Raw genomic sequence first — 66,829 nt, 5'->3', positions numbered from 1 at the left:
CAATGGAAAGAAATGAACTATTGATACACCCAACCACATGAATCTCAGATGCATTATGGTAAGTGAAGGAAGTCAATTCAAAAGGCTATATATGTTATACTATTATTCTGTTTATATGACATGTTGGAACAGGCAAAACTATGAGACAGAAAACAGATCTAAGGTTGCCCGGAATAGGGTAGGGGAAGGAGTTGACAACCCAAGGGCACAAGAGAACCTGTATGTGAGGGTAACAATATGCATTTGTTGAAAATATGTAAAGTAAAAATGCATAGAGAAAATTTAAAATGAAACTGTACTTCTAAAAGGGTGAACTTTACTGTATGACTATACTTCAATTATTAATAAATATTGCCCAAATGATTAAATTTGATTTATTTAGTGGTGATTGGCAGAGAGAAACATCATGCACACGTGTACAATCTGTCTTTACTGAAAGCCATTTCATACACATGTGAAAAGCAGCCTTTCAATTTCTATTTTGCTGGACTAATCCATTTGGGCCCATGTGGGATAGTAAGGTTTTTGCCATCAAAACCAAAGCTGTAATAAATATCTGCTTCTTGTTTGTGCTTTTACTATACGGGACGTGACTTTAAAAAGTCTGAGGGTACTTCTCTCTCTGAGTGATGAAAGCATACAGGGAAGCTTCTAAACCTGAGTAAGGGGCCTGCAGTCTACTCTCCGACACAGCAGAGCTCTGCGTCACTGCCTAGCCCACCCACCTAGGAGGACATCAAGCCTCTTTCCCAGCGACTGCCAGCCCTACGCTACACAGGCTCAGAAGTTTTGGTAATAGTCAAACAACTAAATTGATGTGTATGAAGTTTTAATAACACCTGTAAAATCTTTAGTGGTATTATAAAAATGTACATTAATGCGACCACAGCAAGGAAACGTGAATGCATAACATGGAAAGAAATGATCTAAAAAATAGCATTTATCATTGCCTTTGGAGGCAGGAACATGAGTGATTATTTCCTCCTTTCTGTATTTCTGCATTTTTTCTATATATTGAGTGTTAGTCAATCGGCTGTGTCTGACTCTTTGCGACCCCTATGGACTGCAATTTGCCTCCTCTGTCCATGGAATTCTCCAGGCAAGAATACTGGAGTGAGTTGCCATTCCCTTCTCTAGGGGATCTTCCCTAGCCAGGGATCGATCCCAGGTGTCCTGCATTGTAGGCAGATTATTTACTGTCTGAGTCACCAGGGAAGCCTGTATATTAAGAGGATCGGGTTAATTTGATGAAGTTTCTTTCCATCTAGAGTAGTCCATCCACCCTGTCCTTACCCTTCTACTATTAAAATTATGTTGTTGAAGAAACCAGGCCAGTTATCTTGTAGAATATCCCGTATTCCAGATTTCTCTGTGCTTTGGGGATGGCATTTAACTTTTCCTCTGTCCTCTGTTTTCTATGAACTTGAAGTTAGGTCTAAAGGCTTGAACGATTCAGGTGCAACTTTTCTCTTGGATAAGAACATTTTAAAGCTGATACTAAGTCACTCACATCACATGTCCCCAGAAGGCACATAAGGCACTTTTCGTATGAAAGCCTGATGAGCCACTTTACAGTGAAGGCTTCAAGCTGTTACCTCCTGAAGCCACAGGTCAATATTGGCACCACGAAGAATGGATCAACCTGATGTTATGAGCCTTCTGGGGACATGCGATGTCCAGGACGTAGCACCACCCCTGAAATGTTCTTATCCAAGAGAAAAGTTGAACCTGAATCGAATCAAGCCTTTAGACCTAAACTTGTGTTCACAGAAAACGCAGAGCATAAAGGAAAAGTTAAACGTCATCCCAAAAGCACGGAGAAATCTGGACTATGGGATATCCTATAAGGCTGAGTGAACTCCGGGAGTTGGTGATGGACAGGGAGGCCTGGCGTGCTGCGATTCACGGGGTCGCAAAGAGTCGGACACGACTGAGCGACTGAACTGAACTGAACTGAACAAGGTAACTGGCCTGTTTTCTCCAACAGCATAATATTAACAGTAGAAGGGTGAGGACAGGGTGGACTACTCCAGATGGAGAGATAATAAGAGGCATCATCAAGTACCGTGTGTGGACCTTGACTGAATCCAGATTCAAACGGCCCAACTGTAAAAAACATTTTGGAACCCTTGGAAAATTTGAAAATGGACTAGATGTTACATGACACCAAAGAATTATTATTTTTTTAAGGCATGATAACGGCACTGGGGTTTTGAAGAAAACATCCATGTATTAAGGACTTCCCTGGTGGCTCAGTGGCAAAGAATCTGCTTGCCAATGTAGGAGACTCAGGTTTGATCCCTGGATTGGAAAGATCCCCTGGAGAAGAAAATGGCAACCCACTTCAGTATTCTTGTTGGGAAATCCCATGGACAGAGGAATCTGGAGGGCTACAGTCCATGGGGTTGCAGAGTCGGATATGACTTAGCGACTAAACAACAATCCATACATTAAAAATACAGACTGAAATTTATAGAATTGAAAAGATGTGAGGTCTGGAGTTTAAAACAATAATAGGAAGAATAGATTACGCAAGTGTGGGAAAAATTTGATAATTGCTAGTTCTGAAGGATGAGAATATGGGGGTTCATTTTATGTTCCTTCTACATTGTTTTATAATGCTTTTGTAATAAAAATTAAACATTTATAAAATACACGGTTATATTGTAAAGATCATGAATGGTGAGTGGATATCTTGGGATAACATTTCCAGGGACAACATCATACATGAGGCAAACATTGCTTCTCCTCAAGCAGCTCGGATAGAAGTGCTCAAACAGTCCCAGTAGTGAAAATTAGTACAATGATACCAAAGGAGCAATTTGGATCAAAAAGTTTTATAAAATGAGGATGACAAAGAAATAGTTCTATTCTAGTCTACGATAATTTTATATAATGACACTTTCAATATAAAAGTGTAAAATTAGCAATTTAAATGTTTTTGATAGTAAAAAACAGTGTTAGAAATGAAAAAATAAAAGCTTTCATTTCTTTCAGTACCAAGTAAATACATCCCTAGGCATAATTTTTTTTCAAGATTCTTTTAAGGAATATTCTTAATTTTCATATCTTTTATATTGCATTTTTGGTTCATGTAAAAAAAATACATGTGGCATATGCCTTGGACTTAAAGTGTAATATTAAAATAAATGCCTATGAATCAAACACTCAATTAAGAACCAAAACAATACCAATATCTTTGCATCTATCTGTGTCTTCCTTCCCTACCTATATGCCTGAGTCTCCTCCAGAGTTTACCATTATCCTGAATCGTGAGTTTATTACTTTTTTGCTTAAAAAATTTTAATCCAATGTTCATATATTCTTAAATTATTATTTAGTTGTATTTCTTTTTGAGCTTTCTAACTCTTAGAAGTTCCTTGGGGTTCTAGTCTATTTGGTCTAAGACATGATGCCTTAAACTTTATTTTCACCAGGGTAAGGGAGGAGCTTGGACCCTTCTTGAGACAGGGAGCCATAAAGCCACTGGAGCTAATTTCATAATTTGCCTCAATCTTTCCAACCTGTTCGGTAGCATGGCTTGTGAGTTGTCAGCACCCTGGACAGATCAGAGTCATCTCAAGTGCTCTGCTGCCTTCCCTTCTCCTGAAAGAAAAAAAAAAATTTTTTTTTCCTCCTTGTTTCACCCCTCGGGTTTTTGCAACATTATCCTAAATCATCAGTGTTCTGAATGAGGGACCCATTGACTCTTCTGGTTCTGGATTTTGCCCAAGTTGGGAGCCAAAGGATTTGTACTGAGTCTAGGCTTGGAGATAAGATGTCTAAGGCTTCCACCTCTCCTCCACCTGATATTTTTCTCATATGTAAAAACATGCAAGAAAGTATTTCCCTTTTAATGTTGACAATATGATTTTCTAGTGTCTGAAAACGTACTTTCCGTCCATGTAATGTTTACATCACATTTCAGGCAAAAATTGACCTCTTCAACATCCTGTGAAATCACAGTGAGCAAAATTAACCCCCTTCAAAAATATTACTATTTGCTAACCTCACACCCATTAAAAATGGCTATCATAAAACCACAAGTGTTGGGGAGAAGAGAAAAACCTTGTACACTGTTTGTGGGAGTATAAACTGGTGCAGCCAATGTGGAAACATCCTCACCGACATTTATCTGTGATCTTTTCTGTGATAGCCTTTCTGACAGGTGTGAGGTGATATCTCTCTGTGGTTTTGATCTGCATTTCCCTGCTGATTTATCATGCTGAGCCTCTTTTCATGTGTATATTGGTCATCTGTATGTCTTCTTCAGAAAAAAATGTCTATTCACATCTTCTGCGGATTTTAAAATCTTTTTCTGCCTATTTAAAAATCTGTTTATTTGGTTTTGAAATTGAGCTGTATGAGCTGTTTAATATATTTTGGATATTAACTCTTTGTCAGTCATTTCATTTATAAATATTGTCTTCCATTCAGTCACTCGTCTTTTCCTTTTGTGGATGGGTTCCTTTGCTATGCAAAAGCTTTTAGGTTTAATTAGGTCCCATTTGTTTATTTTTGATTTGTTTCCTTTGCTTTGGGAGACATATCTTATTTGTATGTTTCTAACTGTCCAAGGATGAACATGCGTTATTTTTAACGGGCGGGTAGGGGTAAAACACAACCAACCAACCAACCAAAAACTAAGGAAAACCCAACAATCTAGAAAGGGAACTTGGTCACTACCTCCTCTTCTGACAGCGGTCTCTAAATTATCCTGCCTTCAGGCATCTCCGCCCCCATGTCTCTTATCCTCACCCCTTGCGGGCTCTTCCAGCCCACGCAGCTCCTTCTCTGTCCTCCCCTCGGTCAGGACTTCCTTTTCCAGATGGTCATCTATGGGACACATTTCATACCTATGAGATGGAGAGGATGAGTGGTCCACGCTGTCGGGGGAGACTGTCCAGAACTGGGTCCCCAGGCCCCTTGCCCTCTCTGCAGCGGGAGCGCAGCAGACGGAGGCGCGGTCCCGTGTCCCGCAGCGCCCGGTGAACCTGTTGGACCAGGGGACCCGCGATCGTCTGCGCGGAGGAAGAGCGCGGAGACTCCCGCCGTTCAGCGGTCCCCGGGTCTCTCCCGCACCCGGAGCCCCGCAGCCCGCGGGGAAACGCAGAGGCGGCTGAGGACTCGGCGCGCCGCTCCCTCCCTCCTGGCTGGCGCCCTAGATCGGGCTTCTGCGGTCCTCGGGCTCCACCCCGTGGCCACGGGGCCAGCTGCACCCGGGCTGCACGGCTCCGGCCCCCAAGGCTACTGCGAATCTGGATGTCCACACGCGCCAGGGCCACCTCCCACCCCGGCCACCCTGTATCGGTGCCACAGGTGAAGAGGAAGGTTAAAATGAAGATGATGCCTGGTGCAGGTGCCCATTTCTGCCCCCTTAACCTTCATCTTCATCAGCCTACGACGTGTTGCCCTGTCAGGACTTTCTGAACACTTTAGCCTGGAGTGTTTGATGCAGGTGGGTCAGGGGCTCCTCACAGCCTGAGGCTCCTTAATTGGGGAGGGGGTCAGGCTAACAGACACAGAGGTGCTGTGTTCCCTCTTGGGGACTGATGGTGAGGGGCCCACAGAGTGGGGGGTGTCACCCTTTGCCCGCCACCAGTACTTGAACCTCACATCTTTGGGGGAAGATGCTTTGTATCCTTTTCTTGGCAAAAGTATTGGGAAACCAAAGGATGGACTGGCGTCTGCGTGCCCACACTTGACCTCTGCTTCCTTCTCTCTCAGGAGGTCTTGTGCTGCACTGGGAGGCAGCAGAGCTAGCGGTGACTCTGGTCAAGGTCATCTGAAGCCACCCTTGTCCCGAGTCCCACTGCTTAGAGAACACTGGGTCCCACAATCTCTTTCGAAAAAGAGAGAAACTGGCCCATTATCATTATACCCACCCTGGTGGTGGTTTAGTTGCTAAGTCCTGTCTGACTCTTGAGGCCCCATTGACTGTAGCCCGCCAGGCTCCTCTGTCCATGGGATGTCCCAGGCAAGGATATTGGAGTGGGTTGCCATTTCCTTCTCCAGGGGATCTTCCCAAGCCAGGGGTCAAACCTAGGTTTCCTGCACCGTGGACAGATGCTTTACCAACTGAGCCACCAGGGAATCTCCGATACCCACTCTACAGAAGGAGAACTAGAGAAGGGCAGCAATGGCAGAGCCAGAGCCAGAACTGAGACCTCCTGGTGCGAAGTCCAGCGTTCTCACCTGCCCTCTATGCCGTGAAGGTGGTGGACGGGGAGTGTTCTGGCTTCTGATGACCTGGCTTGGAGAAGAGAGGCTGCCCTGGGCCTCTCTTGCTAGTATTGCTGGTGGAGGTGGGGAGGACTCCCCGTCTCCCACTTCTCTAGCTCCCTCCAGGGTCCTAGGCCAGAGGACTTCCCACAGCAGCCAAGACTTCTCTGCTAAACGGGCACTGGCCTAGCTTCCTTCTCATCCCCAATCTCATCCTTCCCAGGAGGCACAATGACACCCCTTGACACCCCCCACACACACCATGCATACACCTTTGAGAAACACAGCACAGAGAGTCTTCCCAGGCCCAGGACAGGAATACAAATGCAGACCCTTATGTGTGTGTACTAAGTCGCTTCAGTCGTGTCCGACTCTTTGTGACCCTATGGGCTGTAGTGCACCAGGGATCCTCTGTCCATGGGATTCTCCAGGCAAGAATACTGAAGTGTGTTGCCATGCCCTGCTCCAGGGGATCTTCCCGGCCCAGGGATCGAACCCTCATCTCCTGCATTGGCTGGTGCGTTCTTTACCACTAGCACCACGTGGGAAGCCCCTCGTGTATTAAATACTATAAACCAAGCTAACAAATAAAATATGTTCTATTGTCCAAACTTGACAAAAGGTAACTTCATTATGACCTGAAAGGTCTGGAAATTTAGAATTTCCAGACTCCTCCAAGTTCCTCACCAGTGAGGGGAGACCTGGCGCTAGGCCAGTGGCAGACCCCCATTTCTGTCATGGGTTGGAACTGCTCATGCTGGCAGGCAGTTGACCCTGGACACGGTGCGCCTGGGAAAGATCCCTGCACTGTGGTCTAGAAACCAGCTGGTCGGGAATTCCGGCCACCGTATAGATCCCTTTCCCCTTGGGAGGGGCGCTGTCAGAGGAAAGCCAGGACCAGACCTTTCAAAGCTGAGGACGCTGGCAGGGGCACCTCCTGTCTGGACTGAAGGGTGGCCCTCTTCCTACTCTGCCTTCTACTTGCCTTTCTCTTTGAAAGTTCAAAGTTAGGGGACAAGACTAATTCAGAGTTTCCTGCCCCAGTGTGTGATGGATCTAAGGGCTACAGAAGCAGGAAAGGTGTTAATAGAATCTTAGTGGAAACTTAGGGGCAAATTCTCTTATGAGGGCTCTGCATGGGGGGGTTGTCTTAAAACAGCCCCTGGGGCAGTTGTCTGACAGTGAGGAGGCACCAGCAGGCAAGGTTTGGTCATGCTCCCAGACCTGCAGGGCAGTTTCTGGGTGTGGTTGGGGACACTTGGGTTTCCCAGGAAAGGGGGTTTCCTGGCCCAGTGAGTGTTTTCTGAAGAATAAAGTGGGGACTTCCCTGGTGGTCCAGCGGCTAAGACTGTGCTCCTAATGCAGGGGGCTCAGGTTTGATCCTTGTTCAGGGAACTAGATCCCATATGCCACAACTAAGAGTTGGCATGCAATAACTAAGACCTGGCGCAGCCAAATAAATAAATATTAAAAAAGAAAAAACAGTGAAGGTGGACAGGTATTGAGGGCACTGCTGATAAATGGTGTCTGTGTTGTGAGCTGGGCGCCAGCCACCGAAAATTGTAGGGTTCTGATACTCTGAGCCAACAGTGGGTGCAGCCAGCTACTCAGGATGTGCCTGCTACTGCTGCTAAGTCGCTTCAGTCATGTCTGACTCTGTGCAACCCCACAGATGGCAGCCCACCAGGCTCCACCATCCCTGGGATTCTTCAGGCAAGAACACTGGAGTGGGTTGCCATTTCCTTCTCCAATGCATGAAAGTGAAAAGTGAAAGTGAAGTCGCTCAGTAAGTGTCCGACTCTTCGTGACCCCATGGACTGCAGCCTACCAGGCTCCTCCCTCCATGGGATTTTCCAGGCAAAGGTGCTGGAGTGGGTTGCCATTGCCTCCTCCGCAGGATGTGACTGAATCGGTCCTTTCAAGACACCCAGACGCCCTCTAGAGGATGCTTGAAGAATCTCACTGCCTCCGTCCTGGATATAGGGCCAGCTGTATCTGAGGCCAGCTCTTTGAATTCTCTCTCCTTCTAGCTCCTGTCCAGACCCTTCCAATTTCTTCTTCCACCTACGGCCTCCACCATAGTCCAAACCCACCTGAGAGGCCTCTCCTATTAGGTACCAGCAAGGCCCAGCATCCCCAGCATCCTGGCATCATGGGGCATAGTGCCAACAGTCTAGATTTATCCATAGGAAAGCACCCCTCCAAATACATTAGGTCCCCAAAGCATCTTCCAGCAACCTGAAGATCTTGTACTACATGATGACATATGTTCATGAGACATGGATAGTCTCATTAACTCCAATTTTCACTGCCAAGATTCTCTCAGCCCCCAGGAGCACCCTGCCCAGAGCCCCATGCCCAGCTGACCCTGTTGTAGTGGGGATCTTGAGAGCTCTCAGTACATAGGCTCTTAGTGAGCAGGTGAGGGGAGGATGGCAAGAAGCAGGGTGGATCAGTCCCTGAACTTTTAGGTCAGTTGGCCAGGTGAAGAGGCTGAACAAGGAAGAGGTAAACAAGAGTCAGCTCAGGCCAGCCTGTGAGGGTCCCTGTAGAGTCGTCCTGCCCTCCCTGATCACCTAACGGGCACAGAGTCAGCCCCAGGGGGGAGAGCACTAAGCCCCATCTCCTCCTCTGCCCATGCTGGAACCAGAGGGCCTCTGAAGGGGAAAGTCAGTTGATCAGCGAGTCCTTTCGAGGAAGCGGGTATCATTAAACTAATGACCAGCCACATGGGGCCCCGTGAACTTTCCCTGAAAAGGATCCCAGGAAATGTGACCCAGGATCTCTAAGGTGCTTGTGGAGAACGGGACTAGAATGAGAGCACCGAGGACAGGAGAGCTGTGTACCCTTTTGGGAACAGACTGAAACCTGCGGACGTGGAGTCAGGCACCAGGACCTCTGCATCCTGAGTGGGCGTCGGTCCGACCCTGAGGGCATCCCCACCGCCGCCCGATGTGGTGCTCCTCCTCCCAGCCGTGGGCAGGGTGGAAAAGCCCCTCTCATGGCCACGTGGGCTGCATGATGTCGGGGAGCAAGGAGGGGCTGCCTCCAGCTTGAGGGGATCAGATCTGCACTCTGTTCTCCAGACGGGAATATGAAGTGCCCCCTAAGAGCTACAGATCAGCACACAATGACTCCACCCAAACACCTGCACCAGGAGATGCTCAAACCCAGGCCCTGCGTCCCTAGGCTGACCCCAGTTGGCCTCAGGATGCCTGTCTGGGAGAGCTCAGTGCTGCCAGCAGAATTCACTGCTTGTTCTCGCCAACACCTGACCCAGGCCCCTGACCTCCCTTTCTTAGAGCATTTACTAAACAGGGCTTGTCATCGTGATTCCTTCCTCTGCCCCTCCTCCTCCAACAAGAGTGTTTTTCACAAGAACCTGAAGGCCACTTCTTGAAGTCACTCATCAGGAAGGATAGAGGCCATGTCTCCTGGTCTCTCTCAGAGGACAGAATCCTGAGATAATTGCCGCTCGTGGGCACCCTGGCCTCATCACACTGACACTCCTAACGCTGTAGTTTTCTCTTCTCCGAAGCTGCTTGAGACCCTGCTGCCCTTCCCCACTCCTTCATGCTCCCCTTAACTGCCAAGGGTCCTCTGCACAGATCAGAACGGAGCTCAGCTCTTTCCCCTCCTGTCGGTAGTCAGTGAGGAAAATCTGTTTTCACCACTTTATATATTTTTAAATATAAATTTATTTAATTTAATTGGAGGTTGATTACTTTACAATATTGTATTGGTTTTGCCATATATCAACACGAATCTGCCACGGGTATACACGTGTTCCCCATCCTGAACCCCCCTCCCCCATTGTACCATCCCTCTGGGTCATCCCAGTGCACCAGCCCCAAGCATCCAGTATCATGCTTCAAACCTGGACTGGCAATTCGTTTCATATATGATATTATACATGTTTCCACTTTAAAGTTCAACTATGTTTACTTTTGACACAGGCTCCTGGCCTAACCCTGGTTCAGCACTCCCTCCCCTCTGCGGTTCACTACAAACACACACACATACACACACACACACACCAAACCACCCTTTATTCAGAAGATATAGGGAATGGGGCATGGGGGCAAGTTTTAAGTGTTTCTGGCCTTTTTTTGCCCCTTGCTACCTGGGTATCCCCAATAGCAACTCAGTCATTACGGTTTTGTTTTTTTTTTAAAGATTAAACCACTGATTTGCAACTTTGATTAACAAATTTCATCTATATCTATAAAAACCAAGATAACTGATAACTTGATTTCAACTCAAGTTTTGACAGCCGTTGAAGTTTTGCATTAAAAAAAAACTGCAAAATGTCAACTAAAAAAACAGACAAAATGCTGGGACATGAGTTTGTACTTAAATGCTACCACCTTCAACAAATAGAGAACGGTGCCTATCAATTCACATCAGTCCTCTGGTTCGAAACACACTTTCCACTAGACACGTCTTATTCACTCTTCTGGGCGGACGAGCGGGTGGCTTCTTCAGTCAAAAGACAACTTTAATCTCTCTAGGTGGAGCGATTTGAGGTTGGAGGGTCCAGGCAGGTGAGCTGAAGACTGACAGCTCTTGCCTGCCTCCCTCACCCTCTGCCACCATCCTTGGGCCGTGGTTTTCCTCTGCTGTTCAAGCTCTGGTCTTTGCTCATCCGGGGAAACAGGCCCCTGGCTTTACAAACTGGTGTGTCCCATCTTGCCTCTTTCCCAAGCTGAGTCAAAATATGGGCCGTTGAGCCCATATCCTCCCCTCTGCCTGGGACTGCCGCATCCTCTGAACAAGGCCTGGGGTCTGGGCTGGGCTGCCCTGAGGCCCACAAGGAGCAGACTTCCTGTGCCTCCATCCTCAGACTGGATGGAGAGGGCTTAAGAAGGAGGCCTGGCCTGCCTTCCTCAGAGCAGACTAGAGCATCATCCAGGCCTGTCTTCCTGGTGCCCAGGAGGTGGCCACTGCTGTCTGTACCCACAGTTGTTTCCTCCCCTTCTGCAGCCTGCAGTCAGAAATCCAGGCACCCCTCTGCCCGGCCTGAGCACCCCCATCAGCAGCCACGCACCAGACCCTGACTGGGTGGGGAGGGCTTCTGAGAGACAAGGGTCCTCCAGTAGGAATGCCACAGCAGGAGCAAAGCCAACTTGAGCATTCCCTCCCTCCGTTGAGCTGGCACCGGGGAGGAGAGAGGATACTGGTCTCCATGGCAAAAGCCACAGATGACCTGGTTCCTGTGGGCAGAGGAGTTGCGCCTAGTCTCCTGTCTCCATTAGAAAAATACCTTTGGAATTCAGTCTATTTGAAACTCTAGTTCTTAAAACACGTGGGAGTTGAACACAGGCTGGTTGGTCAGGCTGTGTGTGATTCTGGGTAGAAAGGTCGGGGAGGAAGAGAGCACACCTTGTTTTAAAAAGATCCTGAATGTGTGCAGGCTTCGGCTTTTTCTGGAATGGGTTGAGGTTATTTCTGGTGCATGGTGTCAGGACAAATTTCTTCCTTTTAGCACCTTCTGTAAATAAACTGTGGAAATGTGGACCACACTCCAGGGGTGGCGGTGGGCGGGGTGGGGAGGGGGTGGGGGCGAGGGAAGAAGAAAGGGATAGCGCTGGAAGGGCTGTTTTAGCTCAGGGGACTCCCTCTGTTCCTGCTGTTCCCCTGAAAAAGCATGACCTCCTCTTGGGACACCGCTTACACCAGAGCAGAGCCTGTGGGGGCAGTGGGGTGGGCTGAGGGGCTAGGAGACCACTAATGAAATCAGAAGGCTGCACATATGTTCTCCTCTAATACACAAAGGAAGCCAAATGAGGGAAAGGAGTCTCTGAACAGAAAGGTGAAGCACTTGGTCAAGGTCAGAACAACTCTGGAGTAACAGCGCTGGGGTTTGAACTTGGGAGGTGGTTGGGGGTGGGGTGGAGAAATGCAGCTTGCCCTGTCCTCCCAACCCTTCCAGTACCTCCCCTCGCTGCATCCTTTCCTTGAAAAGTCACTGAGGGAGTGAGAGGGTGGGCACAGACCTGACTAAGGATGCTGGGGGTTGGGGACAGGGACCACACAGGTTTCTGCCTGGTTGAAGAGTCTGGGTTTTCCCTGAGGCACTCAGAAGCAATGGATGTATTTGAAATTTATTTCTCTTTTAAAATATTGGCCTGAAAGCCAACATTAAAATGGAAGTGACTTGAGGTTCTGAAAGTGAAAGAAAGTGAAGTCGCTCAGTCACATCCGACTCTTTGTGACCCCATGGACTATAGCCTACCAGGCTCCTCAGTCCATTGGATTTTCCAGGCAAGAATACTTGGAGGATACTGCAATAGTCCAGGTGAAAGTTGATGAGGGCCCAGTCTAAGCCGGGTATCACTGGGGAAGGGGCCAGAGCCGAGAGCCACTGAGGCACAATCGAGGTGAGGCTTAGGGAGAGAGATGACACTGGGCCTTTAGCCCAGTGAGTGGGGAGCTATGGACTTCCACTGAGCTTGAGCCTGCCTGCCTACTGCCTGCTCGGTTGAGTCTGACTCTTTGTGACCCCATGGACTATAGCTCCAGGCTCCTCCGTCCATGAAATTCTCCAGGCAAGAATACTGGAGTGGGTTGCCATTTCCTTCTCCAGTGGATCTTCCCACCGCAGGGATTGAACCCGAGTCTCTTGTGCCTCCTGCATTAGCAGGCAGGTTTTTTACCAGCTGAGCCTCGAGGAAAGCCTGAGCTTGAGCACACGTGTTTTTAAAGGAATGGTCACAGGCCAAAGTTTGAGACAGTCTTTATTGGAGCTTGGAATGTCATAGCAATTCACCTTTAACAGAGGCAGACTGGTAAGATGAGCAGCAACAGCAGCAGGACGTCCAGCCTACATGAGGAATCCTGCTCGCCCGCAAGCAGGACACAGACACAGACACACACACACACACACACATCTACACAGACACGCACACATGCTCGCTCACTCCTGGTGGGTCAGAGGCCAGGTACCCTTCCTGCCCTGCCTGCTCTGGGGGGATCCGCTGAGCTGAGACTGAAGGAAGCCACTTGAGGACCAGGGATGAAAGAGCTGGCGGCTGCAGGCGTTTGTGGTTTGGGAGAAGGGGATCCGGGAGGACAGGGGAGACTGCCAGGGCCAAGCAAAGGGAGCCCCCCTGGGCCAGGGCATGGAGAGAAGATGCTGGAGATGGGGCATGGGAGGCACGGGGGTGGGAGAAAAGGCCATCCCCTCTCCTTCACTCACTCCAACCGCACAGCCTCACAGCAAGGGCCAGAGTCCTGGGCCGAGGAAGCCTGGGGAGCATCAGGGGGCCCCCCTGTGTCCTAGGAAGGCACTGAAATGGGGAAGATCTTGAGGGCCTGGAGACTCCCCCAGGAACCCCAGGAGGGAAGGAAGGCGGATGGCAGAGCAAGGAGGGTCTTACATGCCGGTTGTCTGGGGGCAACAAGACTGGGGAAGCACGAACCCTGCTTCCCACCCCAAGCAAGGGGTGGGTGGTGGGCTGAGAGGAAGCCCCTCTGGCCGGCAGAGGGGAGAGGGCCAGAGCCAGGGCTGCCCCTTCGGTCTCCAGGGCAGCGAGTGGGAGAGCCTGGCCTCGTCCATGTGTCCGTGGGGGCAGGAGGGAGGGACCGAGGCCTCCTGCCCCCGGGGCCGGGGCTACCAGAGCACGGCCCCGTCCAGGTTCCCGTAGCCCGGCTCGGCCCGCAGCCGCCAGTACGTGTTGTTAGTCACCCACCACTCCTTCCCGCTGCTGTCCGTCTGCCGCCTGGGGGAAAGGGGCCGGGGAAGGGGAGGGGTGAGCGCCCAGCACTGAGGACGCTGCCTCACACCACAGGCCCCACTCGAAGCAGCAAGGGACTAGTGGGGAGGGGGAGAGAAAGCAGGGGGTGGTGGTCGAAGCAGCAAGGGACTAGTGGGGAGGGGGAGAGAAAGCAGGGGGTGGTGGTCGAGGGGGCATGGAGGCACCTGAAGAAGCGCGCCTGGTGGACAATGTTGTTCTCCTCCATCACTTTGCGCCTGTCTCGCTGAAGCTGCTCGATCCTTCTCTTCTGGGCCTCTGCCGCCTGTATGTTCCCCTCCTCCAGGTATCTGGGCAGCCAGACTGCCATCAGTGGAACCGCCCCACCCTCAGGGGCCCCCCAGATCAATCCAAGGCTTCTGTCCCTGCCCAGTTCTGCCCTCAGACAGGTCCCATCTCCCTGAGGCAACACCAAGAAGGAAGGATACAGTCCCGGGTCTGTGCACAAACCCCCATGGGGAGGGAGAAGCCTGGCGCTTCCAGAGTGGCTCCCGCCTGGCACTGACCTCTGGTCTGGCCGGAGCCGCGTGTCCGTGGAAGGCAGGGACCGTTTCAGCTCTGCGGTCAGCTCATTCAGCTCCAAGGCAAACTGAGTGAAGCCGAAGTTTCGCTCATAGTTTGGGGGCATTGAGTCTAGGGGGAAGGCAGGGGGCTGGGGCAGGTGGACTGTGCGCAGCTGCCCTCACCCCTGCCCAGCCCGCCCCGAGCACCTCACTTACTGGGCTTCCAGATGCACTGACCGCCCGGCTGGGGTCCGCGGTACAGCCCCTCATGCCACTTTCCGAAGAGTCGGTGGAGGACACGGCCACTCCGGCTGAACACGGCCCCCTGTACCTCGTGGACGTTGGAGCTCCAGTACTTGGCCTGGGGTGGGGTGTGGCAGGGGGCTTAGAAAGAGGTCCCCTCCTCTCCTAGTGGAGGGGCTGCTGGGGCGGAGAGTGGGGGCAGGCGGTCACCCACCTTGCAGAAGGTGAGCTTGCAATGGCAGGAGCTGTCCTGCGTGTTTCGGATGAGCACCTCCCCGTAGTGCTCGATCCAGCGCTGGCCACTGAGGATGTTGTGAATGCAGGACGTCACCTTATTCCACTCAAAGTGGTCCCCAAACCTGAGAGAGAGGGAGCAGGGCGGGTGAGGGGCAGCTGGCTGGCCCTGGGGAACAAGTGCTACCCTGACCCGGGGAATGTCTCTCGCATCGGAGCAGGTCACGTGGGCCTGGGGAAGGAGCCCTGGCATCCTGGTTCCAGCTCGTGGCCCTTCCATGAAGGATGACATATTTATTAAGTAGAGCAGCCTTCCCAGAGAGTACTCAAGTAACACATCTCCATTTGCTGAAAAAGCTCCTAAGTGCCTAACTCATGGGAGTGAAAACATAGACAGGGTCCCTGCTCTTGGATGCCAGGGACCTTGGTAGGCTGATCATATACAACAACCTGTTTACTTCTGCTGGCTATTACTTATTACTCTTATTCTATAGATGAGCAGACTCAAGTATTTTTGCTGCTGCCTAACTGTTAAGTGGCAGAACTAAGACTCCCACCCAGGCCTCTTGACCCTGAAGCCCAGGGTCTCCTGCGCCCCTCATGCTGGCCTCTGGTTGCAGTTCCCCACCTGTAACATGAGCTAGATGCGGATGCTTCAAATACAGTTAGTGACTTGTCCTAAAACGACTTTAGGTCTCTCTGTGTGTGTGTGTTTGTTACAATGCACTAGCTTCAAGTCTCAGATGCATTTCTTACTGTGAGTCATAGTCAAAAATTGTGAAAGCTCTTGGTCAGATGGCCTTGATGAGCCCTTCCAGCTCTAAGACTTTCCCTTTTCTTTACTAACAACTGCTGTAAACATGGGTTTAAAGCGTACAGACACTGCCCCACCCCAAGCAGCTTCAGGACACCTCCCCATCCCAGCCCGGAGGACGGCCTGTGGGCTGGGCCTGGCTGCCCAGCACTTAGGAACACTCACCTGGGCAGGCTCACGTTGACTGTCCCAACAGGCACAATCTCCAGGGATTTGCCCCAGAACTTGTTCTTCCACTTCATGTCTGGAGTTGGGTTGGGGGAGGGAGAGCGACAGCAGAGGTAAGACCAGAGGGTGTTCCAGCCCCTCCCCATCTGCCCTTCACTCCCAGCTCCAACTTTCACCTTGCCAGAAGATGAAGTTCTCAGATTCTGCATGGCACGCTGAGATGGGGGGGTGATGGGAGACCTTGAGGAGGAAAGAAGTTCTCTGGAGGCTGCTCCTGAGGACTGTGGGGTCTTGCTCCTGACCCCAGGCCCCCAACACCCCTCACTTTCACCCCCAGTTCCCCTATGAACCAGAAGACCAGCTAGTTCCAGGTCTCTTGTCCCTGTCATACTTGGCCACCACCCAAATTCCACCATCCTCTCCTTTCCCACAAGCCCCAACTTTCTCTCTTCTCATTCACTCCCCTCCAGGGCTCTCCTTGCCTCTCCCCATCCCCTGGCACCCACCACCGCCTGAGTGTTCTCTACATAGTGCAATTCTAAGAATGTCGCTCTACTGCTTAAAACCTTCCCATGACTTCCTGTGACCTTCAGGATTTAAAAACCAACCAATCAACCAATCAACTGTTCCTTATCTTCACCCACAGGGCTTCTCAAGGTTTGGTCCTGCCTTGTCTTCCAGCCTTGTCTCTAACTCTTTCCAAATGTGCTCCATCCATCCCTTTACACTGCCTGGAACAGCCTGGTCTCCCACCTCCTTGCACACTTGGCCAACTCCAATCCATCCTTCAAGACTGAGCTCAAGAATAACCTTATATGAGGTTCCTCGACCCAGAACACAATGCAGGTGTTTCAAGGAGTGGGGACCTCCTTTCCTGACTGCCCATCTGCGGGGTGTTCTCACCCCTGCCCTGGCCCCTTGAAGCCTGGATCCTCCCTGGCCTCATCCACAGGGCTCCCCCGCCAGCCCTCTTCTTCCTGGCCTGCACCTGCTCACTGATGAAGCGGAAGCCTCGGTCAGGGCGCTCACACTCATAGGTCTCCCCCAGGACAGGGTTGAAGGGCTTGCAGCCCGCCCGGTGGTATGTGGAGGAGTAGGCAGACACTGCGAAGGCTGCAATGTACACCTAAAGGGGGCGGAGCACCAGGGGATCAAAGGAGATGTTACCCACGGCCACCCGACCTGGGCAAGAATGGGGGCTGGGAGACGGGGTCATGGGAGGTGGCAGCAGCCGGGGCGGGGTTGGGGCTGGGGCCGGCGTACCATGCGCTCGCAGGGGTCGGCAGTGCGGCTGGCCCGGTCCAGGAGGCTGCTGTACTCCAGCTCCTCGCAGAGCCGCTGCAGGGTGTTGAGCGGCTCGTTGAGCTGCACTGGCATCGACACCTTGGACAGGTCCTTGCCGATGTTGTTCCGCAGGATGTTCCACAAGCTCACGTCAGTGCCGGGCCCGCTGGCGGCTGGCAGGCATCGGCGGCGGGGCGGCCCCACGGCTCCTCCTGGAACACAACCCGCCTGTCCCTCTCCGCACACCGCATCAAGGCCCCTCCTAAGCTCCTGCAGCGCCCCAAGGTGTGTTCACTCCCAGGCTCCAGGCTCAACTCACTACAAGGAGCCGGGGCAGGTGGCTGGGGGCTAACTCTTGAGGCACTCCCGGGGATTTAGGTGGGCACAGGGCTAAGAATCAGAGGACGCTTCCCATTGTTGGAAACGGAAACCCTGCACCCAGAACCTCTTCCTGAGTCCCATCCTTGGCTTCTCTTCCCTTTCATAAACACAGAAACCGAGGTCAGGATGCAGACTGTCCAGCCCATTGTATAGACAAGGAAACAGGTGTTTGGGAGTAAAATGACTCTACAAAGCCAGGCTGCTATAATAAAAGGTGGCAAAGTGGGCTCTTCTGCCTCACGGAGGCCCACATGAGCCTCCTCAGAAGCCCAGCGTGGAGGCCGGCCCCAAGCTGAGCCAGCCCCACCCCCCAGAGCCACCGCTGGAACCCAGCTCACAGCTGAGCCTTCTTCACTTCCAGTCACCCCGGAGTCAACGTCCAAAGCCATCAGCCCACCAGTCCTACAAGGGACAACTTCCCAAGGGGCCTGGGCCCAGACATTCTCCGTTTCTGGGCACCCCTCCCTCCTGCTCGCCAGGTGGGCACCTTTCTGACAGCGCTCGGCTCCCCGGAGATCCAGCACCTCCTCGGACAGGCTGGTGGTGACTTCACTGGTGCACGATTCCTCCTCCTCCGAGCCCTGGGCCGGGACAGATGACAGGCCGGGCAGACTAGGCCTCCCTGGGCAGCTGGGCAGTACCCAGGGCCTGGCGAGAATCTGCCCAGCTAGCCCTTTGGTGGGAAGGGGAAGAGAACATATTTGGGGGGTCTGAACCCTAAGACACTGCCCCAGGAGGCCTGATGTCACGGTGTGCCCTGTCACCTTGGGAGGGAGAGGGCCCCCAGCTCAGGGACCTGGTGGTCATGAAGGGAGGGAAGTAAGGGATTCCTGGGATCCAGGGTTGGGAAGGCAAGGGTCAAGGGAGCGCAGAGGCTGAAATGGGGTCACAGAAAGATGACTGGTGGTGGAGCTGAGGCAGCATTTTCAGGAGAACCCATGAAGATAGAGCACATCAAATTGGAAGAAGGGTCCTCAGCAGAGATTTCTAAGCAGGGCCACACAAACCCAGCAGGTCTGGCCATGTTCCCAGAGAGAGCGGCCGAGCTGATTAGAAAGGACTTGGGGATGTACTGATTCCAGCCTCCCGGAACCCCAGCCCTCTATTCCCAGGGTCCCTCCCCTCTCACGGGCAACGTCCCCCCTCCCTCACCTCATTCTCAGAAGAGCTGGCAGAGAGGAGAACCTCACAGGCATCAAAGAACTCTGTGTGGGAGTCAGCAAGGGATAGGACGCTGCTCTGGGACAGCTGGGGGGTCAGCTCTCGCCCCTTCATGTACAGAGCTTCTTGCTGTTGGGAGCAAGACTGGTTGGTGTCGGCCTGAGGCCCAGCCAGGAGAGTCGGGCCAGGCTCCCCTGGCCTGACAGTTCCCTCGAGAGGAAGTGTGACTGGGGACTTTTACTGTCTGAGCTGTGCAGAGCAGGAGGAGATGTGGAGGGGAGTGAGCATCGTGTGGTGTGAAGCCTGGGGAAAGATCCTGGCCTGGGAGTGAGGAGACACAGGCTCCACAGTAACTGCCTGTGCTTCCCGCACTGGCTCTGAGCCCAGCTCCACGCCCTTGGCGTGTGTAGGTCCCATTATCACCCGCCCTCGGTGGCTTAGGAGCCTCCGGGTCACGGCCAGCATGCAGTGCAGCCAAATGCAAACTCATATAGTGCAGGAGCCTGGGCCCATCATTAGATCCATTAAGGCTCAGTCTCCTTATCTGTGAGCTTGAGGGCAAGAATCGGCTTCCTCACGAGGTCCTGACTTAAAAGCGCTCTACACACTATTAAGAAATGATCCGGATATGGCTGCTGCCTGTGTTCTGTGAAAGGGGCTGGAGTTTCAGGTCTGAAAGTGAACCCTGCCTTTGCTCCTGCTGAGAAAGGAGGGCCCCACTGCCCACCCAGCTCCCACCTCCTCGGGGTTGAGGGAGCTGAAGGAGTCTGCAGTGGTGTCGGAGGAGACGGACAACGAGTGGAGGCGCCTCGGGCCAGCTGAGGTCTCAGAGACCTGCGGGGAGAGAGTGAGGGAGCAGGTACAGGGCGGGGATAGGGGGAGCCCCCCACACACATTGAAGGCCTGTCAGGCAGGGCCTGCCTCAACCAACCCCCTTCCCGGTCCAGCCCTGCGACCACCCCCACACCTGCCTGGAGCCTGCCATCTTCAGGCCGCTCCTCCCACTAACCGCCCCGTCCCCAGGCTCACCCCCAGCCTGGATGGCTCCGAACCCGGGTGCAGGTCCCTCAGTCGGTCCCGTTCAGCAGTGAGGGCAGCCAGGACGCTGCTGAGCGAGCTGTGCACTGTGGGGGCAGGGCCGGCCATCAGACTCCCTTCCTCTCTCTCGCCCTCCCGCAACCTGCTCCCAGCCACCCCTCCAGCTCACACTTACCCTTCTGGGCCAGGGCCCAGAAGCTGCGCTGCAGGTGGGCATAGTCTGGGGGCGGCAGTCCTCGGGGGCCCGAGGGGTCTCGGGACTCCAGGTAGCGAGACAGGTTGGGAACTGAGCCATGGAGACGACCCACCTGTGGGTGAAGGGGAAGGGTGGAAGGGCCCAGCTTCCTTCAGCGCCTCCCACCCAGCGTCTCAGGGACCACCTCACCCGCCCGATGGTGTCGTCCTTGGCAAAGCTCTGCGTGCACCACATGCGGCTGGTCCGCTTCCCCTTCTTGGGTCTCTCCGTTGTCACCGAGGCCTGGCAAGTCGAGGTGGGTGAGTTTCGGTCTCAGGGTGGAGAAGACCGCCAAAGCCAAGAGAGAGGCGGACAGCCGTGGAGGAGGAAGACTCACAGCCTGGCAGCTGCCTGGGCACAGGGGGAAGGGGTCGCTCCAAAGGGGCAGAGAGACAGCCGGAGGTGGTCTGGACACGGTGGGAGGGGCAACTGGGAGACGGTGGCTCTCCAGCAAGTGGCAGTGTGTAAGGGGGCAGGGGACCTGTCTGGGGAGGTGATGGAGATTAATATGGCAAGAGGGGAGAGGCCCGGGCGGGCCCCTGTCTCCATCTGGACCTCACCTGGTGCGTGGGGATGACAGGGGCCGAGGGAATCCGGTGCAGGGACTCCAGGCTCTGGAGGAGTCTGTGCAGTTCCTGGAGCTTGCCCTGACACTCCGAGAGCTCTGCGGGAAGGATGGATGAGGAAGGCCCTCTCCCAACACTGGCTGGGCTCCCCTCTCTCCTCCAAAGACTTCACTAGCAGCCTGGGGAATCCTGACACTGCCTCCCTCTCCCGCTCATGAGCCCACAGCCGCTCCCGGCTCCCACCCTTTGGTTTGGCCTCCAGACTGGCACCCCAGTCTGCACTCTGTCCCCAGACCACACTTCACCTCTGCTGCCTGCACACAGGCCAGGCAGCCCTCACCCTTGCTCTCCTGCCTCGGTCTGCATTTCCCTCTCCCGGGCCAGCATCACAGCGCCCAGCTCTAGGAACCTGATGCCAAAACGCACCCCTTCCCTGGCACTCCTCCCCAGGCCCCTCCCTGTGGTGGCGCCCAGGACCTTTGTCAGGAGTCCCAGCCCTGTGCCCAGCTTTATGGCTTAGAGCACAGGCCCTGCCTTCTCTGTGAGCCTGAGGCTCTCGGGGTGGGGCCTGAGGAGACCTGATCAGCTAGAGGTAGAGGCTGTCGCCCCCACTAGACAGGGGCTCCCAGAGCAGGAAAAGAGGCCGCATTTTCTCCTCCCTGTGACTGCTGATGCCACCGAGACACAAGAGCACGGGCCCTCCCCATGGAGGCTCAGGGCCAGGGATCCCTCACCGTGAGAGCAGCGGTCCAGCCCATCACTGTCCCTCAGCCAGGAAGACACCTTCTCCCGAGGTCCAACCCCTGGCAGAGCCGAGGCACTACCCACTGCGGGAGGCTGGGCACCAGCAACCTGCGGGACGAGTCAAAGGTCAGGAAGGCACCTCCTCTGAATCCTCACGTGACTGGGTCCTGCCCTGGGGCCCATCTTACCTTCCGGTGGGAGGTGCTGGGCAGCACGCTTCGGGGCACATCCAGGTGCTGGGCTGAGCGGTGGGCACGCAGCTGGGCCACCCAGCTCTGGAACAGGTCCTGGGACTTGATCTGCAGAGGTGATGGAGAACGAAAAGGACGTGTGAAGGGAAGGATCGCTTTCTAGGGGCAAGAAGTTGGGGCTCTGGACCCCAGGCAGGCAGGATCTCTCCCTACAGCACACAGATGGTGCAAAGGCCCCTCTCTGTGCCTGTTCACATAAGAACCAGCAGGGCCAGTTTGCCGTTGGCTCTTGTACATGGTGGGACCTCCCCTCTGGTCAAACTCAGATGGCCCCTCAGCCTCTGCCCCTCTCTCCTGTGTGACCCAGTGCCTCTGCCAGGCTGGGGGGACAAGCCCCCCCCCCCCGCCTCCCACGGATGTCACCTTGAGGTGGTAGATGTTGTCTTCAGTGTCAAGGTCAATGCGCTGGGCCTTTTTGTTGATGGACATGACCGACAGTCGGACATCAATGGAGCCATGGAGCTTCCCCTTGGTGATCTGGGATGGAGAGACCAAAGAGGGAAAGGGACATGAGTTGAGGCCACCGGGGCCACCACCCCTTTGAGGTCATGCTAGGTTCAAAGGTCAGGCAGCAGGTTCACCCTCAGGCTCAAGTGACAGTGTCAGCAGGACATGTCAGTCATCCTCCCATGCACTGGACAGCCTGCTATGTCACGTCACAACCAGAGCTCCAGGGAGTCACAGAGCGAGGAACACTTCCCACCCTCGGGAGTCTGCAGGCAGGGCTGAGGATGATGAACCTCCTGCAGACAGCCTGGGTGTCTAGGCCTTTAGTTTCTTGTACTTGCCTGAGCATGGTACGAGGATAAGGATGATAAAGCCCCTCGGTCTTGGGCACTAATCTGAGCCTGGCACTGTCCCAAGAGGCCTCACCAAACAAAGACTCTACAAGTGGGTGATCACTCTCTCTCCACCTTAGGGGTGAGGAATTGAGACCCAGGGAAGTAACCTGCCCAAGACCCCACATCCAGAAAACGGCATACCTGGGATTTGGGCCTTGCTCTGGGGGATTCCAGAAGCCCCCTGCCTGCCCAGGGCCCCCTTCTCTCACACCCACAGCCGAGGCCCCAACTCACATCTTGCCGAGTTGTCGCGTAGTGAAGAATCCCATCCTCAAGCACGAAGTATCTCTGTGAGGGTGCCCAGAGGGAACAGGACCGGGGTGTGGGGTGCGGAGAGGAAAGGGTGTAGAGCAGAGCAACCATGCGGAAGTCTCTCCTCACACACAGATAGCCTGTGCTGCCCAGGAGCCCCACATCCCTTCCGGCCCCGGCATCTGGCCCCTCCCTCTGCCCTGCCACCCTACCTTGTGCCAGCCCTTCAGAGGCCACTTCCTCTTCTTGAGCAGGTGGCCTTCCTGCCTCTCGGGCATGATACCCTCTGCCCCCAGCCGGCCCCGAGGCTCCTCCACCACCTCCCACAGCTCGGTGGCCTGCAGTCCAGGACAAAGGGCGAGGGGGTGGGGAGCGGTGAGGCCACCACATCTGTCTGTCTCCTGAGGGCCAGCCCCCCTGCCCTCCGCTCCCGCCCGCTTCCCACCCTCAGACCTGCTGGGCACTGCTGGGCTTTGCAGACTGAGTGCTCTCGGCCAGGGAGGGAGGGTCCCACTCTTGGAAGTCCATGGGGAAGGGAGTGGCCACTCCCTGCTGTGGACGGAGAGCACAAGGGGAGGGACGTCACCTTGTCCTGAGGGGGCCCTTCAAGCAGAGAGAGAACCTGTGAGCACAGACTTGGCTATCACCTTCCCCACCTCCGCCCCCTCCCGCTCCCTCTGAGCCTTGAGAGCCCCAGCACATCTTCTGCTCACCTGCCAAGCCCATCCCGAGCCCATCCCCACCCAGGGCAGGTCTCCCTGCCCACACCCTCCGGCTGCGGCCACTGCCCAGAGAGGCAGAAAGTGCAGCAGGCAGGCCAGTGCCAAGAGAAAACCTCGAAAAGTCCACTCCGCCCCACCTTAGGCACACATATTCTCTGGCTCTAGGACACACTGGGTGCTTTCTCTGGAGGATTCCCTGGGGGGGGGTAATCAGAGGTGAGCCGGGCAGTGAAGGAAGAGGCTCCAAAATAGGGCAGAGGGATTCAGGGACTGGGCAGGCGAGATCTCACCCCAGCTCCTCTTCCTCGGGATCCCAACCCCACTACCACCACCACAGAAGTGCAGACGCCCCTGCCATCAACCTTTTACAGAGCACCCCCCCAACCCTTGACCCCAGCTCCATAGAGGCCACCAGCTGCCTGACCAACGGGCCTCCGTATCTTCTAGTTCACGGGCTCCCATTGTCCTGCCTGGAGAGACCCCTGACACAGCCCCCATTTTCCCCTGGGCCCCCCCATCAATCATCCTCTTAGGATGCCCACTTCGGACCCTCGGCCCACCACCACCCCCTCCCCCCACCCCCACCCAACCTCCTTTTTTCCATCCCAGTCCTTGGGGCTCCTCCTGAGAAACACCATCCACATGGAGAGTGCTGGGGACAGACTGATGGAGACACATGCTGAGGTCCACACTGGTCCCTCAGCCGTGCCCACAGGCGCCCTGGGCACCAGTCCTGGCCATCCTGACTCCACGAGGGGATCAATAATGCATGAGACTCTGTGTGTGAGAGATGGGGGAGGGGACTGGAGGGGGCAAGGTTAGCCTGAGGCCGGGTAAACAGCTCACATCTTCTGATGGAGCTAGCAAGCACCTGAGGAGCTGAGGTCAGGAGGGACAGGGATATGGGGGGTGCGGGTGGCGGGAAGGTCAGGGCAGAGGGGTCCATGCTACACTATGAGAGGCTGATCTGGGGGAAACTCCTGCATTTAGCCATTGGAAGTTCCCAAACTCTTCCAGTATTGGGACATCCCTGTACCCTCTTCCTGGCCCCTCACTGCTTGTGTGTGGAGAAGCAGACTCTGTTGCGGAGGGCGCAGGTCGAGGTGAGCCAGGTGGGTGCCCTCTTTCCAGCTCCATTCCCGCCCTCATCTCCGGAGCAGTGACCCACCAGCTTCAGGTGGGAGGAAGCCCTCTCAGGGAATGTCAGCTGATGCCAGAGCAGCCCCCTTACCCCAGGGTCCATGGACGCCAGTGCTTCTTGGCCCGAGCACCGCTCCGCCTCTGAATCACCGTCTCCAAGCCACCGGCTCCCTGCTCTCAGAGCTGAGCAGTGGTGGCAGCTGCAGCAGGAACCAGGAAGGAAGGAGACGTCGGAGCCTCCCCTCTAGCCGGATCTCCTCACCTCCCCCTCCTCGGCCCCTCCTCCTGCCGAGCTCCAGGCGGCCGCTCAGCTCTGCCCCCCTGCTCCCCGGAGGACTCAGGGCTGAGCTGACTCCCCAGTGTCCAGGCTTGGGAGTGAGGACAGAGTCCCCTTTGGGCACAGTTCCAGATAGATCACAGAGTACTGAGGAGTTGCTGGCCTCAAGCCAGCGGTGGTAAAGAATTTACTCATACCAGCATGGCCTTGACCCGTTAGTACCCAAGGCCGTTTCCTTGTTAACCCCCGCTTCTCGTTTTACAACTGAAAATAGGTGGCTAGATTTGGAGCCAGCAGAGCTATCAGGTTGACAGGAGGGGAGGGATGGCCCGAGGGGACACAGTCGATGGTGCCAAGGGCACAGTCAGCAGGGCAGTCAAGGTTAAGAGGGCCACAGTGAGGCTGTCACTGGGGTGATGCGCTGCCAGGTCAGGACTCAAGGGGGCTGGAAGCACCTAGGTGGTAGGACACTCCCACCCACCCCCGGCCTACCAAGTCTGGATCAGGAGCAGGTCCAGGGCAGTAACCAGCTGGCTGGTAAAGGGCTAGCCCAGCCTCCCTCTCTGAGCGCCTTTACCCTTCTGCTAGAATAGTGTCCAGCTGCTCAATTTTAATTAAAAACTTGCTCTTGCTGAAAAGTCTGGAATTTATTCAAATGGATGTGAACTGGACTGACAGCTTTAAGTGCAGTACAGCCCCTTTCTAGAAAGTAGGTTTTGAATGGTGTGGCCTCATGCACCGCCAGTGGGTGAAGGGTGCAGTCTGAGGTTCTTTGATTCCCAGTATGATGTGGGCCACTTTCCCATCCAGCTGTTGCCGCCTCAGTCTCGGCTTACCCTTCAGGGTCTTACATTGCTCAGAAGACGCGTGCTCTGTGTTCCATTCAGAACCTCAGCACAGTTCCTGCCACCCCAGGAGGGCGCTGTTGGCACCTGGCAGGGCTCTGGAGCCAGGGAGAGCACTGGGCAGCGCTGGCCAGACTAGCTCTGGCACCCAGGCACCTCAAGGGCCTTTTACTTCACCTTATGTTGATTGAGCATCCCTGGGCGAAGGGCAGAGCTGGGCACCGTGGGAAGCTGATCCCGGACCAGGGAAGGAAAAGCTGCCGCAGATAGCCACTGCCAGAGCAGCGTCTGCCCAGGACTGAGGAAGCTGCGGCACTGCTCCAAGTCCCAGAAACGGTCCATGGCCAACTCTGTGCATCACCCGTGTCCACATGGAACGTGCTCCCATCAAGGACAAGGGCGGGCTCCAAGTTAAACATCCTCCATGAGAAACTTTAGTTCCCTGAGACCTGGATGAGGCCTCTACTAAGAGCCTTCAGACCCTGACATTAAAACAGAATCCTGGTTTCCCCCTCACTCAGCTCTTTTTGTTTTGAACTACCTGAGACATGTCAGCTACTTGGTAAAGCGGGCGGCTGCCTTCAAAAGGACATGCATGTAAGCGGTGTCATTTGTGAGAGCAGGTACAGGGAAGTGGCAGGCTTGGACATGGGAAGAGGAAGGGAAGTGAGTCAGAGATGACCCTGGGAATATGTCTACAGGGAGGATAAGCTTATAAACAGCAAAACACAGTTAAGAAATATGTATTTCACTTTATCATAAAGCAGTACTCCGAACTTTCCCATGACATGACACACCCCAAGGGTACAGCATTAACTCTCAAAGCACTTTTGGGACCCTAATGAGAAAGCTCTAGTGTAGAAAACCAGGGGAGCATCTTCACAGCTGAAAAGAGCCTGCTTCAGTCCCTGTGCTGCCTCTTACTAACAGCATGACCTTTCACAGGCCATTTAACTTCTTTTCCCCACAGTCTTCCTGTCTGTGAAATGGGGATAATTATGTGAGAAATCAAGGAACTAGCACATGTAAAGTGGTTAGCAGTGAGCCTGGCACAGCAGGCTCTCAACAGATGCCATTCTCAGCACAATTAACTACTCAGCTGAGCTATTCTGGCACATAGGAGCCACAAGGGGCTAGGCTGGGAGGCGTGTGCAGCACGGCACAGTGAAAACAGAAGACAGGGCTTCTCCGCCTTGGACCTGGAAAATGGAAAGAGATGGCTCCTATCAGGTCCCAAGTTAGGAAAACTAGGAACAAAGACAGTGATTACAAGCCTCTGTTCTGAAATGAAATTCCCCTACATCTCTGGGTGGCCATGTACTGGAAGAGATCATTGTCAGTAAAAGCCAGGTAACACCACCACTCCCTACCCTAAATTCCCCATGTCTCCGACAGCCAACAGGGCAGAATGTATTTATGGGCAGGCTGGGTACAGGAGGCTGGCTATGAGTCCTGAACAGGGTTGGGAAGATCCGGCTGCACGCTGGCTGGCACAACGGGGTCCCCCTCGTGCTGTTGTCTGGCGTACTGATCCAGCAGGGCAGTCAGCTGGAGGGGGTGGTGCTGAAGCAGGGAGTGGGTCCGGGCTGTGAGGAGGGTGAGCCCTCCTACCAGCTCCCCCTGTGCCAGGGCCAGGCTAGGGAGCTTGGAGTAGTTGATGAAGCCCTGCCTGCTGAGGATGGTGTCGTCAATGCAGCCACCTAGAAGAACACAGATCAGAGAGGCTCCCACACATGATTTTCCTCTTCAAAGACAATGGTTTCACCCTAGGAATTTGCTCTCCACCGCCCTTTTCTACCTCCCAGTCTTCCCCCAGGTCCAGTCCCCACCTGTGTCCCACCCCACTCCCAATGTTTCAGATCAGTCCCCTCCTCTCCTTCCTAACTCTTCCATGGAAAACCCTTCCATGTATTATGTAACCTCCACCACATCAGTGTTTCCTCCTAAATTTCCTTGAAGAACCATGGTGTGTGTATTGATGGAGGCGGGGGCAGTGGTGGAATTTGTATTATCTGTATTATATACACAGATTCCTGCCCCACCAACAGATAACTGTGAAATCAGCATTCTCTAAAAGAAGCGCCTCCAGGGTTTCTCAGCATCAGAGGAATCCTGTCCCTCAGCACCCTTCCCTTGGCTTGTTTAAGAATCTTCATCTGTGTGGGTTTCAACACCCACTACCCCCTTACTGGACTTCCCTGGTGGCTCAGTGGTAAAGAATCCACCTGCTAATGCAGGAGACCCGGGTTCAACCCCTGGGTCTGGAAGATCCCCTGGAGGCGGAAATGGCAACCCACTGCAGTGTTCTTGCCTGGGAATTCCCATAGACAGGGTAGCCGGGTGGGCTATACTCTATAAGGTCATGAAATAGTCAGACACGACTTAGTGACTAAACCAACAACAAAACACCCCCTGACTAGACTCAAGGTGTCTGAACTGCCCCTCCCCAGAGTGACACAGGCAGGCCCCATTGTGAGGAAGGGGTCCCCTCCAAGCATGGCCACAGTTTTACCCACACGAGCCTTGAAGGTGACACCAGGCTGCTGGAGCACCCACTCCACTTCAGCGCCACCCCCAACTGGCTGCTCACCCAGCAGCGGCAGGAAAGGCACACTCTTCAAGATTCGCACCATCTCCTTGACCTTGGGTTCTTCACTGACCAGCAGCAAGTTGTGCCCCACGAAAAGGGGCAGCAAGTTTTGGTATTTGGAATCCTCCAGGAAGGGCTTTAGGATCTGGGCCGGCAGGAGAGAAGGGCTTACTGAGGTTGAATAGGAGGAAGAGTCACCCACCTTGGTCACAGGCCATACCAGGCTGTGGGCTTAAGCTAATGAAGGCCTCCTCAACCCCTAACACAGTTCAGGCCCCGGACTAGAGAGCTGCCATGGAAGGGAGCTGGGAATGCCATTCTGGGGACAGATGCTGCAGTCTGACACGGGGGTGGAGTGGGTGGGGAACAAGGTGAGGAATGAAGGTCCGCTCCCTACCTGGTTGGGGAAGACCTTCATCAGGATCTTGTGCTTCCGCAGCCGGTGCCGCATGAGAAGCTTGTCCTCCGCGCTCATAGCCACGTTCTGGCAGACAGCTATCATTCGGTTGTCTCGGAAAACTGCTGCTATCTCCCGACGGAGGAGCCGGATGAGGCCTGTCTCCTGAGGTCAAGAAGGGAGGACCAAGGGGCCATAAGCTGCCCCTTCTAGCATTCCTTACTCCCTCGGGGATGGGTGCCAGAGCTCCCAGTGATGCCCAAGTGAAGATTAGGGCACAGGAAGGAGAACCGGGCCCCTGACTCTCAGAAACATGTTCTCTCACTCCACCCTTTCATTTCCATTTGATAACTACAGGCTTCAGAGCAGTATTTTTAGTATTTTAAAATTTTATACTATCATCTTTTTATGGCGCCATGCAGCTTGTGGGATCTTAGTGCCCCGACCAAGGACTGAATGCAAGCCTTTGGCAGTTAAAGCGCAGAGTTCTAACCACTGGACTGCCAGGAAATCCCCTGGAACAGCATTTTTTCCCCCTCAAACGTTAAACTTTTTATTTTGTATTGGAGTGCAGCTGATTAACACTGTTGTGGTAGTTTCAGATGAAAAGCGAATAGACTCACCCATACATATATATGTAGCCACTCTTCCCCAAACCCCTCTTCCATCCAGGCTGGCACATAACATTGAACAGAGTTCCATGAGCCTAGAGCAGTGTTTTTAAAACCTGAGAACACTCAGTCCTTTTGAAATGGACAACAGTCTGACTCAGCTAATGTTATTTTGATAATAATATTGTCAAAATTACTTAATTAGCCCTCTGACACTGTATTCATGTTGAATTCTTTCACCAATTTAAATACTAGATTACTCTTTTGCAGTGTTGATTCAAAATTGAGGTATTTTCACAGAACAAGACTTCATTTTCTCAAGACAGTGTTTCTCAAAGTTGAGAACTTGGGGAATTGAGAGCCACCATCAAGTTAATATTCTACTGATCTTTCTGCCCTTTTTCAAGGACCAAATACTTTGTATTGTTCCTCTAAGAAAACCTGGAAGCTTCAAGATCAGTGGGATGTTCTCTCCTATGTGGAGAGTTTCAAGCACACATTTTTGGAGACAAGAGTGAAGGAAACCCACACCTGTCCAATCCACTGAGTCCAAGAGGCCAACCGAGAATCAAGGGTAGATTTCATTTTAAAGGATCTGAACTCTGGGATCAAAGTGGGGAAGTAACAATGTGGATGACCATGTCCTGGAGTGCTACTTCATTATGGCCACAGAGACAAGATCACTTTAACCCACCATCCCACCTCGGGCGACATGCCCAGCCTCCTCCTTACCTCCTTCGGGGGGCTGGGAGGGGGCGGCAGGCATCTTGGGTTGACAACAGGTTTGGGGGCAATATACTCAGTCACAGCCATCAGCTTCTGCCGCTCAAAGTGCATCACACGACGGTGACGAGTAACAGCCTTGGAGCCACAGCGGATAATCTGGTGGGTGGGCAGCCGGCCTGGAAGAAGACAAGGGCCATGTGGTGAGATGTAGCATCTTGGAAGCCTTAGTCTGCCCCAGAGACAAAGAGCCTTAGTCTGCTCCAGAGACAAAGAATCCACCCTCTATGAATGGAGCTCACAAAGCTAGCCTTGGCATTGAGTGGAACAAGGAACTGTCTGCTGGAAAGCCTGAATCCCCAGACCTTTTCTTCTCTTTAATGGGTGACCGTAGCTCAGGTGTTTCATCCTGGAGGAGCCCACTCCTCCAGCTCTTCTTTATGCACAGAGATGAGGAAAAACAGGAACAAAGGAGAAAATATTTCAAACACATTTTTAAAAGGAAAGAGTTGAACGAACTTTTTCTTAAGTGACCAAACACAGATTTTATGTTTGAGAGCCATATGGTTTGTTGCCACTACTACACTCTGCCACTGTATCGTGGAAGCAGCCAGTCACTATGTAAACAGACAGATGTAGCTTGTTTCTAATACAACTATGGAGAGAAGACAGTGACCTGCCCTGCCATAATTTGCCAACTTTAAGCCAGTGGTTCTCAAAGTACGCGCTACCACCAACTCCCAACCCAACAGCATCACCCAGGAACTTGTTAGAAATACAACTTCTCGGGCCCTGTCCTCGATCTCCTGAGTCAGTAGCTCTGAAGAGGAGCCCAGCGAACAGTGTGTTAACAAGCCCTCCAAGTGATACTGATGATGGTGAAGTTTGAGAATCACTGCTCTAAGCACTACTCCTTCCCCCAGGATTTGAAGCAGGAGGGAAAAGTTATACTGTTCTCACATCTCCCCCGAAACAAGTTTTTCTCCTCTCTACTTTTCTTTTTTACAGGCATTGCTGCGGAGCACCCCTCAGAAGACAAGGGAGACATTCGAGATACCAAGGCCAAAGAAACCCCTTCATTCTCAATAAAAGGACTCAGGTTACAGCTTCCCATTTTCAGCCCTCCCCAAGCCTAGGATGGGATCTCAGGGAAAGTTTCAGTCAGAAGGTGGCTCTAATAATCAGAGAGCATGGAGATTTTGCTGAAGTGAGAGGTTTTCTTGCTAGTGGCCACAAATCCTAATGGTTGAGAGCACAAGCTCTCTATCAGATGGAACCAAATTTTTTCAGTTTTATTGAGATAGAATTGACATACATGGAGCCAATTTTCAATCTTTCTTCTGCCACTTACTGGCTGTGACCTTGACCATTCAACAAGTTTCTTCACCTGTAAACAGGGGAAGAGAATGTCTTCTTCATAGGATGCTTTACGATTTAAATGAAATACATGTACTTATCACTGTGCCTGGTCTATATAAGGTACTCAAAATCATTCATTAAACAAATATCTATAGCATGCCTACTAATATCAAGCACCATGCCACCTGCTGGCTATGCTGAAGGAATAGGGTTCTGCCTTGATGGAGTTAAAGTCTAATTGCCTGGAAAATCCCATGGATGGAGGAGCCTGGAAGCTGCAGTCCATGGGGTCGCTGAGGGTCAGACACGACTGAGCAACTTCACTTTCACTTTTCACTTTCATGCATTGGAGAAGGAAATGGCAACCCACTCCAGTGTTCTTGCCTGGAGAATCCCAGGGATGGGGGAGCCTCGTGGGCTGCCGTCTATGGGGTCGCACAGAGTCGGACATGACTGAAGCGACTTAGCAGTAGCAGAGAAAACAAACTAATGCAAAATTACAGTTTGTGATGAGGCGAAGGGGTCAACAAACAGGGTGACAGATACAGACTTAACAGGGGAGACCTTCTTTGCAGAGGGTGGCTACGGAAGGCCTGAGATCTTCATTTTTGGAGGCAGAAAAAACTAGGTAATGGGTTAAAACCCTAAACAAGGCAGGGAGACTAGGGGATAGAGAATAAGTGCTGTGGTTGTCCCCGACGCTTCTGCTGTGTTGCTGTTACTACTAGAATCTGGAATCACAGGAAATTAGATTAGGCCAGCGATCTTCATAGGATGCTTTAAGGTTTAAGCGAAATAATATATGTAAAGTACTTATCACTGTGCCTGGTCTATATAAGGTACTCAAAAATCACTCATTAAATCTACAGTCAGCGGGAGCTGTCTGGGATCAGAACTTTGGGGAGAGGACCAGCAGCAGAGGAGGAAGACGAGTAGAGAGCATCGGCCAGAACGCGCCGCGAAGACGCGGACCGCTCCTTACCCGCCTGGGGTAGGAGACCCCCTCGCAACATCCCAGCCACGGCCGCAGCCATCACCACCGGAAGAAGGACCGGGAGACGAGCGCGACGGAAAGAGCTAAGTATTGTGGGTAGTACCAGGACCGGAAGCGGAGGGAGGAACCGCCGGCTGGAGCAGCAATCCGCATGCGCCGAACCCGGCACCTGGGAGCCCGCCCTCGCCAGGGCGTCGTCAGGCGTCCGGTCTCCTAGCAACGACGCCTCGAGCCGCTCTTTCCATCCGTCCGCACCGCTATCTACCTACAATCCCCCTGTAGGCGGCCTGGAAAGCCCCTATACACCCCTCAAATTCCAGATCCTCCACTTCGATTTACTTTCGTCTTCTGCCCTACCCCAACAGTTAGCTCTGAGCCAACCCCTTTCCATTATCCCCCAATTCTCTGAGCTTCTCTCTCCTCATACCATCCTGGGTTCTTCCATTCCCAGGGGCTGTCCAAGCCGCTCTACTTCTCTTCGTTCCAATCGCTCTGCAAGCCAGCAACTTTTAGATCATGCCTGGAGGTGAGTAGGGAGGTGGGACGGTAGGTAGAACAGTTGGTTAACAGTAGTAGAGTCAGGCCTCCAAGAACAAGGAAATGTAACAATTGGACTCATCTTTTCACAGCTAAACTTGCCCAGAGTCCAGAGGAAGTCAATGGCATGTGCATTACTGAAGCCCTCATCACTAGGCGGAACTTGGCCTTCCCTGAGGATGAGGATCTGTCAGAGAAGATGTAAGTGCACCGGAGAGGAAAGGGGTGCTGGAACATTGAAACACACAGAATGACCAGCAACCTGAGCTCTACTGATTTGTCAGCTTACTTTTGTCTCTCTTTACTCACTCTACACATTCATTCAGTGGCAATGTCCAACTGATTCTTCCTCCTTAAAAATCATTCTATCTTTTTTTCACCATGCCCACTCAGTTGCTTTAAATAAGGGTCTAAAGTCATCACTTCTCAACAAACTCCTAATTAGCCTGTCTGCCTCCAGTCCAGGCACCCCATACTGTTGCCAAAATGATCCTTTTAAATAACAAATCTGATCAGACATTCCCTGATAGGACCTTCCTTAACTTCCTAGCACCTCCAGAATAAAATCCAAACACTTTAGCCTGGTGCCTTTTCAACCTTATTTTTTGCCACTCTCCGTAAGTGTGATTCCTCTAAGACCCCATGTTCTCACAGCTTAGCACTTACTACTCAGAGTGGTCCTGGGGTGAGTGGGCAGCATCTGCATCACCTAGGAGCTTGTTAGAAATGAAGAATCTCAGGCCCACTTACTGAATCAAAATCTGCACTTTAACAAGACTCCCTAAGGGATTCATGGGCACATTGCAGTTGAAGAAAGGCTGGAATCACACATACTATTCCTTCTGCTTGAAATGCTTTCTCATCCCCCCTCTCCTTCCAGTCTAACTCCTACTTATGTGTCATCTCCCCCAGGAAGCATTCCCTGAATCCTCTGGATTCAATGTATAGTCCATGTACTCCCTTAGTCCTCTGCACATGCTTCTGTCATCCACTTGTCATAGATGTTTGGCCAGCTTCCCTAATAGTGATGGGCAGGGACTCTCTCATTTGTCTCTAATGGGCATTCAGTAAGTGTTGCAGGATTAACGAATGGGTGGGTGGAACAAGTGATTTTCCTTCCAAGGACCACTCAGAAGGGATGTGAGGAAGGATCTCCTCTCTGTCCCAGCCCCTGCCTCCCCAACCCAAGCTGGCTGGGGGAAGTCTGCCCCCACATCTGCAGGAACCATAAGCTGCCATCACCCAGTTGCCCAGTCCAAGGAGTCTCACTCCCCTCTCACCCTTATCCCTCCCAGTGCTACTGATAGATACCGAGGTCTCCAAGTCAACCCAGGTTCCCAATCTAGACCCCACCTCATGAGTCAAGCAGGTTTCTCTGACATCTGATCAGAGTCACTGAGCCATCCATCCCTCCTTAAAACACCGTCCCCTCCATCTTCCTGCTAAGAGACCACAGAAGTGGCACTCCGTCACAGCACCCATTTGCCCAGGTTCCACACGCTTGCTGAACTGCAGACTGTTCGCCTGGACCGGGAGGGAATTACCACTATCAGGAACTTAGAGGGCCTCCAGAATCTTCACAGCCTCTATCTGCAAGGGGTAATGTCCTGCCTCCTGCCCTCCCTTCTCCCTGGGGAGGGGACTCCAGCCCCTATGAGCCATGTCTGTTTAATCTGAAAGACGCCAACCAGGTCATCTTGCCCATTTACTGGTGTTCAGGCAGGCAGACCTTCATTGAAACGGTTCCAGATGAATCAGGAATTCTGTTGAATTCAAAGACCAGGACACCCAAAAGAGATCAGAATTCTGCTGAATTGAAAGACCAATGCACCCAAAAGAGATCCTGACCGTGCTCTTAAATCACCGTTTTTCTATCAGACACTTTTCTTGTTCTAGAAGTCCTAGATGGTGTCTGTCCTAAATCTCTCATGTTATACAGCTCAAGTTCATTTCCTGTTTTGAAGGAAAGGAAGAGGAAAGCATAAGATTCCTCTGCATCCTTCAGAACCTCAAAGGCTTTTTGGTGGGGGTGGGAGGGGGCGTGGTTAATCTCTAGGCTCCCTCAGGTTGAATACACCCAGATCCCACCCAGTTTCCCCCACAGACACTGGGCAGATCAAAGTAGTATAGGTTTGCACTTCCCTTGGTGTGTGCAGTCCACCACCAAGGCCTTTCCGTTTCCTGGCCCCCACCTTGGTTTCCTTTCTCTGATGTCCAGGTTGTGGGGCAATCAGGGTACTTAAATCAAGTTTAGCCAGCCCCAAATTTATGTTCTCAGCCATCGACTTGGAGAAAGCAAATCATCCCAAGGCACTCACGACTTGTTCAAGGGGAGGGGTGATCATTCCCAAAGGGCCAGGTCTCCAGCCTCAAGAGTAGATACGGTCTTAGGGCTTTGTCCTTTTAAAGGGACCCCACTCAACTGACCTTAGCCTGGTTTCCCCACCTTGGTCTCTTCCTGCAGAACAAGATTCAGCGAATTGAGAACCTGGCCTGCGTCCCCTCCTTACGGTACATGGTGCCAGGGCTCCGGCAGGGTTGGGGGAGGGGAGAAGAGCTAGAATGAAGGGGAGAAAACCTGGTAATACTCCAGAAAACTGGCTCAGATGTCCCCAAGCCTGGCTGCTGGTCAGCCAAGGACCCTACAAGCCTAGCTCTGCTTCCCTGATCCCAGGAGGCCCTGTGTCCCCACTCATCCAGCTGCTGAGCCAGGGGGGCCCCGGGCACCTGGGGCCCCATCCCTTCCTCCAACTATCCTGTGATTCAGCTGTCTTTTCCCCTCCCTTCCCCTACAGCTTCCTGTCTCTGGCAGGAAACCAAATTAGGCAAGTGGAAAACCTCCGTGACCTCCCCCACCTCCAGTTTCTGGACCTTTCTGAGAACCTGATAGAAACACTCAAGCTGGGTAGGAACGCCCTTGCCCTGGCTCATGGAATAGGTCCTGGGGTGCCCTCCCTCCTCTCTGCCCTCCTCCCTGTGCTTGCATCAGCAGCACATCCTCCAGGGGGCCAGGACCTGTGCAAAGGGGCAGTGGCTTTGGACTGGAAAGTGGGGGTGCGAACCTCATCCCCCCTTCTTTGCTGTGTGCAGATGAATTCCCCGAGAGCCTTCTCATCCTCAACCTGACTGGAAACAGCTGCACCAACCAGGATGGCTACAGGTGAGAGGAACTGAAGGTTCCCGTGTTGACCTAACCACAGGCCCATCTTCTAGCTCAAGAACACCACCCCTCCCGGTGTGGTTGCTGCGGCTTGTGTCTGCACATCCTCCCAGCTCCACACCCGGGGTGCCCTCCTAGGTAACCTCTGCTCTTTCCGTCCCCGCAGGAAGCTGTTGACAGAAGCCCTGCCACTGCTCCTAGACCTGGACGGGCAGCCTGTGGCAGAGCGCTGGACCTCGGATGAGGAGGATACAGCCTTGAGTGATGAGGATGAGGAGTTCCCAGAGCTGAGAGGCCCATTCTGCTCAGAACGAGGTGACCCTGCTTTCCAAAGGGTGCAGCTGCCCTGTGGGGTCCGGGAGACGCTAAGACAGGCGGTGGTGTCTGGGGAAGTGGTCCCAGGGCTGGAATAGTCCTTCCCAATCTGCCTTGTCTCCTCCCCTCTAGGGATGGTAGGGGAGAGTGTGCTTCTGCCAAGCCCGGGGCTCTATCCACCACCCACCATCCCACCCCTCACAGGCTTCCTCAAGGAGCTGGAGCAGGAAATGAGCAAGCACCGGGAGCTCAGGCAGCAGACAGCCCTGCTGGAGCACCAGCTGAGGGTGGAGACGCAGCCCACCCTCACAGACCTGCCCCCGCTGCCGGGGGTGCCCATGGCTGGGGACAGCAGCCCTTCCGTCACTCCCACTCAAGAGAAAGAGACACCCCCGGAGCCTGCTTCCTTGCCACAGGCCTCCTCTACCACCAAGAGACTGTGCCCTCTGGCTCCCGGGGGCCAGCAAAGCACTGTTCAGGCAAGGAAGGGGGCCAGAGTAGCCGCAGCCCCCAGGGCCTCTCTGGCTGGGGGCCCCAGCACAACCAAAACTGTGACCAAAAGAATCAAGAAGTGAAATGCAGCCCACTGCTATCAGCAAAGCCCCAGGCACATGGAGGAACGAGGAGTGGGCCTCTCCTCGGCCTGAGAGCCCTGGCCTGTGGCAGGAGCCTGTCCCCAATAAAGCATCTCTAGGCCCTGCGTGTGTCTTCTGCATCACCTGGGGCATCTCAGGGGAAGCTGTCAGTAAAAAGCACCCAGAAACCATAGCAGGAATACAGAGCCTGATTCTAAAGAACAGGATCTTTCAGGAACTGCCCAAGGGACTGGCACCCCACCTCAGGGCTCCCACCTGGCTTCTGAGCCGGCAGGAGGCGGGCACTGCCTGGTGGAGATGCCATCTCACAGTAGACACATCGCATACCACCGCTCCCCACCACCAGGACTGCCCTTCCAAGGTTCAAGCCAGGAACCAAAAACGTGTGGTTGTAATTCTCCCCATGAGCAGCCACCTGCTGTACCAGCCATGCCCCTCCATGTTCCCGCACCCACATGCTGGGGGCCCCCCATCTCCTCACAGGTTCCTCCACCACCTAAGTCAGAAGAATGTGCTGCCCAGCAAGGCTCCCAGAGGCCCTGCAGCCACCGCAGTGCTGCCCTTTGTCCTCTCTTGGCCCTCCCACCCCCACTGAACCTGGACACTGAACAAGAAAATAAAACACATTTATTAGGGCTAAGGCCGACCTGGCCACTCAGAACAAGGCTGGGGTGGGGGATGAGGTGAGGGGATTGCTCTAGCCCTCTACCCCAGGGGTCCTGTGCCCACCGCAGCCCCCTGCACCCCAGACCAAGTTAGGAGGGGCCAGGCTCAGGCATATGCCTGGCTCTCCTTCTCCACAAAGGCCTGGAAGAGGCCGCCCAGCTCCTGGGTGGGTGGAGCACACTCCCTGGTCAGCAGCCCCCGCACAGCCGCCAGGCCTTCCTGCTCCAGGTCTCGCTGCTTCTGCCGAAGCTGCTGCCCCTGAGCCTGCCCAGGAAAGGCGGCAATGACTCCCCAGGACAGGCTTCCCTCCGGATTACGGGGTAGGGGCAGATGGCTGCCGTCTCACATAAGCAGGAAAAAGGATATACACCCAACATTCTCCAGGGCTGACTTTGAAAGGAGAGACTCCTCTCCTCAGCTCTAGAATCTCCTTCGCTCCCAGTTCCCCTCATATTTCGAGAGTCCCAGTTGGGGTGGGGGAAATGCGTCATCCCTCCAGGGTAGCCCCTCTTCCCCGGGGTTACCTGTTCACTCTCCATCAGTCCCAGGGCCACCTGGTGTCCACGGTAGAGGGGGTGCCGGCGATCCACCTGAGTCTGGAATCGAGGCAGGGTCCGAACAGGGTCCTGTGCTCCAAAAGTGGGAGACAGCACCTGGGGGGGCTGGGCTGCCCCCACCCCAAAGATGAAAGGTTTGAACACTGACCTAGTGGGACAAGGATGGAAGATAAGGGCTCTGGTACCCTTCCGTCTCCCCTGCCTGGGGTGCTCCCCTCCAGCTTCCCCACCCTCTCACCGGGATGGGTCTGGTGTGGCAGTGAGGAAGTGCACGCAGGGCTGGGTGGGGTCCCGGGGCAGCACGGACACCATGCTGGCCGTGGTGCGGAAGCCCCCAGAGTCCATACAGATGCCGCTCTCCTTGTCCCTGAGGATGCCCATCATCACCTCTGCCGTGATACCCCCTGCCAAGGAGGACCCAGTGAGGGCCCCCGGGGGGCAGAAGGGGGCCCTCCGGCCTCAGAGTAAGCCCCCGAGGCTGTGGGAGGGAGGAGGGCTGGGCCCCACGCTGCCCACTCACTGACCTTGTTGCTGCTGCAGCAGCTCCCGCCCGGCCCGGAAGCGGGCCTTGGCAGCCTCCATGCGCACAGGCTGCTGGCTCAGGGAGAAGACCTGGGCAAAGTCAAAGGTGCCCTGCCCGTCCCACCAGCCCTGGGCCCGGGCGTGGGGCCGGAGCTCAGGGTGTTCTGCCGAGATGTCCGAGCCGATGCTCAGCTGGTTGGAGATGTTGTGGACTCCCTCTGCAGAGGAGATGGGGGGTCGCTCATATATTCTTGAGCCCCTGTCCTGTGCCAGGCACTCAGCTAGGCGCTGAGAACACAGTGGTGAAGAGAACAAGACAACCCTTGTGGAGGGGACAGATAAACCGATCACACGAATAAACGAGAGCCGGCAGCTGCAGGGAACATCATCATGAAGGGACCCCGGCTTGTGTATAAGGGAGAAGCCTGGCCACCAGGAAGTCCAGGAAGGCTCCCCAGAGGAAGCTGCAGGCTGAAGCACAAAAGGACTCAACCAAGTGAAGGGGGAGGTGAGGTACCTGAGAGGGCTCATCTCCCATGTCCCTGGACGTCCCCACCATCTGAGACATTTGCACCTGGATCGGGCCTTCCTTGCCCCCAACACCATTCCCACCCCAAAAGGAGAACACTTCTGGAAGGCAGGCCCCAGCGCCAGGCCCCTCACCCTGGATCCTCTGTGCAGCCCACAGCCTCCCCGCCGTCTCCAGCACCCAGGCCTCAGTCCGGTCAGCCAGCAGGAAAGTGTTGTGGTAGCAGAATGGCGTGGGGTCCTCCCGGCAGCTGCCCCCTTGTCCGTAGCGCTCCAGCAAGCCTGTGATCACGTGCAAGGCCTCCCGGGCAGAGCTGCCCCGTTCCAAAGCCAGCCTGGCACAAAGAGTCCAGGGAACAGAAGGGCGATGGGGTATCAGTGCTGATGGTAGAGCTTCAGTGGACACAAGAGTCCCAGAGAGGTTTGGTTGATGAGCCCAAGTCACAGAGAAAATCGCCACCATCTGTAGGCTTGTGGTTTTCAAGGTGTGCTCTGAGGGTTCATGAAATGGACTGAAACACATTCTTGGAGGAAGACATGCCCTGAGCCCTCCATCTCTTCTATCAGAGCTGCTCCAAGTTTACTGGTTTTACAAACCAAAATTCTTCATGAGATTGTACTTGAAAAAAAAAATTTGCTTCTATTGAAAAAAAAGTCAAACCACTGCCCTATTTCTGGGCCAGGAGATACCCAAAGCTGGCTACATTTGGGAGCTCCTCACCAGACTGTGGAGATGGGGCCAGAAGAGGGGAGGGGAGGGGGCAGCCTACCTGGGGAGGACGACAAAGTGGGCAGAAAAGGGGAGGTGCTTGGGGGCAGGGAGGGTGGCCTGGGTCAGTATTCAGCCCCAGATTTCTGGTGTATTGAGGGGATGAAGGAGGGCAGGTCCACACCTGAGTAAGTCCATTCCCAGCAGGGCTTCCCCTTCCCCGACTGGCTCCTTGGTCCACACTGCCTCATTGCCAATGCAGACACCATGCTCGTTGGCGCCCATCTCAGCCCCCCACAGCCAAGAAGGGCGGCTCAGGATCACAGCATGGGTCTTTGACACCTGTTCCACCTCAATGTAGGTGCACTGGAGATGAGGGAGGAGAAAAGGGAGATCCACTTAGAAAGGGGGAAGGTACCTGTAAAGTGGTGGCGCTGTACCCATCACCCAACACAGCCCTTTGAGGAAGATCTTCTTATCCCTATTATACAGATGAGAAAACTGAGGTCGACAGCCGCGAAATAACAGGTTAGGTCCCAGTCAGTAGACTCAAAGCTCGTGTTCTTTTCACCACATCTGGTAGCTTCTCAGCTCGGGGGAACAGAGGAGGAAGGTTTTAGAAGAATACCTAGTACTGCCACACCTCCCAGCACTCTAGAAGGCCTAACCCACCTGGAGGCGGCTCCCAGGAGCGTGCGTGCGTGCCGGTACAAACACCACTTCCTGCACCTCATCCCGGGGCCGGTCAGAGTTCTTGGCAAAGATCACGGCTGGGAGAGCCGAGGCCGGGGGCACCGAGACAAAGCAGTCACAGGAACATGGGGTGTCAGGGCTCCACGACGCCATCTGGGGAGAGATGGGGATGCGTGTGTCCCTCTCAAGCCACCTCTGACGGGGGAGCGGTCCTAGGGAGCACCCCTCCCAACACGTGCTGACACCAGGGGAAGACACTGCGACGGGTTTGCGACGCACAGCACCGCACGCATGCTCGGTGCTCTCCGTGCGCGAAGGAAACGCCCACTCTCTCCACGGGCTCCAGGTTTGGGAATCGCAGACGGGCTTAGACCGCACGCTCCGAGGGCCCTGCTCTACTGGGGAACGTGACTCTTCAGGGCAGTCGCAGGAGCGCCTCCCTCGCTACCCAACCTCTCTCCAAGAGTCCCAAGCCCCTCTTCTGTCGGCCCTTTTCTCGCTCCCCCAACACTTTATGCTCCTCACCCTCTCTCCGTGCAAATCCCCAGCTTAGTCCGCAGTCCTACAGCCTCCGCTTCAGGTAAGGTCTCTCCCAGGGGCGGAGGCTCCTGGAAGTGACCTGGAAGACTTTGGCCTCGGGGGCGGAGTCGAAATCGAGCGCCTGCAGTTCTTCCGTTTTCCAGCAGAGCGCGCGCCAGCACCACTTCTTGGAGCGAAGCGGCCTTCGGAGTCCGCTTGCTGCGTGTCCTACCCGGGTGCAGCTTTTAGGCCTGATGAAGGCTGCGACGAATCCGCTAGTTTCTCCAGTGGGGTCACTGTCGGGAGAGGGAGCCGGAGGTGGAAAGAAGCCCACGTGAAAAGGGAAGAAAGGAAAACTTGGCTGATTCGTTAGAGAATGTGGACAGCTAGGGGCATCTGGAGATTAAGGAAGAACCTCAGCTACTTGTGACCTAATTTGAATTCCAAAGGCACAATTCCAGGCTGGCGCACTCTCCTTCGCATCCCCGGCATACCCTGTTTCCCCGGCTCTTCCCCATCTCCCACCTCCCCCTCCCCAACCCCTCAGAAATAAGATCGAAAAGAGAAAGATCGACAGGAGTGGTCACAGGCCAGGAGGCCTGGGAATAATTTAAATGAATTCCTTAAAAATTTTAAGGCATATATACCTGGTGGCTCAAATGGTAAAGAATCTGCCAATAATGAGGGAGACCGGGGTTCAGTCCCTGGGTGGGGAAGATCCCCTGAAGAAGGGAATGGCTACCCATTCCAATGTTCTTGCCTGGAGAATCCGTGGACAGAGAAGCCTGAAGGGCTACAATCCATGGGACCACAATGGGTCAGACACAGCTGAGCAACTAACTCATATGCACAAAATCCATTCTGAGTCCCCAAAGGCCAATTCTGCCCCACAGTGCTCAAACTCATTGGAAGTTAGCTTTGAAAGAAAACTTGGAAATTTCTAGTCCAAAGATTTGTAACCGAAACAGCAAAGGAGAAATCTTGGCCAAGGGGGCATATATCCATATGGAGGTAGACTCTGATCTCAAATATTCTGCTTTCCAGGTCATTTTCCTGTATAAATCATCTCCATAACCAGCATTTAAGTGAATGCATCTCACTCCCGTTTGCTTTATGGAGCCCTCTGGAATGTGGGGAGAGGAGACAGTGCAGGTTATATACTTGGCCCACGTCCACCCTGCCAACCAATCAGTGCTGCTGCTCAGAGCTCTGGCCGCAGCATCCCAGCCTTTTGTCATTCCTGGGATGGGAATGAAGGTGGAGGTTGAGGTTTCCCCGGGGGGCAGGCTGCGGGAGTGATGGCTGGGGAAAACCTACAAGATAAGGCTGTTGGGACATCTGAAATCTGAGACATTTTCTTTTTTAAAAAGATTATTTATTTGTTTCTATTTTGTTGTTCTGGGTCTTCATTTCTGTGTGTGGGCTTTCTCTAGTTGCAGCGAGAGGGGGCTGCTCTCTAGTTGGGGTGCCTGGTCTTCTCACTGCGGTGGTTCCTCTTATGCGTGGTGCAGCTCTAGAGTTCAGGTGGGCTCAGTAGTTGTGGCGCAAGCGCTTAGTTGCCCGGAGGCATGTGGAGTCTTCCCCGACCAGGGATCGAACCGTGTCCCCTGAATTGGCAGGTGAATTCTTAACCACTGCAAAGTCCTGAGACATTTTCTGATTGCCTCCAGATAAACAAGGTTGGTTCCCAAGAGGGTGCTGTTTCCAGGAAAATGGGTGTCACTTTCAGAAAAGGGACTGCCACTTGAACAGAAGGTTGACCTAGAAGCTAGGCTGGAGGGAGAAGAGAGCATTACCTCGAACTGTGCAGACCAGCATCTCATCCTGCTCCTTTTTCCTGCTATAACATAGCGCCTCAGGCCTCTTTGGGCAGGTCACTTTACCTGCAAGGGCTTCAGTGTTTCCAGTAACGAAGAAGGCATTGGACTAGATCAGTGGTTCTGAATCATGGATGGGGTGAGGAGGGATTATATTTCAACCACACAACTCCCATTGCATAGGACAATACTTTAATACTCTGCGTCTCAAAGTGTCCGAGGATTGCCAGCATCAGCATTATCTGGGAGCTTGTTAAAAATGCAGAATCTCCGGCCCCACCTCAAACCTACTGAATGGGAATCTGCCTGTTAACAGGACCCCCAGGTGTAAAGTTTGCAAAGCGCTGCTCTACTGCACCCTCAAGGGACATAATTTGGTGGGATGTTGGGGCATGAATCGGGGTATCTGGAAAAACTCCATGGATGGTTCTAATATGCCCTCTTCCAGGTGGGAACAACTGGACTACTTGGTTCCTGAGATTCTTTTCAAACCCACACTGCTCAGATGCTGAGCAGTCAGACTCGCTAGGATTAATGGGAAGTGAAGGATGCTTCTGGTGTGATGTACAGGGTGGGGGTGGGGTCTTGAGGTTGCCACTGGACGTCCTTCCAGAAGCAAACATCAAGGCTGTGTGGTGATCAGCATTGAATAGCCGCCTCGCTGGGCTGGAAAGCCAGTTCACGTCGTGCACTTCCCCAGGTGCCCGCTGGGGGGCAGGAACAGGCAGGAGAAGAGGCCTGGGGCCGTACAGCACAGTCTCCAGCTGCAGTTCCCAGGCTGCTGGTTCCCTTGTCACTTTCCCGTTCCTGACTCCACTCCCCCACCCTAGAGGGCTTCTACTCCCACCTCCCAGGAGAGAAGAGTGGCTCAGAGACGTTGCCAAGAGGGGTCAGACCCCTGTTCTTATTTCCCAAACTTGCTCTCAACCCCTCTAGGACTGTCCTGCCTGGGACTACAGAACTGAGGGGTCAGAGGTGGCCCCGGGCCCCATTGAGGGGGGAGGGGGCAGCCAGGCAGCATTGCTGCCAGGGCCAGCAACTAATCATCAGAGCCCCACCAAAGGCCCCCGCTAAGAATGCAGGTCAGCGGGAGGAGCTGCAAGCGAGGAGGGGCAGCCCCAGCCCTGCCCAGACAGGCCCAGCCGGCCCCACAGCTGCCCTCCTGTCCCCTGGGGGCAGCGATGGGGGACAGGAGGAGAGGATTCACCAGTTTCCTGGGGTCTGAGTCCCCAGAACCGGGAAAACAAAAAGAAGAGTTGCAGGGAGTGGAGTGGGCCTGAGGTCAGAGGAATGCGCCTCCACCCAGGCGTCTAAGTCCAGCAGGATATGAAAATAAACATTTGGCCCCTCACCAGTCTGCTCTCCACTGTAATCCCTAAATCACACTGATGCCACTTAAGAAACTTTGGAACATCAGACTCTCCCAAACAAGTGATGGAATTGGCCAATCTGGGTACCAGACTTGGCTCTGAGAAAGTCGGTTAGGGTTAAAGTGAGGGGAATAGGAGTCCCACTAGGGTAGGTAATTTTGGCCATCATGTAGGATGAGAAGGTGGAAGAATACAGTAACCTACTCTGCACCCTTGGAGCTAAAAACTGATCCCTATCAACCTTCCTAGGTTTGGGACTCTGGAGTCATGAGGCTTTTACTCTGACATGTGTCAGGCACCAACTGTGCACCAGGCACGGAACAGCCTGGAAAAAGTATGCATTCGCACATATCTGGAGGTGCCCCATGGACCCAGTGAAGCACTTCTGTGCACACTGCGATTGTGTAACTGTGTCGGGTCTCTAGCTGGGAGCTGCAGTAGGAACCTTCCCTTCATACTTTCCCGCTGGGCGGGAGCCCATCAGATAGCTGGGCTGCCTTTCATCACCTTGTCCCTGATAGGGATCATCCTGAGTGAAGAAATCGCTGTCAGTCACCCCCACCTCACTCACAACCAGAAGGCCTGATTGACAGGCACACCCCCACAGGGGTGGGGAGAGGGGACCAAGAGGCTGGCCATCACTGGGAAGGCAGGGAACCAGCATTCTTGGTGGGGGAGGCTAAAGAAGGGGCTTGCATGCGGAAGAGGAAGGAAATATCTAGAATCTTTCCATCTCCACAGGTGAAGACCAGGGAAGGACGTCGGCCCAGCTATCAACCCCGAGGGAACCCCACCCTCCTCCTGCACCAACAACCTCCAGGCAGGGCAGGATCAGACCCTTCAATCAGCTCAGCTCTGCCCCCAAACAAAAGGAGGGGAGGCTGCCCAGGGCTGCAGGATCAAAGAGAAGTGTCCACCCTACCCTGTAGCCAGCCTGGTCCTCACTGCTGAGGGACCCTGAGTCAAAAAGGAAGCCAGAGCTGGAAGACAAATGAAGCAGTGATGTGGTTGATGACTTTATTATGGCATAAAAAACACAGGCCACTTCTTCCTCCTCCTCCCCCCACCCCCCCTAAAGTGGGTTCACAGCAGTTAAAGAAAAAAAAAAAATCCTACATTTCTCCTCTAGGGGGCTGCCTAGAAGAGGGCAGACAGCCAAGCAACCTCGGTCTATAAAAGAGGGGAGCAGAAGAAAATCTATCCAAAGCCCTCACCCGCACACCTTAGAGCTTGGGGCCTCCATGGGGGGAACATCCACATCCCCCTCCCCAACCCCCACTAGGGAGTTCCCCTGAGAATGGTCACTGGGAAGGACTGTCCTGGTGGCACAGGGAGAGGGTGGCTGGTTTCGATGGGTGGAGGAAAACGGCATCTCACGCCCACGGAACCCTCTCTCCCTCCCCCTTGCCCACCAGGCCAGGCAACCTGCAGACACTGCCCATTCTCTTCTGCCCCCAACTCTCTCCACAAGGGACCTCTGGTCAGATAAGCAGGAGGTAGGGACAGAGGGAGCATAAAGAAAGGACGTGACTTCTTAACCTACCCCATGGGTCCTTCAGGGAGAGTCACCCTATCCCTCGTAAGAAGGGCTCTCTTCTAGACAAACATATGCCCCTCCCTCTCAGATTCCAGCCCCACTTCCCAAAAAGCACCCAGTCCTTGGACTGGGCTCCAGCATCCCCAAGGAAAAGATGCTATGGGCCTTAGGCCAGAGGACCTTGGCTGGGTTGAACAAGACGGGGTCTCCCTGGCTGGAGACCCCAGGCTCAGTAGAGAAACACACATACACACAGAAACACACACATACATAGGTACACACAACATGCACACACATGTCCTAATATTAAATAAAATACCCTTTGCTTATAACTTAAAAAATCAATACACAACTAACCCTTGCATAGGGCTCTGGGTGGAGAAAGAAGGGCAGGGAAAAAGGAGGTCAAGGGAAACCTTAAGACCACTATCTGGAGCCTGAGAAAGCCCACTAGCTCCAGGGTCCTATGGCCCACCAGACCCTTCCCCCCATCAGCTTCCTTCCAAGTGCCTGGCTCAGCCTCTGCTGGCTTCCCCCGGCCCCACGTTCCCCACTCCAGGATCACCATCAGGATGCATTTTTAGCATCTAAAAAGGGAATAGGGATGCTTCCTGGACATCACCTCAGAAGGCAGACCCCTTCCAACGAGAGAACCTCTTCATTTGGAAGGGGAGCCTCCTAACACACTCTATAGGAGGGGCAAGACTGGTAGGCAGCAGGAAAGGGGAGGGTTGAGCTAAAGAAAGAGTGGGGCTTAGCTTCTCGGCTAAGAGGCAAAGAAGAGAAGATGGCCAGACAGGTACAGACTTCTCCACTCAGAGCCAAACAGTTGGAGGTGGACATTCCCACCTAACCCCACGAAGCTGAGATAACCCTCTTCGTTCTATCCCTAAGGGGAAGGCAAATGCCAGGGACTTAGGGTGAGGAACTACATCAATTCTGGAGCAGGGGCTCCTGGCTGCCTTGAAGACCTACCTGGGGTGACAGACCAGAGTGGGCTACTGAACTTTATTTCTATAAAGACCAAAAGTGAAGGGCTGAATCAGAGTTAGAGAGGGAAAGGCTTAGTTCCACTCCCTGACCAAATTCCTTTCTCCCATTTTTTTAGAAGAGATTTCCTTGCTCAACCCCCGCATCTAGCCCTCTCCTCCACCCCACCGGTCTTGCTGGAAGCTGTCGCGGGATTCTGGCCCTCTTCCCCTCTTCCTTCATGCCTCCATCAGACTGGGTCTGGAAGGCTTAATAAGGAGGCACATCAAAGGCGTTACTTCTGTGGCGACAACCCTCCCAGCCAGATAGAATCTCCTCCCTTAGGGGGACCCCCAGCCTCTGATACCCCATCTCAGCTCTTCCTCCGGAAACCCTGGGGTAAAAGCAATCTAAGGGGGATGAAAGGGACCCGGGGCGCAGGGCGGCTCTGGAGGCCCTTTTATGTCCCGGTTCCCAGGCGCTAAGGACGTGTCCAGACAGCTACCCCCAGCGCCCGGGGCGGCCCCACTCCCCTCTGCTCCTGGGACACGCTGTCTCCTCCAACCTGTGCCCTCCGCCCTCCAGCCGCCACAGGGGTATCCCTCCCCAACTCCCAGCCCAGGGGCGTGAGTGAAATAGAGGAAGGGGAGAACTGACCGGCATGCACAGCTCCTCCCTGCCCAGTCAAAACAGTCAAACGCATCTGTCCCGTCCAGCTCCAGAGACTACGAAACCCCTAGCGCCCAGGTTCCCTGACCCCCACACCACTTTTCCTCCCTCTCAATAAATAACCACTTTCTCCTCTTACTCAAGCCACCCCCCCGACCAGGGCATCCGGCCCGAGGGCTCTCTTCTGATGGCCCCAGGGAAGACCAGCGGGGAGGCAGGACGGAGGAGCTCAGTTGGAGGGAGCCGCGCTGCCCTCAGCCTCGCGCTTGCCTTTGCCGCCGGGGGGCTCCACCCCGCCAGCCTTGCCCTCGCCCGCCGCTGCCCCGGCTGCCTCCTCTTTGGTGCCCTCGTGGGTTTTCATGTGTTTGGCCAGGTGGTCGCTGCGCATGAAGACCCGGCTGCAGACGGCGCAGGGGAACTTCTTGGTGCCGGTGTGGGTCTGGAGATGGCGCTGCAGCTCGTCAGAGCGCGTGAAGCGCTTGCCGCAGAAGAGCCAGTTGCACACGAAGGGACGGTCACCGCTATGCCAGCGCAGATGCGCCTTCAGGTGTGACGTCTTGGCGTAAGCTTTCCCACAGCCTGGGATGTGGCAGTTGTGCAAATGCTTCTTCTTGCCCCCATCGGGCCCGCATGGAGCCCCCAGTCGCTCCGCCTCCAAGCAGTTGGGACAGCGGCAAACGGTCTGGCCTGAGCTGCGGGGCACCGACCGCCGGGAGCCTTTGGGCCGGGCCGCCCCGTCCAGACTGGTATCCAGGCCCTGGGACTCTGGGGCTGCTGCTTCCAACGCCTTCGCCCCGTCGGGAGGCACCAGGAGGTGCTGCCCTCCGGCGGCTGGGAGGAGGTGGTGCGGATGTGGGTGGGGCGGCGGGGCGCAGAGCTGGTGGTCTCCAACATAGCCCCCCAAGCCAGCCTGAAGCGCCCCGGGGTGGCCCGGTGAGGTCAGCGCGCTCTGAGCGTGGGGGAGGTCCATCCAGCTGGTACCCGGATGAAGGTCCCACCACGAGCCATCCTCGGTGCCTGGGTGTGTCGGCCGGAACCAGGATTCGTAATGGTGTGACATGTCCGGCTGCAGGAGCTTGGAAAAGGGTCCTGGGACCAAGGGGCTGTCGTTTTCCAGGTCCTCGCAGGTTACCCGAGAGGAGGCCCCCGGCAGCTCATAGCCCTGTGAGAAGTCCACCTCGGGGCCCAGCGGGAGGCTCTGCAGCTCTCCAGGCTGCAGCGGGGAGGGGTAGTCCCCGGCCTCCGGGCTCGTGTGGCCCTGGTATGTTTGGAGAGGCTGCAGGTCGAGGCGCGGCGGGGAGGCGGCAGGCGCGTCCGTGTGCTGGCTGCCCAGAGAGCCGCAGACGGCGGTTAGCATTGCCGGGATCCGGGGTGGAATGGGGGACAGGGATAGTCAAGGGCACCTCAGGTGGGACCTGAAGGAGGCAAAGAAGAGACAAAGTGAGGAAAGTAACTGGCTTATTTTCCTTCCCAGCCCAGATCCCCTCCCGGGCCAAGTACTTCTTTCCCACCCCCAGGTGAAAAGAGGGGAAAGAACCTTTGGTTGAGGACTAAAGACCAGTTAAGAGCGCTAGGAAGGATTGAGGGTGCGAGGCCCTCCACCGACGGCAGACGCTGACAGAAATTCACCTTCTCCTAGGTGATCCTTCCTACAGGACTCAGCTCATCCAGGGAGTTGGGCTGGTCCCAGGTGAGCAGGTCAGACTTACCTAGATTACAGTTCTAGAACCATCCTAGCTGCCCAGCTGGGTGTCAGGGGCAGTGGCATTGCTCCCATATCCCTCCCCCAAAATTCCCACCCCCACCCCCACAGATCTGCTGCCAGCCAGAATGGAGAATCTAGGCTCATCTCTAGTTTAAGTCCGCACCTTAACTCAGGACTCACCTGGGTAGAGGGAGGTGTTCTAACCCAAAACTTAAGGTGACCTGACTTCCCAAAGCCACAAGCAGGTTCTGAGGTTTTAGAAAAAGAGCGCTCTTTCCATCCCTGAGGCATGTTCGGTGAAGAAGAGCATTTCTCTGCCCTACACCACTCCCCCCAGCTCCCTGCTGGCTGATTGCCCCAGCCCCATCAAACCCACTCCCGTACCTGGCCCCCATTCCCTTTCTCTCTAGCGGGGACTTCACCTTCCCAGGGTATAGCTACAGTGCCAGTTTCCAGAGGATGTCTCTCCACCAGAGAAAGCTAAGCCCCCCTCTCTGACCTGACAGCGCCCAGCAAGTTTTCTGGCTGCCACCTCTGCCCTCCTCCAATCTGGGGAAGACCCAGATATGAAGCCTGGAGGGGTCTGCTTCCCCGGAGAAGAGGTCAGCCAGAGAAGAGCTTACCAGCAAGCTCAGGAAGATAAAACTGCCACCTCCGTAAGGGATTTGGGGACAGAGTGGGGGAAGCAACAGGAAAAGCCAGAATAGCACAGAAATTAAGAGGAAGAATTACCCAGAGATATTATACAGGGAGTGCATAATCTAGACTTGGATCGTTTTTAGGAGCTCTCCACATGATTCTAACGTGCGACCAAGTGTTGAGAACCACTGCTCCTGGCCAATCCTCTTATTTTATTTTTCAATCCTCATTTTAAAGACGAGGAAACAGCCATAATTGGAAAAGTCACTTGAAAAAAGATATTCAATCTGTTCATTCAATCAACTAGTATGTATCTCCGTGAACCAGGTCACTCCATTCCTGGTCTGTTTCTCTTTCCTTTAACCATTGGGAACCTAAAGACCACCCCCTCCAGAAAGAGTGGGCCCCTTTCTGGAACACATACTTGTCACTTGAAGGTCCCCCTCATCTCACCACCTCTTAGTAAGATCTGGGAGCCCTGCCCTGATGCCTGGAGTGAGTTCGGGTGCCTGGACCTTCGCTGATTGTGGCGGGAGGAGACAGTGGTTTAGGGCAGGGATTTTTCCCTCCCAAATAAGTATTTGGATGACCTTACTATCTTCTGCTTCTGGGGGACCAGGGAGGTCGCTTAGGTTGTCTGGGAGAGGGAGGGAGTAGGGAACTAGGGCGCCTACTCAAGCTCCTCCTGCCTCACCACAAGAAAGGAACTGGGTGAAACGGCAAGAACAGAGCCTCAGGCCCAGGCGGGGCAGCCCAGTAGGGGCTGGGTAGGAGCAGTGAGGTCTGGGACCCTAATAGCTTTTGGCGCCTGGGAACTGCCCCAGGGGTTGGAGTGGGGGTTGGGGAACAAGCTAACGATCCAGGCTCCAGAGTGGCCTCTCCAGCCACAGGGCCAGGGAGCCCAATCCTGGGATGCACTAGCCTGCTATCGAGATCTCGGTAAGGGAGACAGCCGGGCGCGTACCCGGGCTTGCGGCTCCCCAGGCGCGAAGGCGGGTAGAGACACCCTTCTTCCCTCTTCCGCCGGCTGCCTCTCCCATCACCGGCGCTCAGGTGGTTAGGACTTCCGTACTCCCGGTCCTCAAGTTTCCAGTCCTCCAGCTGTCCCAGTCGCTCCACTTTCCCCAGTCTCCAGCCTCTCCCTTCCGCCCCGTTTTCACTCCGCCGGGGCTCTAAACCCCTCAGATTCTTTAGGACCACCTCCCCCGAGGCCGGAGGAAGCTGCAGCGCGTTTCGGGCACGTCTTTCCGAGAAGATCCCTGGTGCGCGCGCCCCTTGCCGCCCGGATCCGGGCGGGCTCCTACCTCGAGTGTGCGCTCGGGCTCCGGGCACGGCAGGCTGGCGCGCTCCCGAAGGGCGCTCTTGAAGCCGCGCGCCAGCGGGCTCTCCAGCGGCGAGCGGCAGGAGCCGAGGGCCAGCGAGAGCAGCGAGCAGACCCGGCAGCGGGCGGCGGAGGAGGGGCGGAGAGAGGCGGCGGGAGGGCGGAGGGCGGGCGGGAGCCGGCGAGCGAGCGAGCGAGGCCAGCTCCGCCCGTGACTCACCGCGCTCTCTGCCTTCATCCTCTGCCCTGCGCTCCTTTTTCCCCGAATTCACGGCCCCGCCCACCTCACCTGCGGCCGCCTTTAACCCTTGCGGGCTCAGCCGGACCGGGCCGGGCCCAGGGGAGAGGGAGGGCGGGCGGGGGGTGGGGGGTGGCGGTGATCTCTAACTAGGTCGCACTCCGCCCCTCCCTTGCTCCTCCTTGGCCCCTCCACTGCTGGGGCGAGGGGCCTGGGCGGGGTGTCTCCCGGGTTCTGGGGCCCGCCCCATCGAGCGGAGTACTGCCCTCGAGCTGGCTTGGTTTGGCGGGCACGCAGGACTCAGACCCTGCGGGAATGGAGGAGGAGGCGGGTCCTGAGGGTGATACCGAGTCACCCTAGGGCGCCGTTTGCCTCGACGCCCCTCCACCCACCCGCCCACCCCGGCTAGGCAGAGCTGCCACAGAACGGAGAGGAAAGAAACAGGATTGAGCGCCGAGTATGTGTCCTGTCTACCCCAGGCCTGGGCCGTGAGAAGTTGGTCTTGGCCGCTTCCCTCTTTCACCATTCCCCCAGCCGCTTCTCTCCGTGACCACCACCTTTCCAAGTTCTTTGCGCTCTCTCTTGCTTCCCGGCTCTCTGGCTACTCACCGTTTTTTGAGTGACCTCCTCCTCTCCTCTTCCCACCCATCTGGTCGGTCTCTACCTGCCCCCTCAGCTCTCACTCTCCATCTACCCCTGGGCAGCAACCCCAGCGCCTCCCAGGTCCGCGTCTCAAATACAGTCGCGTTCCCCTCGGGCCCGAAGGTTCTCAGCCTGCGCCCAGCCCCTCTCGTCCTCTGGCGCACCCGACTGTGAAAGTTGGGTTAGGCGCCGGGATAGCCTGGGAAAAGGACACTTCTGCAAAGATTTGCGCGACCCCTTGCCTCACTCCTTCCCAATTCTCATCTGAATGTCTAAACCCAAGGTTCATAACTCTGGGGAAAGGTCTTGGATTCCTGTGAGAAAAACAAATGCACAGTGCAGCCCTCTGCAAAGTTTCAGGGCGTTTGCGACGCCCACCTACAAACTTCTCTCCAGATCGGAGTTGATTGAGATAACCAGGGCGGATGAGTTGGGGAGTTCCCGTCTCCTCCCCGCCAGCCTGGCCTGTGCGCCGGGCTAGGAGGCTCCCTTCCCAGTGGGTGCCTCCCCGTACTTGCCGCTTCGACCTCCTGAAGTGACTCTTCTGTTGCAAGGGGAATTCTGATCAACTTCCTAATTTTTTTCGTTGCCCCGGCTGGCTTTCCCTATGCGCTCTGCCATCTGCTTTTTAAATTTCGTTTTTGTCTTTACATCTATTTCATACAACCTGAGTGAAATTTAGGCTGATTCATTTTCACAGATAGAGCTTCGGTTCCACCGCAGTTGGTTTACCTGTCCTGAATAGTAAGTGCAACTATTAAACTGCCAAACTGAGTCCACAAGGCACTTGAAAATCGATCTTTTTGTGTATGGTTCTCCACCACCAAACATACACATTCTCATATCCAGAATCAGTGTTTGATTCATCTGTGCAAATCCCTCGTTTGTAGGACCCGGTTTCCTCATCTGGACAACCTGGGTACAAGTCGGGAGGGTTTCCTGGGGCTTAGAAAAATTGATGTTCCTAAAGCATTTAACCCGTGGGGCCCCTGGTAAGCTCGTAGTAAAGGGAAGTTATCGTTTATAGTGTTATAATTATTAAATAAGTTGGTTCCCAGCAAATGTTTGTTGGATTAAGGTATATTCACAAAGATCTTAGGACTGGAAGTTGACAGACCTAAATTCTATCTCTGGCCCTGCATTTGCTATGCTGATCTGGTGAATCAGGTTGCTCTGAGACTCAGTTTCCTCATGAGTGAAATGCGGTTAGAGCAGCCGCCCTGTGGGGTAAAGGACGGGCGGGCACTTAGGAAGCCGAGAGGTGCCGCCCAGATGTCAGGGATTGCACTTTCTGATTGGGATTTAATTCCTGACTCTTGGGCCCCTGAGATGTCGAGTCTCAAGAACGGCTCTGGGTCTTTGTGGCCACAGCTAAATGGACACCCCCTTTCTGTCCACATGGTTTTATTTCCATGCATTCAGCCTGCAAATCTTGACTTGGATTTGCACTTGAGTTCATAACCACATCTGGAACGGAGTTACAGGCTCACATCGAAGAGCCTGCTACTCGAATTTCTGGATTAAGTCTGATTCGACCCCTAGGAATTCTCTTCCTCCTCCTCGTTGTCCTCCCAGCAGCCCACTGACCTCTGGTTTAACGCCTGAGCACAGATCTAACTCTTGGTGGGAAACCCGAGCCCCTCTCTCATTTATGTATAGGCACCAGCTTGTCTTGTCTTCCTGTTTCCATCTTTCCCTGGAAAGAACACAGAAAGGTATACTGCCCCTGGATGGTAGACATCCCACCAGGCTTTCACCCTGCCCCCCTTTAACCCCGCCAGGTCCTGACCCACAGCCACCTGGGTTTCCCAGAAGCAAAGACCCTCCATCTGCCTGGAGCTCATTGTCATTGTGAAATTCAGCAGTGCAGTTGTCTCAGAAAAGTCAGCCTTCCTCACTTCCTGCCCTCCCTGGGTTTCTGCCTCTGACTCAGGACAATTTCTTTCTTCCAGATCCCCCTCTGCTTTTGTTCCTTTGGTTCCAGCCCTTTCGATTTCCCACTTGTGAGTTTCCTTACTTAATGATGCTCATAGTCTAATCTGACTGCCAAGATCGCCCCTGCCTGCTGCCTCGATATCTCACTTCAAAGTTGAAGCACGCTGCCCACCGAGATCTGTCCAGGACTTGGGCCATTTCTCGTCCCCCTAAAGGAGTAAACAGATTTTGCCAAAAGTGCTGTCTCCCATTCTTGCCACTCCTCTCCTTCTCATGCCTCATTTATAGTCAGCAATCCACTTTGTAGCTGGAGCAGCCTTGATGGTCTCCATGTTCATCATAACCAGCATTTATTTATTGGGCACCAACATCTCAAATTCTCATGAGCATGCAGCAAGGTAGTTGTTATTATCCCCCCATTGTACAGATGAGGAAGCTGAAGTTAAACGGCCTGCCCAAAATTACAGAGCTGTTAAGAGACAGAGAAGGAAACCAACTCCAGATCTGTCAGGCTCTAAAGCACATATTCTGCCCCCTGTTCAATCTAGCCTCAGCAGTAGTGATGGCCCTGGAAGTCTGGCTCCCCTAGATCCTGAAGGTGGAAAGGACAAAATTCTTAAAATATTCCCCAGCACAGAGCCATTAAGATCCTGATGTTCAGACAGGACAAACTGGTCCCATCTTGGATTGGTTTGCTGTGGTCCCTTCCAAACCTCAAGTGTCCCTCTGTAGAGATCGTACTATGAGAATATCAAAGCTATTCAGTCCATAAAAATTGTCCAGTGCAAACCCTCATTTTGAAATTAAATCTCAGAATGGGGAGGCAAGTAGCTCAAAGTCATACAACAAGTTAGAAGCAGAGCAGGGGCCAGAACCCCAGTCTCCTGATTCTTGGTCTCCTAGCTGCTTGCTCTTCTCTACTCCCAACTCCCACTTCCAGGTTGCACTCAGCAAGCTGGTGATCACAGACACTAATACCTTCCTCATATCCCCTCCTGCCCACCCCCTCACCTCCCCCAAGCTCCTGAGAAACTGGACAGAGTCCAGAGCTGGAGTCAAATGTTATTCTTTCATTCATCCTTTATTCACTGAACTAACACTTACTGAGAGCCTACCCAGGGCCAAGCACTTAGCATTCAGCGTTAGTTGTGTCCGACTCTTTTCGACCCCATGCACTGTAGCCCACCAGGTTCCTCCATCCATCCCTGGGATTGTCTAGGCAAGAATACTGGAGTGGGTTGTTATTTCTTTCTCCTTCCCTATTTGGGGGTCTTCCTAAAGCACTACTTGTGCACTAATTCTATTATAAACCCAAATGTCCCTACCATCACACTCACTCTCAATCTAAAAGATGAACCCAACTGAGGCTAGTACATCTCTATATGTGTGTGTGTGTGTCTAAAAATGTGTGTGTACTCACCACGCCTGTGTGTACCTTTAGGGCTGGAATATGGGGTGCTGGTCCTCTCTCCTCCATCATAAAGGATGGTCCTCACAGGACATGAACGGCTGTTTCCCCCTTACGACTTTTGCAGATATGCTATCATGTATGGACTTCCATGTGGTTGAGTGTATGCCCTGCATGTCTGTTATATTAGCCCTTCTATTTTCTCAGAATGAAATCCTCTGTCAGATCTCAGCCCAGTACAGAGACCTCCAAGAATCCTCTTTTGTTCTCCATGCAGACCCCTCTAAGATCTCCCTCTTATGTTCCCCTCCCCAGTTCAGAGAGAATCAAACTTTCTAACCCCTTCTCAGTGAGCCCAACTTTGGAGTGGAGATCTGGTCCTCCTGTCCCCTAAACTGGACAGAGAACAGCCCCTCTTACCAGTCCATGGAGCCCAGAGTTGGCAGCAGCAGTGAGGGGCAAGTGGGGGTGATGGAAGAGTCAGGCTTTATAAAGGGTGCAACAGTCAGAGCCAGAGGGGGAGGTGAGAGACTCGGGCAGGGATGCTGCCAAGTCCTCACGGCCTCGGAAGCTTTTAGGATAATCCAGGAAACAGTGGCCCCCGGCTGTCCTGGGGGAGTGGTGGGGCTGAGATCTGAGTCTCTGATGTCTGCCAAGAAAGGAGGATTTCAGCTGGAAGAGGCAGCTGTATGGGGGGGTGCTGGACATCCTTCCCTCCCCAGAGGTTGGACAGGTGATGGGAGAGGGACAAGGTGGTTCTCCCAGGATGGAGAAAATGAGAGCATCATCAGAGGAAAGAGCTGGCATGGCAGGAGCTCTCCAACTCCATCCCCCTCCTTTTGTTTTCTCCATGGACATGGGAAAGAAAGAAGGCACTTTTAAGACGTCACACACACACACACACACACACACACACACACACCCCTTCACGTGGTCCCTTCCTGAAGAGCTCCCAGCAGCGTTCCTGGCTATTCTGGCAGCTGAGGTGGGTCTCTCATTCTCTGCTGGGGTCTTGTTCCTTCTCCCTTTTTTTTGTCCCCCTTTCAGTTACTTTTCAACTCGGAACTGCCAGGAGGGTCCAATGTAATTCACATTTTTGGATCTAGGATCTCTCATTGTCAAATAGGAAGGGAAGACATTCTCCCTGAGTTAGGATAGGGTGGGGCAGCTTGGGATGGACAAGAGTTCACCAAGGACCAGAGGCAGAGCCCAGCCAAAAGCTTTTTATAAGGAGGTCGGCCATCCTGGAATGCCAGGAGAGTGAAGAGGCTGGGAACACAGCCTACAAAGGGAGAAGGGGCCTAGGGCTGGGTTTAGGTGGACCCGCATGGTCCCCAACCACATAAACTGAACAGTAGAGTGGTTGTGTATTTAGGCATGCTGACTAACAGGAGCATGTCCTGGAGGAGAGAGGGACAGAAGATCAGGAAGGGGAAAGCAGATGAAACAGGCTAAGACCAGTTTCCCAAAGCTCTCTTAAGCTAGGAATTCTAACCCACATAGAATAGCCTGGAGACTTTTCATGTGACCACATCCCATTCTTGACCATTGCCCAGTGCCCTCGGCACTGGGGACAGGAGCTGCTGTGCACCCCTTACACACGCACAGATCCCAATAGCCCAGGGCTTGCCTGCCACCTCCCCCACCAAGTCTCCCACAGGGTGAGTCAGGGCCTCTGCACCCTGAACTCTTGTCCTGCTCCTCCCCCTACACCCCCAGAAATCTCTAGACTGGGGATTCCCAGTCCCTTCATTAGCTTTTCAGTAATTATCCTGTAAAGGCCCCGACAGGTCCTTCTTCTACCCATTTCAGAGATGAGAACATTGAGGCCCTTAAGAGTGCAAAAAAGCTTAGCAGAAAGCCACCCATCAGGCAGGAGAGAATAGAGTGGTAAGGGGCTTAGGAGTCACGGCTGCACCCTCTCCCTTAATCCCAGGCAAAATTAAGAGGACAGGGCTCATGTACAACTCCCTGGGGGAGCCCAGGCGTCAGGATGGAGGCAGGCTCCAGGGAGGGGCTTCCCTGGCCCTCCCCACCTTCGAGCCCAGAAAATCAGAGTGAGGGGGGAAACAAGCCGAGGAGACCACACAGGTGGAGTAAATAATGTTAATACGGGAGCATTATCACTAGGGCATTTCCTCATGGATAAATGTCTCAAATACCAAAGGATGCCTCCAAATTATAGTTAATTACAGAGTTGATTTGCATAAATTATAAGGTGAGCATACAAATTCTTTCAATCGGTTCCATATGCTTAGGTAGCAGGTCCAGTCCAAAATGGGAGAATCTTGGGGTGGGGGATTTGGGAGGAGGAAAAGGATGAAGCCCTTGGCTTGGACCTACTGGCCCACACCCCTCCCAAGCCCTCTGATCAGTAGAGAGTGCCTGGAGACCCTGACTGGTTTGCGGGGAGGGGTTTTACCCAGATCCTGGTTTACCTGGACCCTAGCTGACGGGAGACCCCCTTCCTCCTCTCTATTCGCACCTTGGAACAAAGTGCTTTCCCACCAATAATGAGGTAGGACAGTGGGGGTGGGTGGTGCGAAGGGGCCTCAAGCTGCATGGGGGGGTGGGACTCCGGAGCCCAGGCTTCCGGGTGTTCAGAGGAAAGAGGGGTGCTGGATGAAGCTGAAGACCCAGCAGAGTTCATCGCAGATTCAAGCCCCCGTCTTGCTCTCAGCTCCCCCTCCAGCCACCCCACCCCCCCCACCCCCCGCCCAGTTCCAGCTCACTCCCAGAGCCAACCCTCCGATCCCAAGTTTGATGTTGCCGCTGCCTGCACCTTCCAGGTGGCTCCTCAGAGGCTCAGACGGCGCAGACTTTTGTCTCCAGTGCCTGGGCCCATTTCCTCTGCCCTCGCCTCCCAGTCCCCACCTCCTCCCTCACCCACCTCTAGCTGCTAAGACTCTACTTCCTTCTCCAGCTCTCTAATTTGTCCCTCCTCCCTCCTGGCCCCCATCCTCACCCAGAGGCCTGTCTCCCACTCTTCTCTCCACCTCTGTCCTCATTGCCCAGCCTCCTTCCCCCAGACATCCCGGGTCCCCTCTACACTCAGCTCTCAACTTTGCTTTTCCCTCCCATCAAGAGCTTTCTGCTGCCCAAGCTGCTTACCCTCCTGCCCTCAGATTATCCTACCTCATGCCATCCTCCAAATCCTTACGGTGGTTATTTCTCTCATTTTCCCCCTATAAACCTGCTCCAAAGGCAAGAGCTACTGGGTTAGCTTGGGTGTGGGGGGTGTGGGGAGGGGCTGAGGAGGAGGCTGGACTGAGGTCCCCAGACGTGTGTGGGTGAAAGTTTACCTTTGTCTTCAAAGCCGAAAGTAAGTGAGGGAGACAGAGAGGAGAAAGGAATGAAGAAACAGTTTTGGGTACTTAGTAAGCAGCACTCTTGACTGGAAAATCCCATGGACGAAGGAGCCTGGTGGGCCGCAGTCCACGGGGTCGCTAAGAGTCGGACAGGACTGAGCAACTTCACTTTCACTTTTCACTTTCATGCATTGGAGAGGGAAACGGCAACCCACTCCAGTGTTCTTGCCTGGAGAATCCCAGGGACGGGGGAGCCTGGTAGGAGGCCGTCTGTGGGGTCGCACAGAGTCGGACATGACTGAAGCGACTTAGCAGCAGCAGCAGCAGCAGCAAGCACTGCTTAAAGGCTTCCCAGGTGGCACAGTGGTAAAGAATCCACCTGCCAATGCATGAGATGTGGGTTCAATCCCTGGGTTGAAAGATCCCTTGGAGGAAGGCATGGCAACCTACTCCAGTGCTCTTGCCTGAAAAATTGGGGTAGATAGAGGAGCCTGGCCAGCTACAGTCCATGGGCCCACAGAGTCAGACATGACTGAGCACAATAACAGCAAATTTTGCTTAAATATTTACTGAATGAATGAATGAACAACCGAATGAATGAGCACTGATCTGTGAAAGTTCTAGAGAAGTGCCAATTTGGTGATAGGAGTTACTTTTATTTTTTCCCCCAAGAAAGCACAGCAAGGGTTTATTAAGTGGTAGGAGGTTCTGAGAGGGATAGCAGGCCAACTGGGGTGAATAGCTGCCAGGAATTTCTTCTCATTTGGATTCGTTTTTAGGTCTCCTAGGGGGTTTTCTCGGAGAAGGCAATGGCACCCCATTCCAGGACTCTTGCCTGGAAAATCCCATGGACGGAGGAGCCTGGTAGGCTGCAGTCCATGGGGTCGCGAAGTCAGACACGACTGAGCGACTTCACTTTCACTTTTCACTTTCATGCATTGGAGAAGGAAATGGCAACCCACTCCAGTGTTCTTGCCTGGAGAATCCCAGGGACGGGAGAATCTGGTGGGCTGCCGTCTATGGGGTCGCACAGAGTCGGACACGACTGAAGTGACTTAGCAGTAGCAGCAGCAGCAGGGGTTTTCTGCCACTTCTGTATCCACTCACCCAAACTGTCCTGCAGACCAATAACAGATTAAGTATCATGAAATGCCACCCCGTCTTTCATCTCAAACATGTCCAGTGACTCCTCAGTGCTGACTGTGACATTTAAGACCCTCCTTAAAAAAAAAAAGGAAAAGACTTTCTACTTGGCCTCCATCACCTTCACAGTCTTCACTTGCACTAGTCCTTGTTTAAACCCTCCAGCCCAGCCCCTGCTGGACTTAATCTTCACCAAACATGTCTAGCCTTCCTACTTTTGCTCCAATTATTTCCACCCGTCACCCCGCCTATGCCCTCAAGAAAGCTTCTCATGCTCACGCTCCTGGCTCGTGCTTTCTCTGTGGAATCACCTCCTAGCAGCATGTCACTGCCTCAGTCCTCTGAACTTCCATAGCATTGATTTCCACACGCTTTTTCCATGGAGTTGTCTTATCTTCCCTGCTGGTCAGTAGATTCCTGGAGGGCAGGAACCATGTCCTTTTCATGCCACAGGGTGTTCAGCACAGCACCTTTCTCTGAGAAGAGCACATAAGCCGCAGCTGAGGGAACTGGAAAACTACTTCCCTGTAATCGATGCTTCCAGAAGCTCCTTAGTTGAGGAGGATAGTGGTGAAGGCAGAAACCTGCGTCAGGAAGGAAGGTACAACAGACGCCTGGATACCTGAAAATCCATGAAGGAAATGAACCCAGCTTCCCCACCGGCTGTCCCACCCCCTCCCCAGTTGTGTGATGGAGGTGGAAGGACATGAAGGGTTGGAGTGAGAGCTAGAGGAGTGAAATGCGCTGCCCTGTTAGCCTGCTTGGAACAAACTGTTGGAGGTTTGGGACGAAAAGGGCAAGGATAGTGAGTGGGAGCTGAGAGAAAGGGCTGGCTACACAGCAGCCATGGAGAAAAGCAGAGGCAGAAAAAGCAGAATCCCCTTTGTCCCTCTGTGAGCAGCTACAGTTCTTACCAGATGCTGATCGTGTCATGCCTCAGTTTAAAAACATTCAATAGCTCCCCATTCCCTATAAGAGGAAGTCTAACAGAGAACCTGCAGCCAGGGTCACTCGGACAACCTCCAGCTGGATCCCATGAGAGGAGAATTAGAGGGGAAGGTTGGGTTTCAGGACCTGGCAGGCGAAATTGACCAGGCATACACTTTGGCCTGGAATTTAAGCCCCATTTCCCCATTGGGTCTTGGCCTACCTTTTCAACCTCACCCCTCTCACTTCCCAGGCTCCAGCCACAGGAGGCTGCTTCTCATCCTTATTGTCCATACATTTTTACACCCCATAGTCTTCTTTGTTTGAAATGCTCTTCCTCACTTCTCTGTCTGTGAGCTTCTATTTGATCCTTTGAAGCCCAACTCATATATTCCCCTCATCTATGAAGCCTTCCCAGTTCTCTAAGTTACCCTTTTTTTCCCAGAGTCCTAAAATACAGAGGGCTGAACACGGCCTGATGGGTGATACAGTTAAAGGTGTGTGTGTGAGCACATGAGCCCCTTGAGGGACTGGAGTTTTTCTGATCTTCTTTGTATCCCTGCAGCATCTCATACAATGACTAGTGCTGAGTGTGCAATAAACTGATGGTGCACTGAACTGAACTGTGCCCTTTGCAGAGGAGAAGGGGTTGCCAGGCCAGGGACTGTGGGTTATCTATAAATCCTATTGTCTCAGCCACCCGGGGTTTGCCTTGCGGGGCATCAAGATGGAGCACCAAAATCACAAAAGCATGCCCTGACCCTTCCTCTTTCACCCCCAACTATGCCCAGGGCCCTGTCAGGAACCCAAGATCAGGCTGGCAGATGTGGCTCATTGAGAGGCCCAGTGTCCTGTGTTGTGGCCAGCTGGGCACTGCCACCAACCTGCAGCCAGGGTCGTCCAGACGACCTCCAGTTGGATTGCACGAGAGGAGAATTAGAGGGGAGGGCTGGGCGAAATCTGACAGGGAAGGGGGAAGGCAGGCAGTGCCCTGGAAAAGGGGCCGGTCTCATTGTTGTGGTCTGTCTGGGAGATTCCTCCCCTTTTTAATTTGCTTCCTGATTGAGGGGTTGGCTCTGCCTGCCCAGCTCCCCAGTCATTATCTGCTGCCGGTGGCTCAGGTGCTGGCGAGCCTGGCGTGGCCCCTAGGTTATTACCTGGAGCTCTGGGGGTGGCAGAGGCTGCCCCTCTGGCCGAGGTGGGGGCCTGTCTGGAATTTGCCCTGATTTTACCACCCACGGGGCCGCCATCTTGATGCCTAACATGGTGGACACACTCACACAGTGGGGGACTGCTTTTATGGGAGACAGCTGGTCCCAGCAGGATTTTAAAGTCTAGAAGAAGCTTCGTCAGTAAAGAGCCTACAATATTGATTCAGGAACCTGAGACACGTAAGACATAGGGGTTAAAGCACCCAAAGTCAGAGTCATTCCCCAAAGGCTAGTGAAGGCGGTCAAGTTAGACAACGAGAACTTCCCAGCCACGTTGAAAATGAAGGAGGCCAGTGAATCGCAGTGATTTCCACCATGAATTCCCCCTGTTTTGCAGTGTCCAGAAAACCAAGAGTCATAGAGGGGAAGGTGTATCATTGCTCCAAGAACCTGCGACAATCAGAACCCAGAATCTAGAAACTTCCTCTAGAGTGGACAGGGAGGGGTTCAGGCTTCTCACTGAGGGCCCTGGAACATGAGACCACTAACCTCTGCCTGGTGCCACTGGAAACAGCCTAGAAACCTCCAGGAGAGGGTCCCCTAGCCTCTGCCTCTTTCGGAGTCCCCAGAGCTCTAGCCCTTTACCCCATTCCCGATTGGGCCTGTGGGCTTCAAGGACAGGAGATAATATCAAGACAAACAGGAAGCGCTGAATTAGAGACATGAAGTTTGTTGTTTTAGAGGGCGCCCAGCGCCAAGCAGCGGTGCCAGGTTGGCAGCCTGGAGCCTGGCGTCTGCATGCTTGCTACACAGCAGCTCCCGCTTCACACCCTCAGTCAGGACCTCTGCAGGAGGACTCCCTGCAGAGGAAGGGAGTCTGGAGGCGGAGATGGCAGGGAAGGGGTTAAACAAGGGGTTTCTTTTTTTTCCTTCACCAGCTGAACTTTTGTAGTCACCTCTGATGCAGATTGGGCAAGTGTTTATAAGTGTCTGCTCTGTCCCAGGCCCAGGCTGGGCACAGTCCCTCTCCTCTGTAGCTAAACAAACCCCTTGTTGGAGAGCAAGCTTCATGGAGGCAGGGGGTTTGTGTATCATTTCCCTCCCGGTTCTTGGAAAGGTGCCTGGCACTCTACGAAGGCTTTATGAGTTTGCTGAATGGATGAATGGAAGGATGGATAGGTGGAAGGAAGGAAGGAAGGGCCCCTTAGAATGCGTCTAGGAGGGTCCCATGACTTTTCGGCCCACTGGACTTCTTAGTGGGAGCACTGGTGATCCACTGGTGTTCTCCTCCCCATCCTGGCTGCCCACAAATGAATCTTTGAGTCTTGATACCAGTAGGTGGCCATGGTCCATTCACTTGCCCAGATGCCACCAGGGAGTTCAACTTCTAGGCTGCAATCAGAGAGGAGGAGGAGGAGGGGTGATCAGGAAACACAGGTGGTCCATAAGGCAAAGCCCACCAGGCCATGACAGACCCCTCCCTGGACATTATGGTGCTAGTGGTCTCCCAAGCCTGGAATTGTTGGCCCTCCTGGGCCCTGGCAAGCTGCCCTCTGCCCTGGCCCGCCTCCTTCCTCCATGGTGGTGCCAGTCTTGGGGTATGGCAGAAGCTGAACTGAGAGCCACCTCACCTTCTTCCCGTGGCTCCATCCCCCTGTCCACACCCAAGAGGTGAGATCCTGGGGCAGTTGGCATCTGACAGCCTGGCATCAACTCATGCCCACAGCTTGGAAGCTGCAGTAATTAGAAGGGAAGAGGGAGCGAGGGGGAGAAGGAGTGCGAAGACAAGCTCAGGAGAAACCTTCTCCTGCCTGCCGCAGGGCAAACTACTTCAAACGAATTCGTTTCGCTCTTGTGAAACTGAAGACAATTTCCTTTTCTGTCATAAAACAAATTATTGCTCATCAAGAGTGCTGGGCTAGTCTCTCTCCCAGAGGGTTTCTCCTGCTCCCGTGCAGAGCCCCAGGTGGGCAGGAAGATGGGCGTGTCAGGGGAGGGGGCCCAGGGCCCAGGAGGCACCTGAGGAGGAGCAGGGAGGAGGTGTGGAGAGAGTAACGTCCCCATTAGGAGGAAAACAGCGCTATGTCCTCCTTGTCAACCTCCTCCCCTGACCAGGGACAAGCTCTGACCACCGGCAGCAAAAAGACTCTGGGGAGGTCATCTCACTCATCCCCCTGCCTCAGAGCCGGGTTGGAGAGAGGCTCCACCTCCTCCCTCAGGCACCTGTTCATGGGCTAGAGAGGTGGGGAGAGGAAAGGGAAGCACAGAGAAGTGGAGGAACTTGCCAGAGATCACTCGGCAAACTAATTAATGGCAGATCCAGGATTAGAACCCAGTGGGTTCTCTTCCAGGCCAAAACCGGAGGATGCCTGGAAACTTCATTTGGAACTTTTTGACTTGGGACGGCCGCAGTGAGCCCATGGCAACCAAATACTACTGCCAGGTTTATAGGGCTCAAGAAAGAGGGACCAGTTACACAGGTTCCCTCCATCTCAACAACTGACCCCCAAGGCTGGCTCCCCCAGGAAACCTCACCTCTCTGGGCCTTCACTTTGGTAAACTCTTCCAGGGAACCTTCTGTCAGACCTGCCAGAGAAGCCACCAGGACTGTCTTTCTTTCCACCCCGCCACTCCCCTCTCAACTTTCAAGACTCTGCCTTCTTCTTCTCTGCCCTGCTCCCGGGCCAGGGCTCAGGGCGACTCCGTGCTTATCTGTGCCTCAGCTCCTGTCGATTCTTTCCCGTCACCTCCTGATAATTCCCTCTAATTCCCTCCCTCACTTTTCCCAGCCCTGCCCTCATGGAGTGTTTTTTGGAAATTAGGAAAATATCAAGGTTCCTATCCGTGGTGTGTTTCTTATCAGGGAGGCGGGAGGTACAGGCCCCATCCTCAGGGAGCTCCTGCCTACTTATACAAGACCCAGTGCACACCCTGGCAGACTCTGGCTGAGAAAACAGGGGCACCAGGATGGGGAGAAGGGGCAGGGGAGGAAGGAGGAAGCACGGTCGAGTGAGGACTCCCTGGAAAGGAAGGGGAAGGAAGATGTGAGGAGATGCCTGGAGTGGAAGATCCAAGCCACAGAATCCTTGGAGACTTGGAGATGAGGAAGAAGTCAGGCTGAGGCTGGGGCAGCATCGTGACGCCTGGGAGGGAGCTGGGAGCCAGGACAACTACGGGGTCAGATAGGCCGCTGGCAGGGTCCAATGTGAACAACCATTTCTAGGGTGTGGAAACCCAGTTTTATGCTGGGGTGAATAGAGAAATCTTTGTGGATTGGCTGTCAGACTGGAGCAGCCAGACATCTGTGGTGAACGGTGCCGGGGACAGCATGAAGGGCAGAAGGGAGAAGTCCCCCATCCACTCTTTGCCCAGGCACATGCGTTCCCTTCCCTCCCAACCCACTGACCAGCGCTCCTTTGCTCCCAAGGGAAGTGGGGCCTTGCCACATGATACTCCTGATAAAAATTCCTTGTGGGAAAAAAAAAAAAACTTCCTTGTGTCTGACCACAGTTCCCCTGGTGGCCAGTGGGGGCTTGGTAAGGAGAGGGGCGATGGCGAAGGTGGCAGGGGCAGACTGCAAGCAAGTGCCCCCACCCCTCCACCCTGAAAGTGGCTGGAAGAGAGACAGGGAGGAGGAGATGAGCAGAGGGCAGGGCCTGGAAAGGATCATGTCCGGGCGAAGACTCTGGCTCATCGGACATGCCACGCTGGGAATCCAAGAATCCGTGGTGGGAATGGGCCGGGCAGGCAGAACAAAGGATGAAAGGAGGCTGTGTGGCCAGCTGGGACATACACACCCTCCGCTGACGTACTTCAGTGGCCGGTGACCTCAGCCAGCCGTCAGATCCCGTCTCATCATGCTGTTCCAGTGGGGTCCCCCTGGAGCCCGCCCCGAAACGTCCTGAGAACATAAAGAAAGTCAGTTAGACTCCCAGCCGGACCTGCTGTCAGGATGAGCCTGGGCAATTGCGTTTCCTGAGATGCATACAGTCAGAGGAGGGGACATGGGGAGGTGAAGAGCAATGATGAAGCTTAGAAGGAAAGGGGCAAAGATGTGATGTCAATGGTGCCCCTTGACTTGAGCATCCAGGGTACCCACCATCAGTGGTTTGTGTCCATGTAAAGATGCTGACAAGGGGAGGGCAGTGCGTGGGTGGGCCTGGCATATAGAAAATTTGGGTTAGACCCCAAGAAATCCCTTTCTTTGGGGTAGTAGGACCAATAAGGCTCTGAGTATAGAGCCCCCCGCCAACACTAGGAATATGGAATCAGGGCTCCGTGCAAGGGCAGATCACTGCTTGGTTCTACAGCCAGGCAGGGCGAGGGCAGGGCAGGAGGGGGCTCTGACCCTCCCCCGCACCCCTCCCCTGGAGCCACAGAACTCCCAAGGCCTCCCAAGGAAACTCGCCACCAGCACCTCACCTTTTCCCACGGACCAGGACAGGGAGGAGGGCTGTGGTGTTAGGGAGTGGGCTCCATGGTGTTTCCTTCCCAGCCCTGAGGTGAGCAGCCTGGGAAGGAAGAAGCCCCCTGGTTGGGGACCTTTTCTGCTCCTCTAAAGACCTCATCACCACTGGAAACCTTAAACCAACCCTCAGGCTCAGTCAGACTTGTATGCGGCCCCCACCACCCTCAGACTCCAGACAGCTTCACACACAATCACGTCCATCCTCTGCCATCGCACCCACACACACATGCACTCATCCACACACTCTCATAGGTCATCACTCACTGAGCGGCTCATTCAGAACCAAGCACAGACAGATACCGCGGAGTCACGCCACTCCCTGTCGGCCCACAGCGACCACGCGTGCGGGTGCCGACGGACAAATCCCCTCATGGTGTTGCTGTGGCCTGCAGTGGCCGCATACACGCTCACGCAGAGACCCTCACTCCAG

The 66,829-nt window shown here is 54.2% G+C and overlaps 5 protein-coding genes across 20 annotated transcripts; 1 reads left to right on the top strand and 4 right to left on the bottom strand.

The window, feature by feature from the left end:
* Positions 1-12,941: 12,941 nt before the first annotated feature.
* On the bottom strand, positions 12,942-24,770 carry OSBPL7 (oxysterol binding protein like 7). Of its 7 annotated transcripts, none has more exons than XM_069543237.1 (24): positions 24,646-24,711; positions 23,146-23,295; positions 22,905-23,030; positions 22,675-22,728; positions 21,962-22,075; positions 21,536-21,646; positions 21,338-21,455; positions 20,598-20,701; positions 20,375-20,522; positions 20,188-20,280; positions 19,978-20,110; positions 19,794-19,888; positions 19,503-19,598; positions 18,756-18,893; positions 18,091-18,184; positions 17,202-17,434; positions 16,927-17,064; positions 16,115-16,178; positions 15,936-16,014; positions 14,937-15,081; positions 14,696-14,840; positions 14,483-14,609; positions 14,144-14,266; positions 12,942-13,943 (listed from the first exon to the last, which is right to left on the bottom strand). In XM_069543237.1, exons 7-24 carry the CDS (start codon positions 21,359-21,361, stop codon positions 13,835-13,837), a joined length of 2,088 nt encoding a protein of 695 aa, XP_069399338.1. In that variant the 5' UTR covers positions 21,362-21,455; positions 21,536-21,646; positions 21,962-22,075; positions 22,675-22,728; positions 22,905-23,030; positions 23,146-23,295; positions 24,646-24,711; the 3' UTR covers positions 12,942-13,834. The 7 variants fall into 7 exon arrangements, 5 of the variants coding, with proteins under 5 accessions (XP_069399338.1, XP_069399339.1, XP_069399340.1 ...); XM_069543238.1 differs by having other exon boundaries at positions 23,146-23,244; positions 24,646-24,683; XR_011247122.1 differs by lacking the exon at positions 20,375-20,522 and having other exon boundaries at positions 14,483-14,565; positions 24,646-24,743.
* A 1,638-nt stretch (positions 24,771-26,408) lies between these two features.
* MRPL10 (mitochondrial ribosomal protein L10) lies at positions 26,409-32,749 on the bottom strand. 2 transcript variants are annotated; one of them, XM_069543251.1, is made up of 5 exons: positions 32,339-32,749; positions 30,007-30,176; positions 28,664-28,828; positions 28,267-28,411; positions 26,409-27,376 (listed from the first exon to the last, which is right to left on the bottom strand). In XM_069543251.1, the coding sequence occupies exons 1-5, from the start codon at positions 32,388-32,390 to the stop codon at positions 27,120-27,122; spliced, it is 789 nt and encodes a 262-aa protein (XP_069399352.1). In that variant the 5' UTR covers positions 32,391-32,749; the 3' UTR covers positions 26,409-27,119. The 2 variants fall into 2 exon arrangements, with proteins under 2 accessions (XP_069399352.1, XP_070145325.1); XM_070289224.1 differs by having other exon boundaries at positions 28,193-28,411; positions 32,339-32,440.
* On the top strand, positions 32,226-37,062 carry LRRC46 (leucine rich repeat containing 46). Of its 5 annotated transcripts, none has more exons than XM_069543249.1 (9): positions 32,456-32,628; positions 32,802-32,876; positions 32,980-33,088; positions 34,378-34,486; positions 35,352-35,398; positions 35,683-35,792; positions 35,978-36,047; positions 36,214-36,362; positions 36,567-37,062. In XM_069543249.1, the coding sequence occupies exons 2-9, from the start codon at positions 32,867-32,869 to the stop codon at positions 36,935-36,937; spliced, it is 975 nt and encodes a 324-aa protein (XP_069399350.1). In that variant the 5' UTR covers positions 32,456-32,628; positions 32,802-32,866; the 3' UTR covers positions 36,938-37,062. The 5 variants fall into 5 exon arrangements, with proteins under 5 accessions (XP_069399349.1, XP_069399350.1, XP_069399348.1 ...); XM_069543247.1 differs by having other exon boundaries at positions 32,512-32,628; positions 36,495-37,062; XM_069543248.1 differs by having other exon boundaries at positions 32,226-32,876.
* A 506-nt stretch (positions 37,063-37,568) lies between these two features.
* Positions 37,569-41,382, bottom strand: SCRN2 (secernin 2). 5 transcript variants are annotated; one of them, XM_069543241.1, is made up of 8 exons: positions 41,159-41,382; positions 40,613-40,786; positions 40,125-40,306; positions 39,367-39,566; positions 38,706-38,921; positions 38,420-38,585; positions 38,149-38,329; positions 37,569-37,888 (listed from the first exon to the last, which is right to left on the bottom strand). In XM_069543241.1, exons 2-8 carry the CDS (start codon positions 40,784-40,786, stop codon positions 37,730-37,732), a joined length of 1,278 nt encoding a protein of 425 aa, XP_069399342.1. In that variant the 5' UTR covers positions 41,159-41,382; the 3' UTR covers positions 37,569-37,729. The 5 variants fall into 5 exon arrangements, with proteins under 5 accessions (XP_069399342.1, XP_069399346.1, XP_069399344.1 ...); XM_069543245.1 differs by lacking the exon at positions 40,125-40,306 and adding an exon at positions 40,359-40,421 and having other exon boundaries at positions 41,159-41,282; XM_069543243.1 differs by lacking the exon at positions 40,125-40,306 and adding an exon at positions 40,359-40,421 and having other exon boundaries at positions 37,569-38,329; positions 41,159-41,282.
* Positions 41,383-45,342: 3,960 nt separating this feature from the next.
* Positions 45,343-51,288, bottom strand: SP6 (Sp6 transcription factor). The gene is made up of 2 exons (XM_069543234.1): positions 51,163-51,288; positions 45,343-48,929 (listed from the first exon to the last, which is right to left on the bottom strand). The coding sequence occupies exon 2, from the start codon at positions 48,869-48,871 to the stop codon at positions 47,744-47,746; it is 1,128 nt and encodes a 375-aa protein (XP_069399335.1). The 5' UTR covers positions 48,872-48,929; positions 51,163-51,288; the 3' UTR covers positions 45,343-47,743.
* Between the last annotated feature and the right edge of the window lie 15,541 nt (positions 51,289-66,829).

Source organism: Ovis canadensis, chromosome 11, assembly GCF_042477335.2.
Source record: "Ovis canadensis isolate MfBH-ARS-UI-01 breed Bighorn chromosome 11, ARS-UI_OviCan_v2, whole genome shotgun sequence".
Classification (NCBI taxonomy): Eukaryota; Metazoa; Chordata; class Mammalia; order Artiodactyla; family Bovidae; genus Ovis; species Ovis canadensis.
The sequence above is the reverse complement of the archived record's forward strand: the minus strand, read 5'-3'. Positions and strand labels throughout refer to the sequence as shown.

Coding starts and splice junctions, on each gene's coding strand:
- OSBPL7 (XM_069543239.1), bottom strand. Junction 22,729..22,904: donor CTCTGAAGGGCTGGCACAAG/GTAGGGTGGCAG, acceptor GCACCCTCACAG/AGATACTTCGTGCTTGAGGA. Junction 15,082..15,935: donor GTCAACGTGAGCCTGCCCAG/GTGAGTGTTCCT, acceptor CCTCTCTCTCAG/GTTTGGGGACCACTTTGAGT.
- MRPL10 (XM_069543251.1), bottom strand. CDS start 32,390: ATGGCTGCGGCCGTGGCTGGGATGTTGCGAGGGGGTCTCCTACCCCAG. Junction 28,829..30,006: donor CTCCCAGCCCCCCGAAGGAG/GTAAGGAGGAGG, acceptor TCTTGACCTCAG/GAGACAGGCCTCATCCGGCT. Junction 28,412..28,663: donor TGAAGGTCTTCCCCAACCAG/GTAGGGAGCGGA, acceptor CTGCCGGCCCAG/ATCCTAAAGCCCTTCCTGGA.
- LRRC46 (XM_069543247.1), top strand. Junction 36,048..36,213: donor ACCAACCAGGATGGCTACAG/GTGAGAGGAACT, acceptor CCGTCCCCGCAG/GAAGCTGTTGACAGAAGCCC. Junction 36,363..36,494: donor CCCATTCTGCTCAGAACGAG/GTGACCCTGCTT, acceptor CCTCCCCTCTAG/GGATGGTAGGGGAGAGTGTG.
- SCRN2 (XM_069543240.1), bottom strand. CDS start 40,786: ATGGCGTCGTGGAGCCCTGACACCCCATGTTCCTGTGACTGCTTTGTC. Junction 40,307..40,612: donor CTCCTGGGAGCCGCCTCCAG/GTGGGTTAGGCC, acceptor CCTCATCTCCAG/TGCACCTACATTGAGGTGGA. Junction 38,586..38,705: donor GCTGCTGCAGCAGCAACAAG/GTCAGTGAGTGG, acceptor CCTCCTTGGCAG/GGGGTATCACGGCAGAGGTG.
- SP6 (XM_069543234.1), bottom strand. CDS start 48,871: ATGCTAACCGCCGTCTGCGGCTCTCTGGGCAGCCAGCACACGGACGCG.